Source organism: Vulpes vulpes, chromosome 8 (assembly GCF_048418805.1).
Source record: "Vulpes vulpes isolate BD-2025 chromosome 8, VulVul3, whole genome shotgun sequence".
Lineage (NCBI taxonomy): Eukaryota > Metazoa > Chordata > Mammalia > Carnivora > Canidae > Vulpes > Vulpes vulpes.
Window position 1 is genome coordinate 3,147,874 of NC_132787.1, and position 68,548 is coordinate 3,216,421.

The 68,548-nt window shown below is 56.7% G+C and overlaps 3 protein-coding genes and 1 long non-coding RNA gene across 8 annotated transcripts in view; 2 read left to right on the plus strand and 2 right to left on the minus strand.

The window, feature by feature from the left end:
- Positions 1–1,979: 1,979 nt before the first annotated feature.
- FIGNL2 (fidgetin like 2) lies at positions 1,980–31,102 on the plus strand. Its single transcript, XM_072765254.1, has 2 exons — positions 1,980–2,188; positions 26,651–31,102. Exon 2 carries the CDS (start codon positions 26,662–26,664, stop codon positions 28,630–28,632), a length of 1,971 nt encoding a protein of 656 aa, XP_072621355.1. The 5' UTR covers positions 1,980–2,188; positions 26,651–26,661; the 3' UTR covers positions 28,633–31,102.
- On the minus strand, positions 23,704–26,661 carry LOC140599869 (uncharacterized). The gene is made up of 4 exons (XR_012002859.1): positions 25,035–26,661; positions 24,659–24,722; positions 24,137–24,484; positions 23,704–24,007 (listed from the first exon to the last, which is right to left on the minus strand). It is a non-coding gene; the product is annotated as an uncharacterized lncRNA (long non-coding RNA).
- A 1,798-nt stretch (positions 31,103–32,900) lies between the features above and the next one.
- TMDD1 (transmembrane and death domain 1) lies at positions 32,901–34,411 on the plus strand. The gene is made up of 2 exons (XM_072765258.1): positions 32,901–33,730; positions 33,872–34,411. Exons 1-2 carry the CDS (start codon positions 32,974–32,976, stop codon positions 34,300–34,302), a joined length of 1,188 nt encoding a protein of 395 aa, XP_072621359.1. The 5' UTR covers positions 32,901–32,973; the 3' UTR covers positions 34,303–34,411.
- Positions 34,412–36,864: 2,453 nt separating this feature from the next.
- Positions 36,865–68,548, minus strand: part of SCN8A (sodium voltage-gated channel alpha subunit 8) — a 176,569-nt gene continuing 144,885 nt past the window's right edge. For 4 of the 5 annotated variants that reach the window (XM_026000367.2, XM_072765255.1, XM_026000368.2 and 1 more), the window contains exons 14-24: positions 68,323–68,548; positions 67,685–67,802; positions 67,004–67,158; positions 63,533–63,706; positions 57,886–58,008; positions 51,550–51,834; positions 49,617–49,670; positions 49,004–49,141; positions 47,900–48,004; positions 45,207–45,477; positions 36,865–41,756 (exon numbers count right to left, since the gene is read on the minus strand). The exon at positions 68,323–68,548 is cut by the window's right edge and continues 245 nt beyond it. In XM_026000367.2, coding sequence (XP_025856152.2) covers positions 40,609–41,756; positions 45,207–45,477; positions 47,900–48,004; positions 49,004–49,141; positions 49,617–49,670; positions 51,550–51,834; positions 57,886–58,008; positions 63,533–63,706; positions 67,004–67,158; positions 67,685–67,802; positions 68,323–68,548 — 2,797 coding nt within the window. In that variant the 3' untranslated portion in view covers positions 36,865–40,608. The remainder of the gene's footprint in view (positions 41,757–45,206; positions 45,478–47,899; positions 48,005–49,003; positions 49,142–49,616; positions 49,671–51,549; positions 51,835–57,885; positions 58,009–63,532; positions 63,707–67,003; positions 67,159–67,684; positions 67,803–68,322) is intronic. The other variant, XM_072765257.1, reaches the window with a different exon arrangement.

Consider the following 68,548-nt stretch of genomic DNA (forward strand, 5'->3'; position numbering starts at 1 on the left):
CTCAGCACCTCCAAGATGCAGAGCCTTCCCTCCTGGAGGCGGGCGAAGGCCTTCTCACCATGCTGGGCCCGTCCTACTCTTACTGGCACGGCCTTCCTGAGAGGTCTAACCTTGTCCTTCCTGCCAGCACTGGAGGGTCCTGGGGGATGAGCGAGAACCGGGCCCTTGCTCCAGGGGAGCACATTATCAGCTCTGTCCTCCAGCCTCACTCCTGTCATCCACCCCCACCCTGGTGCCTGGTGGAGAATGGGCCCCAGTGACACCCAGCCACGACGCCCTGCCAATGCCAGGCTTGCCTCCTGGGCACTAGTCCTGCTGGTTGAGATCACTTAGTTCCTGTGGACACTGGCTTCTCTTTTAGCTCTTGCCTCTGAGCCTTGGGGAGCAGAATAGGTGGAGTGGAAAGAGGACAGCGGCTTCTAGATCCAGTTTTGTTGTGTGACCCCAAGGGATATCACTTCTCCAGGCCTCAGATCCCCCATCAGTAAGGAAACACCCAACCAGTTCCTTCCACCTCCGCTATCCGGGCATGGTCCCTTCAGCAAAGGAGTTTCAGCAGTCCTGGGGGAGCGGCTGTGGCTCCCTTTATCCTGCCTTTCTGGTTCTGAAGCCAGGGCCGCCCTAGCATAGCGAGCCGTGACACATGTGTCCTTTGTGCCGGGCTGTGGTCCTGGGGGTTGTGAAGCGGAGAGGAAGGGAGGATTCTGGGGTACTCTTGGTGAGTTTCAGAACCTGCTTGGGTGCCAGTCTGGCCTCCACAGGTGGGGCACTCTGGGTACTCAGCATGTCCTCCGAGACACGCACCTGGACCCTCCAACCCAAGCTCGGCCCCACCTCCTACAACCTCCTGGGGCAGGGGGGTTCTGCTGGGGGCAGCTTGCCCTGCAGGCTTCCTTTCCCAGTTGGATCATTGCCGAAGCCACCAGCCTGGGTGTCTGGTAGGATTCTGTGTACCCTTGGGCTGGGACCTCCATGGGGACGGGATGTGCCTTTGAGAGCTCTCAGGTGGCTCCGGTGTCTGTCCCAACGCTTGGCACAGCCTGGGCGCTCAATGTCTGTGGAGCGAATGCACCGATCAACGAAGGCCCGCGGCTACCTGCGCGCCCGGCAGGTCTGCAATTCACCCTCGGCCGCCTGCCACCGCTGGTCCTGCTTGGCCCCACGTGAGTGTGGCCTTCTCCGGGAAGCCCTCCGGGAAGCCCCTTTCAGAACTCACACCCCACCCTCCGCCGGCCCGAGTCCAGGGCTTAACCACGGCCACTCGCCATTCTGAGTGGCATCAGTCCAGGCAGGTAGCCTTGCCCCGCTGTGTGTCCCACCCTCTGAGTCTCCGCAGCGGTAGGGGAGAGGGGGCTCAGTTCACCTGGGGCGCGGGGGGGGGGCGGAGGGCGGAAGGGTGAGGGCAAGAGTCACAAGGCTTTGGCCAAGGGGCCCAGGCTCTGCAGGGCGAGGGTCCAGGGCGGCAGGGGACGGGCCGACCGCCCTCCCCTTTGGCCTTCGACCCAGGAAGCCTCCCCCACCAGCGGCCCCTCCAGCCCGGCCTCCCCCTCGGCGAGCGCTCCCCCCTCCCCCCCAACGTCCCGCCCGACGGCCGCGGAGAGGCCCGGGCGCGCCGGAGAGTGGCGCAAGGACACGGTCCGCACCAAGGGTCATTTGCTCTTTTCTCCCCCTCTGAGGCTAATTTATTTTAGAGCTACGGGAGGGAGGGGGCGGGGCCGAGGCGGGAGGTGGAGGGGAGGGGCGGGCGAGCCCAGGGGAGGTGGGGGCGGGGCGGGGGCGAGGTGGGGGAGGCGGGGACGGAGCCCCGGGTGGAGAGGGCCGGGGAAGGGGCGGGAGGCGGGGGAGGGGAGGGGCCGCGGGGAGGGAGGAGCAGGGGAAGGGGAGGGGAGCAAGGGCCTGCGAGGGAGGGCGCTGGGGCGGGCGAGGGGAGGCGGGGGCGGGGGCGGGGGCGGGGGTGGGGGTCCTGCCTGCGGGGGGAGCCGGGGCGGCCCCTCGTCCGGCCACCCCCACTGCCCAGTCCCGCTCCCGGCCGCGGCGGCCGCAGCAGCCGCAGCAGCAGCGGCTCCAGGATGGTGAGCGCCGCTGCCCCCCGGCCCCGGCCCGTCGCCCCCGGCCCGCGCCCCGGCCCCGGGGCGGGACGCCCCCGCAGGCCGCGCACACTCACCTAGGACCCGGCCGGGATGCCGAGGTACGGGGCGGGCGCGGGGGCGCGGGCGGGCCGGGGTCAGGGGTGGTGACCGCCCGGCCGGGGGTCCGGAGCTTTGTCCGCGGGCGCGGGGCAGTGCGCGGCCCGGGGAGGGCGGGGGCCGCGGGGCGCGGGGCGGAGGGCAAGGCCGGCCGGAGCCCGGGCGGGTGCGTGGGAGCCGAGGCCACCTCCGGGGGGGGGGGGGGCGCAGACAAGGGGAGCTCGCCCGGGTGCACCCCGGGGTGCGCAGGCTGCGGCTGGAGCGCGCCGGCTCTGGGGGAGCCCGGGGCGGGGGCAGGGGCGCGGGGCCCGATCTGCGGGTTCGGGTCCCCGGAGGCTCCCGTGTCCGGGCCCGAGGGCCGGCCCGCAGGCCCCTCCCACTCCGTCAGGTCTTTGTCCGGCGGCCCCTGTGTGTGGGCGGGGGTGGGGGTGGGGGCTGGGTTCCCGGCCCGGAGATTCCCCAGCATCGTGCCGGGGCAGTGACAGGGGCTGAGGCCACCTCGGGCGCGCGCCCCGCAGGCCCGTCCCCTTCCTTTCTCCCCCCCGGCGGGGGCCGCGGAGCCGCATCCCGGGGAGCACTTACCTTCGCCCGTGGGCTCCGCGCGGCACGGGGGACCCCGAGCTCCCGCCCTCCGCGGGGCGGCCCTGGAACTTGCCCGCTCCCAGAGCCCTCGAGGTCCGCGCAGGGCTTCCCTGGCCGGGAACCCGCCTGCGGGGGGCGCTCCGCGGAGGGGAGGGGTGCGCGCAGAGGGCGCTGGGCGAGCGGGGCCCCGGCCCTGCCCTGCCCTGCCCGGCCCTGCCCTGCCCTGCCCCCGCGCCCGCCCCCGCGCCCCCGCGCCCCGAGCCCGCGCGCCCGGGGCGGGGAGGCCGGGACGGGTCCGCGGGGACGGAGCGAGCGGCCTGCAGCCTGCGCCCAGCGGCGGCCGGAGCGCGGGGGCGGGTGGGCGGGCGGGTGGGCCGTTAAAGGGACGGTCACTAAATCAGGATTAGGCCGTGGGGCTGTCAGGCTGCCTGGCCCTGTCTCCATGGAGACCTAATTTGGAGGAGAATAGAGGACGGAAGAATGTTTGCGTCGCGGTCCGCCCGGGCTGCGGCGGGGCGCCGGGCTCGGGGTCCAAGCCCACCCCGGCTCCTGCGGGGGGCGGGCGGGGGGCGCCTCTCGCTTCCCGGGGGCCCAGGGCCTTGCGAGCGGGTGTCCGGAGCGCGCCGGCTGGGGCCACGGTCCGGAGCCCCCGAGGTGCCCCGGGAGCCCCCGACCCTCCGGAGTCCGGCCTGAGCCCTCCGCACCCCCCTGGGGACGGCCGCGCTGAGGTTCCCCGGAGCCCCGGGCCGGGAGCAGGCGCCGTTCTCCGCTGAGCCCCGGCCCCGGAGGACCCCCTCGCGGGGCAGCCCGGTGCACCCAGCCGCGGAGCGCGGACCCCGCGGGGGCGGGGCTGCGGGCGGGGGCGTGGCCGCGGCAGGAGGGGCGTGGCCTCGGGCGGGGGCGTGGCTCCGCTTCCCGGGGGCGTGGCTCCGCTTCCCGGGGGCGGGGCTCCGCTTCCCGGGGGCGGGGCTTCGCTTCCCGGGGTGGGCGAGGAGGGGGCGGGGCTCCGCTTCCCGGGGTGGGCGAGGAGGGGGCGGGGCCTGCCGGCGGGCTGCCGGGACGCGGTGACAGGCCTCGTAAATCCCCCTTCCCCATATTTAACGCCATTTCATTTATTTCCACTTGAATCCATCGGTGTCCGCAGCAGCAGGCCCGGGGGGGCGGCCGTCGCCCAGGCCGTACTACCTCGTGGGGGAAGGTCCCTTGCGCCGGGGGCGGGGGGAGCGCCGCCGTGTGGGGCGGGGATGCTGCTGCTGCTGAGCCCCGTAACCTGAATTCCTTAGGGGGCCTCCACCTCCCCGGGAGGAGAAGCGGAGGCCGGGGCGGGGGGGGGGGGGCGGGGAGGAGCGCGGCCTCGGGCCCTGCGGGAGTCAGAGTGGGCTGGGCTGAGCATCCCCTGGGTGGGCGGCGGGGGAGCAGGGCTGTTCCCAGAGCCCTTTGCTGCCCGCCTGCATCCCAGGCCACAGCTTTACACGGAGCGGGGCTCCCTTCCCCTCCCCTGCCCGGGCTGCAGCTTTATTGCCGAGATCTCAGACTCTCCACGCAATTTCACGCCTCTCTGCCTTTGCTCCTGCTGTTCCCTCAGCTAAAGGCCTTCCCATTGTCCCTCTTTCCACAACCTCCTCATTCTTCAAGGCCCAACTCAGATGCCATGCTTCCTCCCCAGACCCCCCCCCCCCCCCAGCCCCCAGCTCCTGCACTTGCTCCTCCTGCCCTGGTCTCCTAGCCTGGCACCTGTGCCTCTCTTCAGCCTTTGTGGCTGGGTCCACACCAGGTGTTGCCTCCTGGAGGGCAGGGATGGAGCGTGTGCTTCCCTGCACCCTGCCCGCACTGGGCCTGGCACAGAGCTTGGCACCTCGCGGGTGCCCCACGAATATTTGATGGGGAATACAAGGGGTTTTGTAAGGGCGGCCTGCAAAGCACAACCTGGCCGCTTGCAGGCAAACAGAGCTGCACTCCTGCGGAGGTGGAGAACCCTGGGTGGGTCTCCTCCTCCTCCTCCTCATTGCTGACCCTCCCCCAGCCCCAAGTTGGGAAGGACTTTGCCCACAGACCAGCATTCTTTCCCTGCCATTATCATCCTGTTAAACAGAGAGGCCAGTCAGGATCCATATGGATCACATTAACAATTGCTTATTATCTGGGCCACGCCGGCCCCCACTCTCCAGCCCCGGCTCCTGGGGCGGTGGTTGTTGGACCCTTAGGAGCTCAGCCTCCCTGTGTCCCCTCCCCTCCCAACTGGTCAGCCGGGAAGGGCAGGGGACAGGCTGGTCTCCCTCACCCTCCCTGTGTCTTCTCGCAGAACTCGGCTTCTTCTTGACTTGGCCGGCACTTAAGGACTCCTTTCCCCACTTTAATGAAAACCAGGCTCCTCCGCAGAAGTGTGGCTCAGGAAGGTTCCAGGGCTGCTGCAGGGAGAGGTGGACCTAAGGTCCGGGTGCACCTGTGGCCATGACTGACGGCCCCACCTTCCAGTGGACAGAAGCTCTGGGCAGGGGCGAGCCACCCTCGGCTGACCACGGGGTGTCTTGGTGTCCTCGGCCAACCCAGCCTTGGCGGGTCCTGCTCCCAGGAGAGACTTTGCCAGGCACTGGGTCTCGAGCCTTCTGCCACAGTCAAAGGAGCAAGGAGCCTGAGAGTTTCCTGGGGCTGCCGCTGAGAAGGCCTTGAAGGCCCCGGAGAGGTTTCTGTTTAAATGCATCTAGCCGCCAGGGCGGGAGGGGTCTTGAGTGCCCACAACTTCTGATTTACAGGCCCCTCGGCGGGACTGATGAAAAAGCCTTTCCCTGAACAGTGCACTTCCAGCGATTGACCGTGGTCTTTGCATTCTGCCTTTGAGGGTTTTGGGGCCCCGTGAAGCCCATGGGGACCCCACATCGAGAAGTCCTCTCCCTAGTCCCGGTCCCCTCTGATGTGCAAAGAGCTGAGGCGGGCTGGTAGTCCAGGACTCCTGACCTCTTCGCTCCGTGCTGTCTCCGTGGCCTTATTCCTGGCAGGGGGACAGCATGAGCCAAGGGACCAGGGGTGGCCGTTGAGGTGCTGGGCCAGCCTTCAACTGGGAGGGCTTCTCACTGCCTGTGTTGGGCTAAGGGCTGGTCTTCGTCTCGGAGTGCGTGGCCTGGAGAGACGATGTTCAGAAATTTTTTGTTTGTTTTAGAGTCTACTTGTCCCCAGGAACAAAGTTGAGCGGCAAGAAAGTCGAGCTCTTTTCTGTGCATTTTCATTAGTATCTTGAATCATCGTTAATACTTAAGTGGCGCACATTAAACACTCTCGATCTCACCTGTGAAGTGGGACTAAGAACGGTGCCCTCACAAGTGTGATCGTGAGGATTAACTGAGGCAGTGGCCGGGAGCTGGGAGCCCCGCGAGTTCCGGTCTTGAACGACTGTGTGCTGTGAGGGGGTCAGACGTGCAGGTGACAGGGCTCAGGGCCGTAATTGCTTTTGAGGCTGGCAGTTCCCCACTTGGCCCAGCCAAGGAGAAGGACTACATGGGAGCTACCCAGGTGCCTTGCTCCCTTTTCCTTTTCTACTGAGTCGTGGGCAGTGTCAGACCTTGCAGTTCATCCTGGGGACTGGAGGTGGGGTAGCTTCTCAGGGAATGGGGGAACTGAGCTGTGGTCACAGGCCAGCCTCCCTGGCTCCATAGGGCTGTGACCCCAACCCCATTTTATTTTATTAATTTTTAATTTAAAATAATTTTTAAAAAGATTTTATTTATTTTAAGATTTTATTTGTTTATTCATGATAGACATAGAAAGAGAGAGAGGGAGAGAGGCAGAGACACAGGCAGAGGGAGAAGCAGGCTCCATGCCGGGAGCCTGACATGGGACTCGATCCCGGGGCTCCAGGATCATGACCTGGGCCAAAGGCAGGCACTAAACCACTGAGCCACCCAGGGATCCCCTAAAGATTTTATTTATTTGAGAGAGAGAGCAGGAGTAGGGGTGGAGACAGAGGGAAAGGGACAAGCAGACTGCCCGCAGAGCAGGATCCCGGGACCCTGAGATCATGACCTGAACCTAAGGCAGATAATAAACCAACTGAGCCACCCAGGTGCCCCAATTTTTAATTTAAAAAATTTTGGGCGGGATCCCTGGGTGGCTCAGCAGTTTAGCACCTACCTTTGGCCCAGGGCCTGATCCTGGAGTCCTGGGATCAAGTCCTGCATCGGGCTCTCTGCATGGAGCCTGCTTCTCCCTCTGCCTGTGTCTCTGCCTCTCTCTCTCTCTCTCTCTCTCTCTCTCATGAATAAGTAAATAAAATATTTAAAAAAAAATTTTTTTAAAGTAAGCTCTATGCCCAACGCGGGGCTGGAACTCACGACCCCAAGATCAAGACTGAGCCAGCCAGGGGCCCCATTTTATGATGACCAATCGTGGCCGTCATTCTGGGGCCAAGCCCTGGGTTGCAATGACCCCCTCCTGCCATTAATTAGGTATAATTACTCTGGACAGATCACCCTGTTTGGGTCTCAATTCCTCATGTGTAAAATGGGGATAAGAACACTAGTGAGTTTATAGGTGACAGGCCCTGGTTTTAAATAGTGTGTCCCTTTGTCTTTGAGGTACTGCCTACTCCTGGTGACCCGCTCGGTAACTCAGAACCAGGGACTAGAGAACCACCTCCCGTGTAGAGGGGAGCAGGAGAAAAGAGGGCGTGTGTGTGAACATCCTGGGCTTGGGAGGTAGGCAAGAGGAGAGCCAGCCAGGAATCTGGGAGGTGGAAGGTACCTTCCTTCGCCTCCGCTCGCTGCCCAGGCAGACCCAGGCCGCCTGGTCCCCAGCCCCGAGCTGGGATTAATCGGGGATGGAGAGGGAGATGCGAGGACAAGGCCGCATTTTACCCTTGCTGACTCTGTGCTGAGCACCTGCCATGTCTCGGGGTTCTGGGGGTGCGTCAGCAAGGCTCTGGAAGGGGCCCTGAGACTCCCTGCACACTCACAGGCACCTCTGTGCCCGGCCCGGAGCGGGGGCACGTCTCCCTCAACAACCGTCAGCTTCCCTCGTGGCCAAGGAGGACCAGAGCACGTCCCCAGCCCTGGCATTGTTTCTGTGCCACGAGCACCTGGCGTGGGGCACGGCCCTGTTCCTGGCACCTTTGGCACGGCCCTGCGCCGGGCCCGGAAATGTCCAGGTAGCTCTTCATCCAACATCCCTGATTTTCTGGTGTGGTCCTGCCTTCAGTGAGCCTACAGGACAGTTGGGCACCCGAGAGGAGGCCGAGGGACAGGGCGTGCTTTCCGGACCGCTTTCCTCGTATTTCCTGTGTGGACCAGAGCCAGTGACAGTGGCGTGGCCTCCTCGGGGCTGTGGAGAGGACGGACGCGGGGAGGGGACCAGTTCCCCGACGGCAGGGCCCTGCATCAGCCGCGGAGTCCCAAGGGGGCTGAGCTTCCCTGGGGGCGGCTGTTCGCAGGTGACAGACACCCCAGCTCCGCAGAGCCCCCCGCGGCTGACTGGCCTGTGTGGCTCTTGGATGCTCCAGACTCGGGGGCCATTTGTTCTTCCTTCTAGGCCGGTGGGGGGAGAAAGCTGGTGGGATTCAGGTTCTGCTGAAGAAAGATGAGCGACACTGGCCACCCGCTGCCCGGCCCCGGCCCCCCAGCAAGCATCGTGGGGCCCCCGCCCAGTCTCCCCGCCCCTCCTGGGCCGAGGGGCCTCTGGAAGCGCTGGTCACGCGCCACCTCCTCCCCAGCGCTGCCCGCGGCTCGCCTTAATGGCCTGGCCGTACTCCTCCTCCCCCCGTCGCCGTGTCCTGTGTGGGGTGGCCATTCTGGGTCACATCTGCCATGTGGGGCCCTCTTCAGGCCGGAGACCGATCGATTGATCGATCGATCGATGGATTTTATTTATTTGAGAGGGAGCAGCAGGTGCTTCAGACGCCCCCCTGAGCAGGGAGCCCGGGGCGGGGCCCGATCCTGGGACCGAGATCACGATCCCAGGACCCGAGATCACGATCCACCGGAGCTGAAGGCAGATGCTTCGCCTGCTGAGCCCCGGGCGCCCTCCCCCCCCACTGGAGTTTTAGGGCGTGAGCCCCTTGTTGGAGGAGATGGAGGCGCCTCCAGGGAATGGGGGGCAGCCGGGGGATGGGGCCGGGACGGCCAGCGACCCCCCTGGGGACTTGGGCTTGCAGTGGCTGTCACACCTGCGAGGGGGTCTGCCCGGGGACCCCGGGGAGGAGGGAAGGGCCCTGCAGCCCACCTGGCTTGTCCCCTTGGCGCCTGTTCAGAGGTGGCCACTGGTGGCGGGTTCATCTTCTGAGGGTGGGGAGTGGGGTGGCTCAGCCGGGCTGCTCCATGGGCCGCCGGCCTTCAGACCTTCCAGATCTGGGTCCTCTAGAGCCTCTTTCCCGAGTGGATGCTCCCCTCACTGCCCTGACTGCCTGGCCCCTCTGTCCCCCCTCGGGCACCCTGGGGACAAGGGTGGGGGTGCCCAGGCCTGCAAGGGTGCCCTTGGTCCTGGGAGCACCACTTTGGAGCATGCTAACTCTGGAGCCTGTGGCTGAGCATTGGCATGGGGGAAGGGCTGGGGCAGGGGAGGGTGATGAGGGGGCATGGGGGAAGGGCTGGGGCAGGGGAGGGTGATGAGGGGGCATTGGGGAAGGGCTGGGGCAGGGGAGGGTGATGAGGGGGCGGGAATCCCCGTTGCCTCCGTTCTCTTAGCTGTTAAATGGGAACGGTGACATTTGCTCCTGTGAGAGGCAGAGAAGCCTCCGGAGCCCGGAAGCCCCGGCGGGTGTCGCCATGCCTTAGCTTGGTGACCTGGACAGTTGGCTGCGCCTCCGTGCCGCGGGAGGGATGGCCGTACCCGCCCTCAGGGTTGTGGCGTGTACCCGAGGGCTGACAGGTGGAAGCCTCCCGAAGGGTGCTTGTGGGCCTGCTGGGGTCCCGTCCGGAGCGGATGGACAGATGGACGGACGGACGGACGGAATTGCCACAGCGGCTTGGCCCCAGCTCCCTCTCCCCAGCTTCTCCTTGGCCTCTGTTGCTGCGGCCCCGCCAGCGTGGGGGCCCCCTGGACGGCCCTGCCCCCCCGGACGGCCCTGCCCGCTCACGCCCAGGTAGACCGGCCGGGCCACATAGCTGGAGTGGCTGCGGCACCCCTGCACCCCCGGGGCTGCGAGGGAGGAGGAGGGGCAGGGGCAGCCCCGGGGGGCCGGGTGGGCTGCCTGGGCCTGCTTGCCCCCTGCTCAGGCCCCGCTGTCTCCTGCCTCCCCGCCATGCATGGGCCGGGTTGGGGGGGGCATATTTGGGGCGAAGGAACATAGCTGTTTGGAGGCCACAGGCCACCCAGACTGACCCCAGTCAACCTTGGATCTTAAACTGGGCTGGGGGGGCGCTGGAGAGAAGGTTCCATCTAGTCTTCTGGGCTGGGACCCCTGGTCCATGACCCCTGAGGAGTCCATGGTAAAACTGGATTCCAGTGTTGTTGGTTCCTTTTGTAGCCCTGTGTGTGTGTTTTTTAAAGATTTTTTTTATTTATTTATTTGTGATAGACACAGAGAGAGAGAGAGGCAGAGACACAGGCAGAGGGAGAAGCAGGCTCCATGCAGGGAGCCTGATGCGGGACTCGATCCCGGGACTCCAGGATCGCGCCCCGGGCCAAAGGCAGGCGCCAAACTGCTGAGCCACCCAGGGATCCCTCCCCCTGTTTTTTAAAATTTCATTTTCCTCTCCAGCTTTGTCAAGGTGCAGTTGACAAATAAGTAGTTCCATGTATTTTTATCTGAGGTTGAAAAAGTAGTTTTGGACCGACCACAGGTTCACTAGGCTACAAAACGGGCCTACGACGGGGTGCCCGGCTGGCTCGGTCGGTAGAGCATGCAACTCTTGATCCTGGGGTCTCGTGAGTTCCAGCCCCATGATGGGCGTAGACCTTACTTAAAAAAGTTTCGTTCTTAAAAAGGGGCCTATTAAAAAAAAAAAAAAAAGGGGCCTATGACTGGACACTGGTCAAGAGCCCTGACCTCAGCCTCCATCCCATCCCCACACAGGGCCCAGTCCCCAGGGAGGAGGAGCCCCAGATACAGACCCATGGGGAGATGGACCCTGGGAGGGTCTTGCTCAGCCCCGACAGCCGCTGTGCCACAGCCTCCTCCAGGGAGCCCACGCCTGATGTGCCCGAGTGTCCCCCACTGTCCCCATACTGTGGTGAGAAGCTGAGTGCCTCAGAGAGGGCTTGACTCTGCCTAGGGGAAAGCACAGGGTTCAACTGCAAATACTTGTGCTTAGGTAAATAGTCTTTAAAAAGAATTATTTGGGGGCGCCTGGGTGGCTCCATCGGTTAAGTGTCTACTTTTGGCTCAAGTCATGATCTCTGAGTCCTGGGATCGAGCCCCCATATCTGTTCCCTGCTCAGCAGAGAGTTTGCTTCTCCTTCTGCCTCTGCCCCCTGCTCCTGCTCTTTCTCTCTCCCCCTGGCAAATAGATAAAATCTTTATTTTTTTTTTAATTTTTATTTATTTATGATAGTCACACACAGAGAGAGAGAGAGGCAGAGACACAGGCAGAGAGAGAAGCAGGCTCCATGCACCGGGAGCCCGACGTGGGATTTGATCCCGGGTCTCCAGGATCCTGGATCCCTGGCTCCAGGATCCAGCCAAACCGCTGCGCCACCCAGGGATCCCTAGATAAAATCTTTAAAAAAATAGAAAGAGTTATGTAGAACAAGAACTTACTACAGAAACTTCAAAGGCCCTGCTCTTCTCACTGCCGCTGCATCAGGGAAGGTTTTCTGGGTAGTGGACTCTGGGAGGGAGAGGGCAGGGTAGGCAGGAGCGGCTGGGCTGCTGGGCTAGAGGACTGCAGTGCAAAGGCCCAGGGGCAGGGGTTTCTGAGCAGGCAGGGAATGAGGAGCCCAGTTTGATGGATGATATCAACTCTAAATAAGGCCTTCGAGGGGCAGGACACAAGTGCAGATCCCTTCTCGGGGAACCCAAGAAGGAGCCGGCGACAACAGCGTGGGAGTAGCCGTGCGGCAGAACCAGACCCGGGGAGAAGGTGTCCTGGAACCAACCAGATGGGTCAAAGGCCGGGAGGCGTGAAGGTGTATTTGCCCAGAGAATGGACCTATATGGCTGGAGGGCGAGAGGGGCTGGAATGGCAGGGCCCGAGGCTGGGAGGCAGGACACACGGGTCCACCTCTGGTGCCAGGCTAAGGGGTCTGGTGTCCCCTGTGAGGTCAGGAGAGGGTTGAGTCTGCGTTGTAGACGGAAGGACCCCTGGCAGCCATCTAGAAGAAGGGCTAAGAAGGGGACAGGGAGTCCGCACGTGGGCCCGGCCACGGTGGCCCATGTGAGCGCGTGTGTCACTTCCAGCAGCGTGGGGCCAGCTCGGGAGCAGCTAGGTGGGAGGGGGCTGGGGAGGTGGAGAGACCGGGCCTCCGGGGCTTCGAGGCTGGGCCAGTGGATTCCAGAGGGAAGGCAGAGAGGGTTTGTCCGGGCACGTGAAGTGTGGGGCCTGGTGGGCGTCCACGGGGCCCTGACTCTCCCCCTAAGAGTCTCAGGGGCTCAGGGTGAACTTGGGTCTGGCGTGGGAGGCTCTCAAGAGGGACCTGAAGAGGCATGCGACCTCCCCGGGCAGTTTGGAAGTGGCCGCTGTGGGTGCGGGTGGGGGTGCGGGTGGGGGTGCGGGTAAGAGCTGCCCAGGATACAGGTCAGGGGCCGGGCGCGGGGTGGGCTGTCTGGAGGCTGCGGCTTCAGGGATGGGGGCCCGGTTCCCCCACAGCCTCCGCACACCCGCCCGCAGGTCAGTGAGAGGCCGAACCTGGTGCTCGCTGGGCACGTCGTGCTTCTCTCCTCGGGGTCCCTCAGGCCCACTGGGGGATTGTTGGCCCCCGAGACCATCTCTCCCCTTCCCCTACTCTTCCTGAAACATCTAGCCAGTCCTCTTAAGAGGCAGAGGGGCGCGGGTGGCTCAGGCGGCGAAGCATCTGCCTTCGGCTCCGGTCATGACCCCGGGGTCCTGGGATCGAGCCCCGGTCGGGCTCCCTGCTCAGCGGGGCGCCTGCTTCTCCCTCTCCTCTGCCCCTCCCTCTGCTGGTGCTCTCTCGCTCTCTGTAAATAAATAAATAAAATCCATCCCCACCCCAAAAAATAGCCTGCCCTAGGGTCCTGCCCCAGCCCCTGGCCCCCTTCCGGCAAGTCTTAAAATTACCACCCTCCCGCCAGCCCAGTACGGGAGGTGCTGGGTGGCCCCCACCCATTGCCCCTTCCCCTCACCCTTTTCACACCAGAGGAAGCAGAGGTTGACGCTTGTCCCACATCTCAGAGAGGGACTCGCTCCTGCACCATCTGAGCCACAGGGGGCAGGCGGAACGGTGACCTCCAGATGGGTGCCCTGGACTCGCTATGGGGGGTGCAGAGACCCTGCCCGGGCCCGTCCCCCAGGTCGGCTTGCAGACCCGGCCTAACTGCAGCTGCTCGCGGCCCAGGGCCCCTGGGAGCAGCCCCGACGTGAGGAAGGGCCCGGAAGGCGTGCGTCGGGCTTGGAGAGGCCTGGCCAGCCGGCGGCTGCGGCTCATAGGCGCAGTGGGCACCTGGCCCCGGCCCAGCGGGCAGCGGCCTCTGGAGTCCGCCCGGCCCCCTGAGCCCCTGGGAAGCGCCTGCTGGGGTGACCGCCCTGCCTTTCGGTCCTGTCCCAGGGGCCCTGACTCCCCCAGGGAGGCCGGAGCGGGGGGAGGGTGCGAGGGGGTGGGCCTTGCTGTCCAGGGAGCTGAAGACCTGTGCTTGCTCAGGGAGGCTCGAGGGTCCTGCCCACGGGCCTTGGGCACCTGCGGAGGGCGGGCGGCTGATGGCCCCAGGCGGTTCCAGGGACCCGAAGGCTGACATTCCAGGTGGCCTTAACTAAGTGAAGCAAACAAAATTCAGGCAGGTGAAGACAAATCGTGTTTATTTTTGGAGAAGGGGCAAGGGTGGCAACGAGGTTCGTTCTCCCCACTGGGTGGGTGTCTCTGGGGAGATGGGTGAGGCCTGGAGGTCTGGTACCCCCGCCCAGCGCCCTCCCAGCCTGGGGGAGGGGGGACACGAGGTGGTGGAGGGAAGGGCCCAGGGCCCCAGGACCTGCCCTGATGCTGCCCCAGCAGAAGTGGGGTGGGGGGGGCTGCTGGAAAGAAGGGGGTGGGGGGAGAGCTTCAGAGCTGGAAAAGTGATTAGCAGCTCTGAGGAAACCGCAGCCTCCCCGCAGCACCAGAGGAGGTGGGTACTCAGGGGGGCCGCGGGCCCAGAGGCAGGGACCTGTGGGTAGGGCAGGCCCGGCCAGACGCGCCCCTCCAGGAGCCTGGGGTGGGACTGAGTCTGCAGATAACACGTTGGGAACCTGGGTCCTGGGTCCAGCTCCGGCTCCCCAGGACCTTCTGCAGGGGCGGGGGAAGCCCAGCAGCCGCCCCAACCTCCTGGGGGAGTAGATGGGCCGTTTGATCAGTGAGTGTGCAAATTGGGATTTTATGGATCGCTTATTCACTGCTGGAGCTGGGGCCCCCAAATTCCTCTGTGCCCCAGAATGCCTAATCTACTCCTGAGCTTTCCCCTGGGAGGGAGGGAGGCGGGCTCCCCACCGGCCCCCACCCCTCCTGCTGTGTCTCCTCCCGAGGCCCCAGGCTTTGTCATTGCGGGTTGAGCGGTTCAAATGTGCTAATACACTCCCTGGGGGCCGCTGGGCAGTGGGACTTACCCTTCAGGGCTGTGATTGGTCAGTGGGACCACGGAAGGGGGGTCGTGGCAGCAGCTGGGACTGTGTGTGTGTGTGTGTGTGTGTGTGTGTGTGTGTGCATGTGCGTGTGTGCAGGCCTGTTTGAGGGGAGGGGGTTGGGGGGTGTCCATCCTGCTCAGACCACTGGGCAGAGACAAAGGATCTTCATCCAGCCTGGGTGGAGGATTAAGCCCAGAACTAGCTACCTGGTCAGGCTGGTTGGGGAGCCCACCTGTCCCTCTTTACATCCTCTTGTTACATCTTGACGTGCTGGGGACTTACTCAGCGTGTGCTGAATGGCGGGATGGATGAGTGACCACATGAGTGACTGCATTTTTAACTGGGGCTGTGTCTGCTGGAATAATCCAGCACCTACAGACTCTTAAACCTCCCCCTAAGATTCCTGAGTGTCCTCCCCCTCGCCTGAAATTTGCCGTAGCCCAGGCCCGGCTGACATAGGCCGGGCAGGAGGGACTGGCCAGGCCTCGGGGGACCCAGCTGTGACCCCCAGATTCTGTTGCCAGTTGAGAGTGCTTTCACTGTGGTCACGTTTCCTGCAGCCGGCCCCCATCTGTCCTTGGGATTTGATGAGGATGAGGATGGTAGGCGAGGGGGGGAGGGGTGTTGAGCAGCTGAGGGGGGGAGGAAGCGCAGCCCGTGGGCCAGATGACAAACTGTCCTGTCCTACCGTCCTCTCCTTTTCAGCCTGCCCCTCCTCTCCTGCCCTGAGGTTGAGGGCAGCGGGCGGGCCAGGCTGGGCTGGTGGGGGGGGGCTGGCCCAGCTAGCGCCCCTTCCTCCCGGGCCCCTGGGGACGCTGGGGACTGCGCCCTGCCTAGCTAGACAGCGTCCTAGGGATCCCAAGCAAAGGAGTCTGAGTCACAGCGAGGTTTACCTGGAGACCCTAGGAAGGGAGGCTCCACTCAAGTTCAAGAGAAAGCTTCGGAGGCCCCAGCCGTAGCGGATGCGCCCTGGCCGCAGGGGGAGCCCTGGCCGAGGTCAGAGCAGTGCTCGCCGCTGGAACTTTCTGTGATGATGGGAAAGGCCTGTGTCGGCTGCGCTGTCCCCATCCAGAGCCACTGCCGCGCGGGACCGTGGAGCGTTCCTAGTGGGGCAAGTGCTACGCAGAAACTGCAATTTTAATTTAACTTTCGTAGTACATTTTTATTTTTAATAACTGATAAATAATAATAAATGGTTTACATTTTTTAACTTATTTAATTTAATTTTATTTTTTGGTTTACATTTTTAATACCATTCATACATTTTAATGAATTTGAACTTGAAGAGCCACCTGTGGCTAGCAGTGGCGGCTTGGGCCGTGCGCTGGACTCCAAAGCCGAGTTCTGGGGCCCAGGTCCCCTGCTCTCCTCCAGTCTGTCAGGCCACCACGGCCCCGGGCGGGATCCCACGCGGTTAGGGAATCCTGCACCGCCCTTAAGAGGTCCTGGGACACGAGGGGGCCGAACCAACAGACCGCCCAGGGTGGGAAAGGAGTGAGGCTGTACAGGGCTCGGGACTTTCAGGTGTCCTCAGAGCTTCTTTGAGGGTGTCGGTCCCAGAAGGCTTCCTGGAAGAGGGGGCCGTGGGGCCATCTGAGCTGACGGGGCATAAGCCAGGGGTGGATGGAAGAGCCCCGGGTTTGGTGTCCGGGCACCATGGCCAAGACTGGGGTGGGGAGGGGGTGGCAGGAGGGGCTGAAGCGCTCCCGCCCCCCCTACTGTGACAGAATCGCTCCCCCTCCTGAGCCTCCATTTATTCTTCGGTAAAATGGGGAGAGTCAAAATGGGGAGAGTCGGCGTCTCGGGCAGGGGAGACGTGAGGGGGAAACCGAATGGTCGCCGTGGAAGTTCTCTGCAAACACGAGAAGGCTGGGAGAAGGGGCTGGGTTATCCCCAAGGGTGCTGGGCCCCGGACTGGCCCCTCCGGGAGACAGCAGATGGTCACAGCTTGTCTGTGGCCCTGACCGCGGACACAGGCAGGGATTTCTGCACTCTCCCCTCCCCCCGGCATGTGCACACACACACACAGCCCAGATGGGGGCTGCTGGTCCAGCCCTGCTCACGCTGACCTCCTGCTGTTTGGCATTTGACATATGAGGAGTCCAGGGCCAGAGCACCCCCCCCACACACACACCTCCCATCCCAGAGAGGAGCCAGACTGGCGGGGAGGCCTCACTACCTCGAGGAAGCGGGATCCCAAGGGTCCTAATCTCTTTACCATGTGTCCGGTGGCCTTTGATGGGAATTCCAGCGCCCCTTTTGTCCTCTCCCAGAGGCCTAATAAGGGGAAGAGAGAAGGAGGAAGATTTGGGGGAAAAAAAAAGGCCAGGTGGGGGTCCCTGGGGGCTGGGCTGGGTGCTCAAGTCCAGCCAACTCGGGGCTGGACAGACACTGGTGTCCACAGACACAAGCTGCCCTTCCAGACACCCTTCCCCTCTCCACTCCTGAGGGGCCTCCCTGGCTCTGCCTCTTGCCACCCATCTCGCGTGGGCTCAAATGTAGTCACCCTTTTAAAACATTTGACACAGAGGCAATTTCCAGCCTCCGCTCATCTGTCAGCCCAAACATCCATCCATCCATCCATCCATCCATCCATCCATCCATCCATCCATCCGACAGTCTGTTAACGGCTTACTGTGTGCCAGGCACGCTCCTAGGTGCTTGTGATACACAATGAACAAAACCAGAGGGTAGAAGAGGAGGAAACAGTAACATGCAACTGATTTATTTTTTTATTAAGATTTTATTTAGTCATTCATGGGAGACACAGAGAGAAAGAGAGAGAGAGAGGCAGAGACACAGGCAGAGGGAGAAGCAGGCTCCTTGCAGGGAGCCCGACGTGGGACTCGATCCAGAGACTCCAGGATCAGGCCCTGGGCTGAAGGCGGCGCTAAACCACTGAGCCACCTGGGCTGCCCAACATGCGACTTTTAAACCTTTGTGTCCTGGACCTCCTGGAACTTTCTAGTAGGTACTGGACACTAGAACAACCAGTATGGCAGATGATGATGAGTGCTACGAAGGACTACAGGTGGAGGGGGACAGCGTGTGATGGAGTGACACCTGAACAGAGCCCTGAGGGTGTGTGTACGGGGGGGGGGGGGGGGGGGGGCAAGGGTGTGGACCTGGTGGCCACTGTGAGGACGCTGCCTTACGTAAGTCATCTCTATACCCAATGTGGAGCTTCAACTCACCACCCTGGGACCGAGAGTCCCATGTCCTACTGACTGAGCCGGCCAGGTGCCCGGGATGTTGGCTTTTTTGTTTTTTAAGATTTCATTTGTTTATTTTGGGAGAGAGGGCACGTGTGTGTGTGCGCGCGCGCACGAGGGCAGGGGGATCCTCAAGCAGACTCTCCCCTGCTCCGTGGAGCCTCCTCTGATGCAGGCTCCATCCTAGGACCCTGAGGTCGCGACCTGAGCCGAAACCAAGAGTCTGTCGCCTACCCAACTGAGCCACCCAGGCGCCCGGGACGTTGGCTTTTATTCTGAGAACAGAGGGGGAGGCAGGGGGAGGCATCCAGGTGAGGGATGGTTACATTCAGGATAGATTTGGAGGCTGGGGTGGGGAGGGGGTCGGCGGGGACCGGAAGGCCGTGGAAGAGGCCTGGAGGGGAGGGGGTGCGCAGCCCGGTGCAGGAGTCGCAGGAAGGAGGGGTGACCGGCTGAGCTGAGGGCTGCCCACCGGTCAAGCAGGTGGCCGAGCGCGGGCGGCTGCAGGGGCGGCAGGGAAGCCTGGCTGGAGGGGGTTCGAGAGAGAACCAGGCGGAGGAACCAGGAATAAATAGGACAGCGTGGACGTGGAGGAGGCGGGCCCGCGGGGGTCCCAAGGATGGGCGGCGGTAGGTGGGCAGGCGGGGCGGGGGGGGGGGCACTCGTGGTGGGAGGGGCTGTGCGCGGTCCCGAGGCCTGGATGAGCAGGGCTGAGTCTTGCCTAGATTTCCGGCGGCCCTGTGTGTGCCAGGAGAGGCAGTCGGTGGCACTACGTGGCCGGAGGGACCAGAGAAGCCTGGGATGTTCACGGACAGGAAGCAGGGAGGGCAAGCCACCCGCCCCGAGACACGGGGAATCACCCCAACGGTAACATCCCCGCGACCATTGCCGTTCCTGATGTGTTCTAGTCCTCTCTTTCTTCCTCCCCTCCCCTCCCTTCTCTCCTTCCTTCAATATTTGGTTTTATTTGAGAGCGAGAGCAAGAGAGAGAGAGAGAGAGAGAGCGCGAGCGCGTGCACCTGCACAAGTGAGGGGGGTGGGGGGGCACGGGGGAGGCAGGCCCCCACTGAGCAGGGAGCCGGATGTGGGGCTTGATCCAGGACCCCGAGATCATGGCCTGAGCTGAAGGCAGACACTTAACCAACTCAGCCACCTAGGAGCCCCCCCCGCCCCCGTCCTCATTGCCCCATCGCCCTCCCCTCCCCCTTGCCACCTATGCCACCTATTGCCAGCTCCGTACCCATCTCCAGCCCAGGACTGAGTTTGGGGACAGGGAGGGAGAGCTCCGACCTGAGGAGCTGATCCCGGCTCCCCGTTCACATCCTTGCCTGACCACAGCCTGTGGAGGCGGGAAAAGTGCCGGCCAGAGAGAGGTGGCCCCTTCGGACACGGCGTCTCCCCCCTGGGACTCAGCGTTGGGTCAGTGAACACCGTGGGCTTAGGCGGGGCTTGTGGGCGCGCGGACGGCTCCCGAGGTGCCAGCCCCTCCTGGCCAGCTCAGGTCTTCCTCAAGGGCCCCAGGGCCCGGGGCCTTCCAGCCTCAGACACACATTCTAGGTGCCTTTCACCTGATCTCTCCTGTTAGAGGATAGAGGCCCCGAGGGTGGGTCACAGTCTGGTCCAAGTGTCGCGTCTCTCCGGACGTGGGGCACACGGCTGTCCTGAGAGCGTCTGCCGGCTGCTTGGCAACAAGCCGGGGTGCAGGGGGTCGGGGGGCTGCAGAGAACCAGCTGGAGCCCTTGCAGCCGAGTCCTGCGGCTGCCCCTCTGGCCTCCTTTGGCTCAGAACCCTTTACTGAGCCCTGGCCACGCAGGGCCCTGTGCCAGGCCTGGGGGCGTCCCCAGGCAGGGTCTGGGGGTCCAGCTGTGTTGGGGGCTGCTCTCTAGCCTAGACCCGGGCAGAGGCTCCTGTGCGGCAGGTGCAAGGCTGCGGCAGGTGACCAGGCCTCGGGTCCTCTCACCACCCCCCACTGCAGTCACTGGGGGTTGGCACGAGGAGGCAGGGCCCAGGGGATTGGGGGGGACTGCCAGGCGGCCAGAGATCCCCAGGGCACCAGTGGCGAGCAGTAGACAAAAAGCCTGGGACAAAAGGCCTGTGGGAGCCGCGGTGAATAGATTAATGGGATTTCCAGAGGCCGCGACAATGGGAGTCTCCCTCCGGCCCCTTTGTCCCGGCTGAGATAATGGAGCCGAGGAGCTTGCCCAGGAGGGCGGCCTTGCCCATCCCTCGGGTCTGCAGCCGCCGCAGCTGCCGGGCCCGACCGTGGGTAACGGCATCCGGAATCCGAGAATTTCTCTACGATCCGGAGGGGGTGTCGGGGCTCCTCAGGGAGCTGCAGGGGCGCCGGCACCGCGGGCGAGGGGCCCTCCCCACCGCACCTCGCACAGACTTGACCTGAAGCGCTTCCCGGGAGAGAGGAGGGCGCCGTCCGCCCCCCACCCAACCGTCCTTTGCCCCTGAAGCCAGGGAGGCCTAGAGGGGTCCGGCCTCGCCCCCGGTCACAGTGAGTCGCGGGGAGTCGCGGTGACGGCCGCGGGAGGGGAGGCCGGGGGCGCCCAGGCCTGTGCCAGGGGAAGACCCTCTCCGCGCCCGCCCGGCCCTCCTCGCTCTCTCGCCGCGGCGCCAGGTGCTCGCTGCGGACACCACGTCGGGGGGTCCACAGGTCAGCCTCCTAGGTCACCCCAGCTGGGGCTCCGAGAGGCTGAACCGTCTCCCTGGAGGTGGCATCAGATCCCACAGGGTGAGGGCTCCGAGCTGTCCGCCGGATGCCGCCACCGGGCTGCAGCCAGGGCCCGCGTCCCGGGACCCCCTCCCTTGGCTTTGACCCAGTCCTGGAGGGGCTCACAGACTCAGGAAACCAGTTCTCCTACCAGGTCGCCAGGTGATTGTAGAAGGACATAGCTCGGGAGCGGCCACACGGCAGAGGCACCTGCCGCAGGCCCGCGTGCCACCTCCCCCCCCCCCCCCCCCCCGGGGCTCTCCAGACCCTGTCCCTCTGGGGTGTGGCGGAGGCGCCTTGGCGGAGCCCCGGGGGGTTAAGTCACTGGCTGTTGGTGACTGTCCTCAACCTCCAGCGCCTCTGCCTCGGAGGGGACTCGGAGGGGACTCGGAGGTGCGGGCTGTGGGTGTGACTGTGGTGTGACCCCATCGAGGCCGGTTCCTTGGGCAACCAGCCGCCACTTGGAGATCACCCAGGGCCTTTCCCGAAGATCGCCTCCCCGACGTGAGCTCAGGTGCCCCGGACAGGGGCTTCTGAGTAGCGCCCCCACTTCACCGTCATGGCTCCAAGGCAATGCCGGGCCGAACCCAGGAGCCACAGGGGAAGTGCCCCCACTGCTCTTACACCTGGGGCGTGGGGCGCTGCGAGTCCGGAACAGCAAACAAAGACTAGAGGCGCCTGTGTCATCACCTGTGTCAGGCCGGGCTCGGGGTGCTGACCCCGGGGCACTGTTTTGGTCACTTGGAAGACAAACCACTTCTCCCACTCGTCCTGGAAGGCTTCCTAGACACAGGGGTGGGGGTGTTTAAGGGAGACTTAAAGACTTCTCCCCTCCCCTCCCCTCCCCTCCCTTCCCCTCCAAGAGCTCCTGCCATTACCTGGGTGCTGGGAGTTTGAAGGCTGTGGCGGAGTTGGGGGGGGGGGCGGGTGCCAGTCTCCTCCGCGTGGAGTCGGCCTTCAGGCCTTCAGGGCGCTGCAGAGAAAGAGCTGCATGGGGAGCCTGACCTTGAGAGCCCCCCGAAGGTCGCACCCTTGCATGGGGACCTGTCAGCCCAGCCTAGGGCAGGGGAGCTTATGAGCGGCAGCTTCTCCCGGGCTGCTTTGCAGTGAGGACGCCAGTTCTGCTTGGGGAGCACCGCCAGGATCCCCCGGAGGCAGAGGCTCCCGACCCAGACCTGAAGGGCAAATGCCCGGCGGGGGGGCGCAGCCACGTCCCCAGGCAGATACCGAAGCGTGTGTCCGTAGGAGCAAGGAAACAGCGTTGGAACAGGCTGCCTGGGCTTCGGGCTTTCCTCTGGCTGAGAACCGAGGCCGGTGGGGGCTGGGCTCCGCGGTCGTGCTGCTGCCGTCTGAGTCGGGCTGCACCAGCTGCACCAGCTGCACCACTTTGGGAGTCCCAGTCGCCCTGCACTCAGTCTCCCCGTCTGTAAAATGGGGATGGCAACTGCAGGAGTTACCTCGGAGGCCTCGCGCAGGCTACGTAAGAGGACACGTGGAAGGCGCAGAAAGGGGGGGCTGGCCCTGCCTCCAGGGCCGGGATGCTGAGAAGGGCCGGGTCGCCCTTCAGTCCTGTCAGAGCTGACAGGAACCTCCCTCACAGAACATCTCCCAAGTTCCCCCAACCCCAAGGGAGTCACTTGGAGTCACTCGGCCAGGCGAGGCCACTGCTTGGGCTCCGACCCGTACCACTTGTCATACTATTTTGTACCCCACCCAGGACCCCACATTTTATATCCAATCGTCGTGGCCGCTCTTCAAGGCGTGAGCTACGCGCTTCCACAGATGCAGAAATAAGCTCAGCGAGGCCAGTGATCTGCTCGGTCACGCAGCAAGGCTCCGAGCCTGGAGTCGACCCCCGGGCGCGCGGACTCGGAGCCGCGACCTAACACGGGTCCCTGGACCCTTCCTCCCTTCCCCGGCTGCTGTGGGGCATCGGAGTGTGGCCCGCGATCCGAGGACGCCCTCCGGGTGGGGAGGCTCCGGGGTGGGGGTCAGGGGGCGCAAGGGCCCTGGGGCGGGGGGTGGCACGTGCCGCCCGTGGGCTCGGGGCCTGCGCCGTGGGCATCCGTGTGCTCCTAGGGCGGGTGCCTGCGGCGCTCGGGCAAGGCCCCTCCTTCCCTCCCCTGCCCGCTGCCGTCCTCTCCTCTCGCTGTCCTTGGTTGGCTGCCGGCCCCCTGTTCTGCCCGGGGAAGGGGGAGACGGAGCCTCAGGTGTAGCGTGGGTGCCTGAGTGCAGCGGAACTTGCTGGCCTGCTCCCGCCCCCCGGTGAGCGGCCTTACGGACCCCTAGCAGGGCCGGGCGGGGCGGGCAGAGGGATGGACTGGCGGCTAGTGGGGGATTTCGGGTCCAGGAGGCCTTCCTGGAGGCGGCACGGAACTCAGCTTGCCGTGGTGCGGAACGGATGCGGTGTGGGGGGACGCATGGCTCACGGATGGGGCGAGGTCCTGGCCCGCGCTGGACTGGGGTCAAGGCTGGGTGGATGCCCCTCAGGCCTACTGGACTACGAGGTGGATGTGGGTGGAGGCCAGGTGAAAACGGAGGGCTGCACGGGGGCAGCTGTGCCCCTGGCCCAAACGGGCAGGGAACCCCTGGGATGGCAGGGCCAGTCTCCCAGGGGACCGAGGGGAGGCCAAAGGCGCAGCCTGAGCTGCCGGCACAGGTCCCCTCTAGGGAGGGGCCGGGAGCCCCCTAAACGGGGCTAATCCCAGGGGAGGCGAGTGGGGCTGCGGCTGCGAGGAAAGGTTTGCAGGGCTGGGGGTGACGAACGCTTCGGTCTGCGGGGTTACAGGAGGTAACCTCGAAGCTCTGCACATCCAGAGCGCTGGGTGGCTCAGTCGGTCAGGCGTCTGCCTCTCGATTTCGGCTCAGGTTGTGATCTGGGGGTCGCGAGATCGAGTCCCACTCTGAGTGCACAATTGCTGAGCTGGAGCTGTTCAGTGACAGCCGGGCCTGGACGTTTGGTCGTGAGGGTGGGGACTTGAATGGGGGCTGCTGCGGCCCCGCAGGAGCCGAGCCAGAGGGGCAGGGAGGATACCGCGGCCCGCAGACGGAGGGGAGCGGCGGGTCTGGCAGGGGGCGAGGGCAGTGTGTGTGCCTGAGTCTAGATCCAGAGCCTTCCTCCCTGTGTCTGTGCCCTTCTGGGAGGGGTTGTGCTTTCCCCCAGCGGGCTAGGGCTAAGTGTGATCAAGGGCAAATCTCTTTTTTCCGTATTAAGGAGCCAAAGCACAGATAACAGTAAATAAGAAAAAAAAAAAAAAGGCTTAGGGTCCCTTGGGATCACAGTATTTGCATTTGTAGAACTTTAAAAAAAATACTTAAAAAAAGATTTTATTTATTTATTCATGAGAGACAGAGAGAGAGAGAGAGAGAGACAGGCCAAGGGAGAAGCAGGCTCCCCTCAGGGAGTCCAATGCAGGACTTGATCCAGGGTCTCCAGGATCACCCTCTGGGCTGAAGGCAGCACCAAACCGCTGAGCCACCCGGGCTGCCCCCCCACCCCCCCAAAGACTTACTAGACAGAAGACCTGGGTGGGGGAAAGAGGGAGAGAGAAATCTCCAGCAGACGCCCCGCTGAGCGCAGAGTGGGGCTCGATCTCGTGACCCCGAGGCTGCGACCTGAGCCGAAATCGAGGCAGACGCCTGACCGACTGAGCCACCCAGCGCTCTGGATGTGCAGAGCTTCTAGGTTATAACCCCGCAGACCCGAAGCGCTCGCCACGTCCGGCGTCCCAGGAGGTTGCCCACCTCGGCCACCAGGTAAGGCCTGTGTCCCGCGGAGGCCCCTCTCGGCAGGGGCTGGCGAGCCGCGGATCTGCCTCCACGGCCCTCACACTCCGCTCTCGGCTCTGCTCCGAGCCTCCCGCCGTCATCAGCGTCGCCAGCATCACCCCCCAGCCGGAGGGGAGACACCTCGAAGAACTCTCCTTCCCTTTTTAGCTTCGGGATCCACGGCCCACGCCCTCCTTAGGGCAGTGGGGACCAGAATATGGTTTTATCTTCAGAGTGTCCCCTCCCATTGACAGCGGGTCACAGCCACCGGAGGTAGCGAGACCAAGAGGTGGTGCCTCAACAGGCTGCTGCCTCTAAGGACGGCTGTGGAGAGCCCCAGAAGCCACTTGGCCGCAGCCTCATCAACACCCCCCCCGTGGGCCCCCCCTTCCAAGGCTCCGGTGACCCATGATTTCTTAGTATCCCCGCCAGGCTTGCAGTGTACAGTTACCCGGGTTGCATACTGAACACAAACCCTCCCGGAGGGGCACGACTCACCCCGCGGGCGCTGCAGTTTGTAGATTGATTGTGAGAGCCTTCCAGAAGGTGGCAGTAAAGTGTCCTGAGGAAGGAACAGGGCGTGAGCGAGCCCAGCCCCAGCTTTCTGAAGGCCTGACCGGCCAACCTGGCCCCTCACCTTCCACAGTCCAGGAGCCCCCCCCCCCCCCCAGGCCTTCCCAGCCAGGCAAGGCACATATCCCTGAGCCCCACGGCCCCGGACACACGGCCCATTCCCCACCCCACGAAGGATGTCATCCACCTGCCTGTCTCCCACCTGCCTCCCACCATCTCCTTCGCCCTTGGGTCTGCCCCTTGCCCACCCAGCACAGTGGCTACTGCTCGCCCCGTAACGACTGGGAGGGAGAACGTGAACCTGTAAGTCTAACGCGTCTCATTGGAAGCTTGGGCCTGAGAGGTCGTCACTGGCGAAGTGGCCCTGGAATGCCCCGGCCCAGGCAGTCCTGGAGATTCAGGCCGAGCCCTGGAGCCACGTGCCCGGAGGGCGGTCCCCAGGCCTGAACCCCGTCTGCCAGGCTTTGGCTCGCGCCTCCGCTGGTGCTCCGGGCTCCGTGAGAGCTTCCTGCGGAGCCTTCCTGCCACGCGTGTGGCCAAGACGACACTTGGTTACATGGCACAGGTGTGCTTCCTGAGGTCTATGGGGGAAAGTTCCAAGATTTCCCCGCCGGCAACATTTGTGCTTCTTTTGAGTAGGGTGGTGTTTTATTGTTTTGCAAAGTTATTTGGTTCCTGGGAATCTCAGACACAAGTCTGTGACCTGCTTCCTAGACGTGTATTAACTTCGCCCCATCTTCCCTGGAGTAGGACTTGTCTCCCTGAAGGGTCCGTGCCGCGTCGTGGGGAAACCCACCTGGCAACGTAGCCAGCAGGTGCAGAAGCGGGTCTGGAGCCCGGGTGCTCCTACTTCAGGCGGCGGAGATGAGGGGGTGGAGAGGGAGTAAACGCTCGGGTTGGCCCCTGGGGGCTTTCCAGGAACCCCGAGGCTCTGCCCATGATCCGGCAGCTCTGGGAGGCTGAGGTGGCGCGTCCGCAACGCCTGGCGGGTGGTGGGCGAGCGGCAAGCAGGACTCACTGAGTGAGCCCCACCTGGGTTTGACTACTCCCTGCGGCGGGGCGGCCGGGGGGTGGGGGTCTCACCCATGGGCTGCCCCTTAACTGCATTAGGTCTGAAAGTCGGGACCGGGCGTTCTAGAGGGCAGGGCTTGCGCGGCTGGGACAAAGCCACCATCATATTGCCTCCAAGGTGAAGTCAGGGTCACACATACTGTGTCCAGGTGTCTCGCAGGAAAGTCTTTTCAGATGGCTTTAATCCTGGGATGCGCCAGGCAAGGCAGGTGGTGCAGATGGGGTGCCTTGGAGGGCGGCCCTGGAGGGTGACCTGGGAGGGCGGCCTGGAGGGTGGCCCAGGGGGGCAGCCCTGGAGGGTGGCCCTGGAGGGTGGCCCTGGGGGGCAGCCTGGAGAGTGGCCCTGGGGCGGCCCTGGGGGTGTCCCTGGAGCGTGGCCCTGGGGGGTGCCCTGGAGGGTGGCCCTAGGGGTGCCCCCAGCAGGTGGCCCTGGAGGGCGGCCTGGGGGGTGGCCCTGGCGGGTGACCCTGGAGGGTGCCCGGGGGTGGCCCTGGGGGTGCCCTGGAGGGTGCCCAGGGGGTGGCCCTGGCGGGTGACCCTGGGGGTGCCCTAGAGGGCGGCCTAGAGGGCGGCCTGGAGGGTGGCCCAGGGGGGTAGCCCTGGAGGGTGACCTGGGAGGGCGGCCTGGAGGGTGGCCCTGGAGGGCAGCCCTGGAGGGCGGCCTGGAGAGTGGCCTGGGGGTGTCCCCGGAGTGCGGCCCTGGGGGGTGCCCTGGAGGGTGGCCCTGGAGGGCGGTCTGGAGGGTGACCCTGGAGGGTGCCCGGGGGTGGCCCTGGCGGGTGACCCTCGGGGGTGCCCTGGCGGCCCGCAGGCCCTCGGCAGCCGCTCCGCTTCCTCTGCCCGCAGCTCTGTCGAGGATGCACTGGACACCGGAACACGCGCAGCCGCTGAGCCAGTGGCCGGAGCAGCACCTGGACGTCTCCTCCACGACCCCGTCGCCGGCCCACAAGTTGGAGCTGCCCGCCGCGGGCCGCCAGCGCTGCCACTACGCCTGGGCGCACGACGACATCTCCGCCCTGACGGCGTCCAACCTGCTGAAGCGCTACGCCGAGAAGTACTCGGGGGTCCTGGACGCCCCGTACGAGCGCCCCGCGCTGGGCGGCTACGGCGACGCCGCCTTCCTCAACGGCGCCAAGGGCGACCCCGAGGCCTGGCCGGCGCCCGAGCCGCCCTACCCGCTGGCCTCGCTGCACGACGGCCTCGCGGGCGCCAAGCCGGGCGGCGGGGGCGGCTCGGGGGGCCTCGGGGGCGCGCCGGCCCTGGCGGGGGCCCTGCCTGAGCCGCTCTACGCCGGCAACGCGTGCGGGGGCCCCGCGGCGGCGCCCGAGTACGGCCCGGCCTACGGCGCGGGGTACCTGGCGCCCGGCTACTGCGCGCAGCCCCCGCCGCCCCCGGCCGCGCTGCTGCAGCCCCCGCCGCCGCCGCCGCCGCCGCCCCCGCCCGGCTACGCGCCCCCGGGGCCGCTGTACAACTACGGGGCGGGGGGCTACGGCGCGCAGCCCGGCTACGGGGCCCTCCCGCCGCCCCCGGGCCCGCCCCCGCCCCCGCCCCCGCCCGCGGGCCCCTACCTGGCCTCGGGCCTGGCTGCGCCCGCGCCCCTGCCCGCGCCCCCGCCCCCGCCCGCGCCCCCGCCCGCGCCCGCCTCCTACGGCTTCCCCGGGGCCCCCGAGGCCGGGGCGCTGAAGCGCAAGGCGGCCGCCGAGGGCGCCGAGGGCCGCTACCGCAAGTGCGCCTACGAGCCCGCCAAGGCCCCCGCGGCCGACGGCGCCCCCTACCCCGCCGCGGACGCCGGCGACTGTCGCGGCAACGGGCTCCGGCCCAAGCCGCCGGGCGCGGCGGGGGAGGCGGCGGCCAAGTACGGCGGCGGCGGCGGCGGGGGCGGCGGGGGCGGCGGGGGGGGCCCGCCCAAGGGCCTGGGCGCCCCCGCCTACGGCCCGCAGCTCGAGCCCTTTGAGAAGTTCCCGGGGCCCGCGGAGCTGGCGGCCAGCGAGATGCTGGACCGCGGGCCGCCGGTGCACTGGGCCGACGTGGCGGGCCAGGCCGCGCTCAAGGCGGCGCTGGAGGAGGAGCTGGTGTGGCCGCGGCTCCGGCCGCCCGCCTACCCCGGCGGCCCGCGCCCCCCGCGCACGCTGCTGCTCTTCGGGCCGCGCGGCGCGGGCAAGGCGCTGCTGGGCCGCTGCCTGGCCACGCAGCTGGGCGCCACGCTGCTGCGCCTGCGCGGAGGCTCGCTGGCCGGCCCGGGCGCCGCCGAGGGCGCGCACCTGCTGCGGGCCGCCTTCGCCGCCGCGCGCCGCCGCCCGCCCTCCGTGCTCCTCATCAGCGAGCTGGACGCGCTGCTCCCGGGCCGCGACGACGGCGCGCTGCAGGCGCCGCTCCTGGCGTGCCTGGACGGCGGCGGCGCGGGCGCGGGCGCGGGCGCGGGGGCGGGCGCGGGGCCGGGGGCGGACGGCGTCCTGGTGGTGGGCACCACGGCGCGGCCCGCGGCGCTGGACGAGGCCACCCGGCGGCGCTTCGCCCTGCGCTTCTACGTGGCGCTGCCCGACGCCGCGGCGCGCGGCCAGATCCTGCAGCGGGCGCTGGCCCAGCAGGGCTGCGCGCTGAGCGAGCGGGAGCTGGCGGCCCTGGCGCAGGGCACGCAGGGCTTCTCCGGGGCCGAGCTGGCGCAGCTGTGCCGGCAGGCGGCGGCCGGGGCGGGCCTCCCGGGGCTGCAGCGGCCCCTCGCCTACAAGGACCTGGAGGCGGCGCTCGCCAAGGTGGGCCCCAGGGCCTCCCCCAAGGACCTGGACTCGTACGTGGAGTGGGACAAGATGTACGGCTCGGGACACTGACGGCGCGCGCGGGGGCCGCGGGAGGGCGGGGGCTGCCGTCGCGGGCGCGGGCGGGAAGGTGCGTCTGCTGGGCGGGTCGAAGCCACGCGCGCCGTGTACTCAGGTTTCTCCTATTTATTGCGGACGGGAAGCTGCGCCCACCCGGGACGGGCCGGCCCCCGGGGCCTAGGAACTCCTGCGCCCCCGCCGCGGCCCCGCCAGGGCCCTCTGGTCTGGGCTCGCCGAATGCCTCCCTCCTCCCCCTCCCTCCTCCCCCTTCCCCCCTTCCTCCTCCCCCTCCCTCCCTCCCCTCCCCCCTGCATTCGCGTGGTTCTCTCTCTCCCTGGCGTTGTCACTGACCTCCTCGCTCGCTGGCCCTGGCCCTGTCCCTCTTCCGCCCCCCCCTTCCCGGGCTCTCCATCCATCACCCCCCGCGCTTCTGTCTCCATCCCTTGCTTTCCAGCCTGTTTCTCTTGGTCCTTCTCATTCAAAAGAATGCAGTGTCTGCCCCTTGGCAGATCTAGAAGTCCAGGGGCTGAGGAGGAGGGGCTGGGGAGTCCCCCCCCCCCCCCCCGTTATCCCTCACCCAGCTGTATCCTTGGGTCCTGGGGGGGAGGGCTAGCAAAAAAAGAAAAAAGAAAAGGAAAAAAAAAAAAAACCACCCAAAGAAGGGTTTTTGTTTGTTTGTTTGTTTTGAGGGGGGAAATCCCAGAAATGTAGCTTGTTTAATATTTTAGGCCTCTTATTTTTGTAAGATGTGTAGAATTTGCTGTTTTTCGTTTTATTTTGACAACTCAGGAAGAAACTGACCTCAGAAAGAATGTTAGACTTTGGCTGCTCTCCTGCGTGTTCCCTGCCCCCGCCCCCCCCCCCACCCCCTTGCCCAGGGAGCAAATGCTCCCAGAAGTCCCGGAAAGTGAAGGTTGTGGGGAAGGGGACAGGAAGACCCAGAGCCCCGCTGAACCCCTGCTCTTCCTGGGACAGAAGCGGAATGTATTTCTAGGGCTTCCTCCCCGGTCCAAGGCTGGAGGCTGGAGGCAGGGGCATAGGGAGTGGCTTGTGGGATTTGCGAAGATGTAGGTAGGTCCTGCTGCGCTCCTCCTGAGCCCCGTCCCCCAGCTACTGTTCTCTGTTTAGGGCCATCCGGAGGGATGCTCCCTGCCCCCTCTTCCGCCCCAGATCCAGAAAGAGAGTGTCCGAGCGGGAAGGTGCCCTGGCCAGAAAGGCCCCCAGAGGCCGACTCACCCGGCCCTCCCTTCCCTCGGCAGCGGCCCTGTGTGACGCATGTGAGGAGTGTTCCCTCCAGAGAGAAGCCGGTGTGGCCACGGGTCTGGGTGGGCACACACCCGACCACAGCCTCAGGTTCCCTGGGGGGGGCCCGAGGAGGAGCGGGCACCCGTTACAGAGGAACCTTCTGTGGGGAAGCGTGCCTGTCTCGCTACCCTAGGGTCCTAGCTTGGGGGACTCAGGGGCTGCCAGAGGGTGAAGGAGCCGGGCACACTGTTTTTCCCTGACCTTGGGGGTTTCCCACCCAAACTTTGCACCAGAAGCCGGGCTTGGGGGCCCTTCCTTGTGAGAACAGTGTTCCTCTCCTTCCCAGCAGCCTTCCTTGGAGGGGCTTCAGCCTGTCTCTCTCCCCCTCAGGGAGCCCATCTCACAACTCTGACCTTTGCTCCGAAGTAGGGTGCACGTCCTCACCCCCCTCCTGCCTCCCCCCTCCCCTGCTCGCCCACCCGTTTAGCTCCTACAGTCTCTGTACCATTTCCCACTCCCAGCTGGAAAGGTGTCCACGGGGGACATTTCAGGTGCCAAGGTGCTGCGGGCCTGTGCGGGCCTAGGGGTGCTAGCGGGAAGGCTGCTGTTTCTCCCTCCTCCTCCTCGGTCTTTTGGGCCTCCTCCCCTCGGGGCTGGCCGGCTGCAGGCTTTGGTGCCTCGCAGGCAGTGGGCGCTGCCGTGAAGGGCCCTTGGGGAGCAGGGCGCGAGGAGGTTCTCTCAGGTGTGTGTATGTGGGGGGGATGGAGGGCATGGGGAGGTGGGGTTGGGATCCCAGCCTTCCCTTCAGGAGGCAGGCAGCTGGGCGTCGGGGGAGGAGCTCACGGAGACCCAGGGCCGCCACCGCCTCCTCTACCGGCCTTGGGGAACTTTGCACAAGGAGACAGCCCCAGGCTACTAGCACCTACCTCGTGGGCACTGGGGCGGGTGGGGGGAAGGGCAGGTCCAGCTCCGCAGTGCTGGGGGGGCATACCAAAGAATCCAGGGGCAGGGGTTGGGGGAGGGCAGACTTGGCAAGCTGGCCCTCCTCTTCCTCTACCCAGCCTGGGGTTGGGGTCCTCTCCTCCAGCTGTAACCATTTCTACCTCATTTTGCTGCGTGTTGTACATGGACGTATTTATCTCCTGTCTGACGATGCTCTGCAGTTGTGGTCTGTCTACCTCAGAAGAGACTGTATTTTAAAAGAAACTATTACACAGTATTAAAGCGATGACATGTGGTTTCCAGAGGATTTCTTGGGGGCAGCAGGATGTGGGGAGCCCCCTGGGGAATGCCTGGGCATGCATCCAGGTCTGCCATGGGGGTGGCCCTGTGGGCGCTTCTAGTCCTTTACTCGGGGACTCCTGTTACTCATTCTGGGACAGCAAGTGGCTCCCAGGCAAGGGCAGGTGAAAAGCCCCCGGGTAGGGGAGGCCCCCCTGCAGTTCTAAGCTCCCGGAGGCTCAGAATTGGGGCTGATTCGAGTCTCTGGAGGCTCAGAGTATGAGGGGAATGAAGGGCTCACGTGTCTGGTGAATGAGTGAATGGAGGAAGAAATGAATGCATGGAGAAGGGGGGGCGGAGGGGAAGGGGCACTCAGGATGTGGCCAGCAGCCCTTGTTGGCTAGAGCCAAGACCAGATTCAGGGAGGGAGGGAGGGAGGGAAGGGGGAGGGCAGGGTCGGGGGACAGTCTCTAGGGGTCACGGGGGACCCTTTGCCCACCAGCGCCCGCCAAGTCCCACACTCTGCCAGCTCCTCACTCGCTGGGAGCCGGAGGAAACTGGGAAGGAAGATCCTGCTGAAACGGCGTTCGGAGATGCCTGTCGGAGATGCCTGTCGGAGGCGGGGGGCCACAGCTTCCCGAGGTCCTCGATGCTCTAAGCCAAATTGCCGCCCAGGCCGCAGAGGCCGTGGGGAGCCGTGCGCGCCCACCCGTGTGGGCTCAGGCCTTAGGCGCACCCTGGGCGTCCAGGGGGCCGGGCCAGCCCTCGGGGAGAGCCTGCCCAGCAAGCAGTTTCTCCTCGGGGAGAAGCAGCCGCGAGCCTGGACGCATTGCCCGGGACTCCACGACGCCAACCCTCGTGGCCCTTGGAGGCCCGGAGCTCCCCGACGCCCTAGTGGGTTTATCACGCACCTCGCCTGTGCGGACCCTGGGGTGTAGCGCTGAGGACACAGGGATGGGAAGCAGCCACCGTGCTGGAGAGCCCGCGACAGGCCGTGAGGAGAGCTCACGAATGGATCATCTGATAATAAATGGATCAAGCTGCCCCGGTGGGGGGGGGGGGGGCGGGAGGGCCCCACATAAAAATTTCATGTGCTCCCATCTGGGAGAGTACTTGGTATGTGGCAGACACAAATGCTGGGTAAGTCCTTCAATTTATCAATTTCCAGACCAACATCCCAATGGAGGATGCACAGGCTCCCTTGAAACCGGAAACAAAACCCAAACAGGTTAGCTCAAGAGTGCCCGCAAGAGCCCCGGACCCTGGTGGGCCGTGGGGAGGAGGTGGTGGGGTGTGCGGGCAGGGGTGCGGCAGGGGCTGGGGGAATCACTGGGAGTGCACCCCTGCCTCCTGGGGACCTTTCCGGCCCACAGGCCTGGCGAAGAGCTGAGGGCGAGATGAAAGTCACGAATGGACAGGGCCTGAGTCCCACGTTAAGAATTCACACACTGAGCCAACGGATCTTCACTCAACACCTGCTTTGCACTAGTTGCTACAGGTGGACCTTAGGGCCCAAAGGAGGGGACAGTAGGAAGGCAGAGCTGCAGCGCCCCCCCTAGGAGCAAAGGAGGGGGCCGCCTACTGCAGGGGTGAGGTTGCGGGGCGGGGGGGGGGGAGGGGGGGCAGGGGGCTTCCCCAGGAGGCTGCAGGCCAAGATCCAAAGGAGGGGGGGGGCAGGCTTGGGGAGTGGGGCCCTGGTGGGCGGAGGGGGCGCCTAGGGCGAACCTTATCCAGGGGTGAGGGTGCGCAGGCACCTGCGGGAGGACGGGCCTCACTGGGTCTCTAAGCGTTTGGTATTCAGCCAGAGGTGGGGATCGGGTGCTGGGTGCTGGGTGACGGGGAGCAAGGGGCCGAGGGAGGGCCTGTGCCGGAGGTGAGGGCTGGTAAATGCATCTCACCGATGTGGACGATTGGGCAACGGGCGCCCGGCCTCAGGCAGGTGTTTCCATACAAGGGCCGGGGATGCCAGCCTCCCGGGGGACTGGGTGTCCCCCCACCCCCACCCGCAATTGCCTTCAGCTCTGGCTTCCGGGTGCGTGGCCGCCCCTCCCCCACCGCGTGGCCGCCCCGCCCCTCCCCCACCGCGCGGCCGCCCCTCCCCCCGCCGGCGTTCGGAGCTCCTCGGCCACAGTGGGCGCGGCGGTGACCACAGGCGGGGCGATGGCGGCGCGGGCGCTGGCGCTGGCGCTCTGGGGCTGGGCGCTGGGTCCGGCGGGGACCCTGGACGCCATGGGCCCCCACGCGGCCGTCCGTCTGGCCGAGCTGCTGACCCCGGAGGAGTGCGACCATTTCCAGTCGCTCCTAAAGACGCCGGAGCCGGACGTCGAGGCCGAGCTGGCCCGGCTCTCCGAGGACCGGCTGGCCCGCGCCCGCACACCGGGCCCCACGTCCGCGCCGCCGGGCGGGCGGTGGCGGTGGCGGTGGCTGCGGCGGGCGCGGGCGCGGCGGGCGGCGGCCGAGCCGGCGGGGGAGTCGGAGGGCTGCCGGCAGGCGCTGGCGGCCTGGCTGGTGGACGAGGCCTCGACCCTGCCTTGGGACCGCGTGGCCCGGGCCCTGCGGCGCAGCGGCCGCCCCGACGTGGCCCGGGAGCTCGGCAAGAACCTGCACCAGCAGGCGACGCTGCAGCTGCGCAAGTCCAGCCTGCGCGACCCGGGGCCGCCCGCCGGCCCAGGCCCCGCCCCCGGCCCCCGCCCCGCCCCTCGCCCCGCCCCCGGCCCCGCCCCTCGCCCGACCTCAGGCCCGGCTCCTCGCCCCGGCCCGGCCTCAGGCCCCGCCCCCGCCCCAGGCCCCGCCCCCCGCCCGGCCTCAGGCCCCGCCCCCGGCCCCGGCCCCGCCCCGCGCCCCCGCCGCGCCGCGCCCCGGGAGCCGGCCTGGGACGAGCTGCAGCTGATCGTGGAGCGCCTGCCGCAGGCGCCGTTCGCGCGCAGTCCCGCGGGCTGGGTCTGGCCGCTGGCGCTCGGCCTGGCCACCGGCTTCGTGGGGGCGCTGGGCGCGGGGGCGCTGCTCATCCCGCTCACGCTGTGGCTCACGGGCGGCGACGGCCCCGGCCCCGACCCCGACCCCGGCCCCGGCCCCGGGCCTCCCCGGCGCAGGCCGGCCCGGGCGCGCGGCGGGCGGGAGGCGAGGCCGCTGCTGCCTGCGGGGCCGCTCGAGCCGCCCCGGGTCTGGGCCGCACGGGGGCGCCGCGCCCCCTCGCCGCCGTGTCCCCGGCTGTGACCGGGAGCGCAGCCCGGCCGCGTGCGGTCTTCGCAGGGTCATAAACGTTGCGAGATACACAAAGCGGGGAGCCGGCGTCGGTTTGTTGGAAGCGGCCGCATCGCCCGCGGGGCCGCCCGTGGGAGGGGGGCTGGGTGCCCGCGTACCCGGGGTGCAGGCCGGGCCTCCCGCCCCCAGCTCGGCGCCTCCGTCCCTCGCAGAAACTCGTGCACCGGCAGCTCGCGCTTAGCGCGGACTCCGCCGGGCCCGCGCGAACGGGCACCTGCGGTCTTTGGGGCCGAGGAAGGCCGGCGTGCACCCCCCCCTGCCCCGCTGCACGGGAAGAAACCGGCCTCGTAGTTAGTGGCATAGGCAGGGCTTTGGACCGGAGCTGCCTGGGCCGAAAGCTGAACTCCGGGGAGTGACCTGTGACCAGTGAGGGCCTGGCGATCGCGGAGAGGCCAGACCAAGACCAAGACCAAGACGGGGAGCTGCAGTTCACCCCGAGGCCCAGGCCCGGCTGCAGGGTGCAGGGTGGCACAGCCAGCGTGTCCCCGCCTGCAGCGGCTGCTGCCTGCAAGCTGCTCTCCCCTTTCAGGCCAGACCTCCCGCAGGGAGCAGTGACCCCCACCCTACCCCGAGCCCCAACCTGTCCCACCCACCTGGGAGGTTGGGGCCCCCCTGCCCATCCGGGGAGCCGGGCCTGGGTGAGCCCTCCGACTCCGTCCCCTGCCACAGGGAAGGCAAAGAGGACAGCTGTGGGGGTCTGGCCGGGTGGGAGAGCTCGGCTCCCCATGCACCCCGGGGGGGCGGGGTGGAGGGGCTTCGGTGTGAGAACAATGACAGAAAGACAGGCCAGTCCAAGAGGAGAGTTGAAAACAAGATTGACGTAACCCTTTATTGCAAATTCTAAAGTAAAAAGATGTACAGTACAAAGTAAAATTGAAATTTCAGACTATAAACTTCCAATCCACTTATGCATTCTCATTTCTCAAGCATTTCTGCCATTTCCGCGTAAACGGAACAGGGAACAAGTCGAGGGGGTGAGGGAAGGAGGAGATACAGCAAGGGGAAGAAATTAAGTGTCTAGAATAATCACAAACCCCAGAAGCAAGTGAAAGGAAAGACATTTTCTCGACCTGCTGTCCTGGTGATGAGAAGCGGGGGTGGTTGGAGCAGTGCAGTTTAAAATGGCTCTCAGAATAGCAGCATTTATGTACCATTTCATCTTCCTTAAGTCCAAATAATACTTGGCCCTTCCCTAGTGCCTTTGCCTCTGTATCTCAAAACACGTTACAAAACATTTAGTTAAAGCCTCACAACACCCCTGTGAGGTAGGTCAGTATTATTATCCCCATTTTACAGATGAGGAAACTGAGGCACAGAGAGGTTAAGTGACTTGCCCAAGGCCACACAGCGAGCCAGTGGTTGAGCTGGGGATGGAACACAGTTCTGTCCCTTTTCTGGAACCACTGGACCACGCTCCCCTTTACCTATATACATTCTTCACACACACACACCACACGTGCACACCCGCCCACCCCACCCCCACTTAGCCTCTATGTACAGCAAACAGCAGTGGGGGGCAGGGGCAGGGGTGCCTCAGGAGCGGTTCAGTGGAGGAAGTCTCGGTCGCCTGGGAAGGGAATCCAAGGAAGCACGGAGCTGGGCCACAGCGCGGCCTCGGTGCACACCTTGGGCCCCTCCCGACCCAGACTTCCTCCTCCCTCCTGACGTCCCCCTGGCTGGCCAGTTGCAGCCGACTCTTTAGGGGGTGGGGGTACCTGAAAATGAACGAAGCTTTTTGCAAAACTTTGGGCAACATCTGAGAAAAGAAAGAGGCATCGTTACAGAAGATGCCCGGGACTCAAGTCACAAAGTCGCAAGCCATGGCAAGCTCCCCTCCGGCAGGCCTGGGGGCTGGGGCCAGGGGAGGGGGGGACTGACCTACCAGCCATCTCTCTCCGAGCGGACTAGAGTGGGCACTTCGAAATCCTCCTGAGAGTGTTCCTGGACGGGAGACGCGGCCCAGAGCGGGGTGTCCCCAAAGCAGGGCGGGGTTGGGGGAGCGGTGCCCCTCTCCCCTGCACGAACTGGCCGTGGGGGGGACGGCGGGCAGGGCCCAGCATGAGCTAGCAGAGTGGAGACTGGAGGCAGCGCTCGCCGAGCTCTGGGGCATCAGGATAGTTGTTTTTAGTTTTGTTTTTGTTTGTTTTTTAACATACTGGTGAAAAAGGCAGAAGTGAGGCCGCCGGGCTGGGTGGGCTGACGTCATCTCTGGGGGCGCTGCCAGGAGGACTGGTGAAGAGGGGGTTTCGTGGGCCCTGAAGCACTAGCCCGGGAGGGGGAAGGGCGCCACGTGCAGTGGGTGGGTGGGTGGGGGGGGCCTGGGGGGCGGGGGACGTGGGGGGCAGGACCTTGCTTTTCTCTCCAATCTCTCCGCCTCGGCCACAACCTTGCGAGAGACCCTGATCTCTCTCCCTCCTGTTCCCCTCCTTCTCCCAAACGGGCTAAGGTCCCGATTCCCAGACCCCTCCCAGGACTCAAGAATCGGGAGAGTCAAGCAACAAACGGACACCAAGACAGGCTTCCCTTGTACGGTAAAAAGGGTCATTTTTATTTTGTTTCCTTTTGGCTTATAGTAGTGATGTACTTTTTTTTTTTTTTTTAAATCATGTCTCATTTAGAGCAGTGTTGGCCTCCATGCATTCACTAATACACTAATCTTCACTAGTGGTCTTTTACAAGTTTACATTGGTTGCGGCGGAAAAGAAAAGAACTTTGGGCACTGTCGTTCCAGGGGCTCTGACTGGGAGCTTCTGTTTACGTCTCCCCAGTCAACTTCTGATGCCAAAAGTGGCTCATCTAGAGAAGTGGGAGTAGGTCATGTTGACTCGGGATGGTTTTGCTGCTCTCGCCCTCTGCTTTAAATCATGGAGTCTCCTCAGCCTCAGCAACAAGGAGGTTAAGGAAAGAAGAGGGGAAAGTGTTTTTCACACACAAACCAGCAACCGGGTCAGCTGCTGCTCAGTGGCTTTGGCTCTGCATTTTAAATTAACAGCATCACACGCGTCTTTTTGCTTTTTGTCCTTTGTTTAAAGGTGGATTGTGGAGTATAAATACTGCACCAAGGACCTGGCTACAAAAAATAAATATTTATATTATATTTATATATCTATATATATATATGTGCAGTGATACTGTGGCTGCTGCTGCTTTTTGATTGGCTTCGTTAATATTTGGCAAAGCGTTGCCACTTACCCACTCAGTGAAGGCGGACAAAAAACGTCATCACTGATTCTTTCAGTTCAATGCCTGTTAACTGCGGGTGTAAACTGCTGGTGATGGTGTCATTTACTACCAAAGAAGTGTGGAGCAGGGCAGGTGAGTGAGAGTGAGCGAGCCAGTGGGTGGAGGGAGGTGAGTGAGGGAAAAAAAGGTAGGAAAAGTTAAAAAAAAAAAAAAAAAGTTGAAACATCAGATAGAGTAGGGGTGGCTTCTTCCCTATGAAGCTGGCTGATGGGTGTCAGATACCAAGGCCCATGTGTGTGCGACTGAGGAGATAGCTGCTGGGGGGGCGGGGAAGGTCAGATCTTAGAAAAACCTCATTAAGATGCTCTAGTAGCTTAATGACATCACTAGCATGAGCACTTGGGGGTACCGAGCGGGATCTTATAGCTCTGTTGCCCATCTCAAGACCTAAGAACAATTATGAAGTTTAGCCAAATCTTGCATAGAAGTGGTTAGAATTTATTGCACATTGGAACAAAAATATATATTTTTTTGTTGTTTTGGAAAAGACCATTAGCAATAAAAAATTTTTTGTCTGTCTGTCTGGTTTGGGGATGTACATTGGCTGACAGCATCTAAGTTCTAAGAAGAAAGAAAAGTATAAAAAATAAAAATAAACATGACAATGGCATAAGCCAGAAGCCATTTCCTATTTAATAAGTTAATAATTTGTATTTACAAAAAGGCATGCCAATAAAATAAAATGATATATTACAGTATTTATAATTCTCTTAAAAAGAATAGCCACACATGTCAGCTTCTGTTTTGTGCTGTTTACGATGTAGCCTGTACATGTTACTATACATTCGTCCTAGCAGTTAGCAGGGTCACTGAGAGAAATGCTTTCCCAACCTGGTATCGGGTGTAGTACAAAAGTTCTACGGAGGAGGCCGCAGAAGCAGGCTTACAAGAGCTGGGCAGAGTTTCTGACGGTCCAACAAGATAGAAAGCTCTGCTTACTGCCTTGCTGTGGTTTGTTCTACGCAAAACTAGTCAGGTGGATGGTACGCTCACACCAAAGTGCTTCTACTGCAAGGCAGATTGGTGTGTCTGATTACGGGGTGCTCTTAGTCCCCCTCTAATTTATGGTTCAGGAAGAATTTATTTTGATTTGGTTTGCATGCTCAAGTCTCTCCTCGTTCCTAGTACAGACTTCCTGACACATCCAACTGCAGCATCTTGGCTTTGAGCTCTAGTCATCAGATGAGAAACCCCTGGACTACTGTCTTCCCTAAAGCGGGAGATGGATCGGAAGACACGGTGCTCCCCCCAAAGCCACCCTCCAATGACAATGGGCAGGTCGCTAAGCAGGCAGCACAACTGGGCTGAAAGGGAAATGTGCTGGGGGAAGCTGGGACGTCTTAAGAATTAATATTAAATCGCTTTCTCATGAGCGTCAGTGCAATAAAGAAACCAGGTGGGCTTGGTTCAGAGGCGGCTCCATCTCTACCTCAGGTCCCACCAGTGACTATTTGTTCTATAACACACAAAAGAAACCACAGCCACAGCCCCAGTGCTGCTGCCCTCACCCACCGCTGTAGGTAAGGGAAGCCCTGCTTGGTGGAAAAATGAGATGGAGGCAAGAGGAATCATGCAGTGTGTGAGCTTGTGACAACCCCTCTGTAGAAGGGAGAGGCCTGTTCAGAAGATCTGCACCCCTCTCCAGCTGGGGCCAAGCCCGGAGAAAGCCACAGTGCAGAAGGACATGACACTGAATGAAGTGAGCACCCCAACCCCCAAGGAAAGTTTGTTTTAAGTTCCCCAAATTGCCCCCTAGAGATAACATGCCACTTTGAATAGCACTTTTATCTCTGCCCCGAATAAGTGTCAGTTCTCCAGTATGAAGGCTAAACGATCATCATAAATATTGCAATACAAATGAACTTTTTTTTTTGATTTTTTTTGTTTTTAGCCCTAGGATTTGGTTTTACAGTGACATTATTAATACAAGCCATTCGAGATCAAAGTTTCCCCACGGAAGGGACACAGAGCAGCATTAAATATAGTTCATCTTTCAAAATGTGCAACAATGGCTGTATGTTAGAGATGTCTGTTAAACATATACACACAACGGATCCATCTGCTTGTTGGATTGGGTTTGTTTTTTGTTGGTGGTGGTGGTGGTCAATTGGTTGGTTATGTTTCCCTACCCAGAAGGTGTATGAAAGACTTCTAAGAATTCATAAGGAATTGCAGCGGGTATGGAACTCTTACCATTTTTTTTTCTCCAAATACAGTGAACGGTGCAGGGCTGGGTCCTGTCCAAAGGCTGACCCAGTGCAGGGGACAGGATTAGTAGTGTCCTGTGGTGTATGGTTCTCATGCATGACTTCTGATCACGGCATGCCATCATGCAAATCATTTCTACGCATTGAACGAGCACAATGTTTGGAATCGGCCTGAGCAAGTCCTCCTCAGCCTGAAGAAACCTGATTGTTTCCCCCACCCATCTCCAAACCACGTGAAGCCCATGTGGAGAAGATGCGGTTTATGTCAAAGAAACTGACAATTGAATGACACGGGCTAGATGTGAGTGTGAGTGTGTGTGTGTGTGTGTGCGTGTGCGCGCGTGTGTGTTTTCTTTTTGCTGCTTAGCTTAACTAATGTAAGAATGCAAATATAGTTTGCATGAACAAACAAACTTTTAAAGTGATGCTTTCTGCTTCTGAGAATCACCAAAATGAAAAAATAAAATCCATTTGGCTGCAACGGAAATATGCTGGTCCCGGCAGCCTCTCCTCTGGTTTTTGTATCCTGTTGGTTTTGTCCTAAGTTGCATTGACTGATGTGGAACATGCAGTAACCACCTGCCCAAGCATTAGAAAATCTGTGAGTCCAGGGAGCAGGGTCCTTGGCCCTTGGCAGGTCACTGCTCAAGATGCAACCGTGTTACATGGTAAGCAGACTACGTTTGGTATAGATCTTCAGGTTAAAGTGTCTCCACAGCTGTTCTGCATTGATAATATTCAGGAAGTTTGTAAACAATCTTTCACTTGCGAGTTTTACATCTGTACAATATTTAATTTTTGCTTTCCTCTAACACTTGGATTCTCTGACCTCTTTTTGTCTTTTGGCCCTTTCCCTTCTTCCTTCCTCTGCCCGTTGCTGTTTCTCCTTCTCGGGTTTAGTTACACTGTCATAGGACGGGAGGGAGGCTGTGGACGGGGTGCTCTCTTTTTTCTCCCGGTGTGTGCCTCCGTTCTCCAGCTTATTGGACGTGGTCTTTTTGCAAATGAAGCCCCGCCTCGCTAAGTGTCCCCGGTAGGCGCGCTGTAGGACCACAGCCGACACCTCCTCCTGCTTGCGCCGCAGCGTGGTCGTGATTGGCTCGTAAGACACTTTGGAAGGATTGGATGCCACGAACCGCTCCTCCATCTGCTGCCGGAGGATGTCCAACTCCCCGCTATCTCCCAGGACCCGCTTGGTAAAGGCAAAAAGGATGTCCAAGCAGTGGATGCGATCCCCGCTGACCATTGGCAGATCCATGGCAATGAGCTCGATGGTGTTGGGCTTGGGCACTCGGAGAGGGTGCTCCAAGGCATCTGCAAAGTCTGCCAGCTTACAGTACTCGATGAACTGGGTGGCATCGGGGTCAAACTTCTCCCAGATCTCATAGAAGGTCTCAAAGTCGTCCTCACTCAGAGGGTCTGCACTTTCCTCTGTGGCTACACTGAAGTTCTCCAAGATGATGGCGATGTACATGTTCACGACGATTAGGAAGGAGATGATGATGTAGCTTACAAAGAAGAAGATGCCCACTGAGGGGTTCCCACAGTCTCCCTTGAAGCCACTCCCTGGGTGTTCCTTATCCAGACTGCAGTCAGGGGGGCGGTTTAGGATGGGCAGCAGCAGGCCATCCCAACCAGCCGAGGTTGTGATCTGAAACAGGCAGATCATGCTGTTGCCAAATGTCTCAAAGTTGAACATGTCATCTATGCCAGCCTCGTGCTTCACGTATGCGAAATTGGACATCCCAAAGATGGAGAAGATGAACATGACCAGGAAGAGCAGAAGGCCAATGTTGAACAGAGCAGGCAAGGACATCATTAAGGCAAAGAGCAGGGTACGAATCCCTTTGGCGCCTTTGATCAGACGCAAGATGCGCCCAATACGGGCCAATCGGATGACTCGGAATAGGGTTGGGGAAACAAAGTATTTCTCAATTATATCAGCCAGGAACATTCCTAAGAAGAGGACAGAAGAAGAAATGTTACTGAGACTGGAGACCCCTTTCTCTTAGGCCACCTGACACTGGAGCCCTTAAGTTCAAAGGACTTCATAGAATGAGTGCCTTGCCATTGAGTCTGAATTCTCATGAGGAAAAAAGAAAATCTCACGTTTCAAACATATGGAAAAGCAGAGAAAACAATAAAATAGACATCTATGCACCTAACATCCAGATTTAACAGATGCAAGTGTTTTGCCAAATTTGCTTCCTCTCTTCAACCACAATCCGGGAGATGGTGCAGTATTATTCCAGTTTCTTCATAATTTTGCTACGTATGAATCCATAACTATCACGGATAGATAGTATGATAGCATCGTAGCATCCTATTATGTTGAGAGAATTATGCTGTATCTATCTTGTTAGAACAAGTTTTTTAGATCTCTAACTTAATTTTGAGACTTTGCATCATGTTTGTGAGATTGACCTCTGGTGTTAAAATAATTCTGGGTTATTCATTTTTACGGCTGAACAGTATTCCATTTCACGAATAGGTCCTCGTTTATGTTTTCCCACTCAAGAACAAGCAGTTTTTCTCAGTTTTGTGCCTGTGTGACTTTCTGAGGTGTTACTGATTTTTCTCCAAAATGCTAGCGAATTTCCGTATCCACAAACAGTGAACGCGTGGTCCCAGCGCCACCCAGGACTTCGCGACCCTCTGGCTGTGGTGTCTTAGTTATTCCCCTATGCCACTAATTTTCAAAGTATCTTCTTGCTGGCTCTGAAAAGACATTTTTGGTTTCTTATTGTCCCATGTCCCTACCCTGCCAAAATAGCCTAGAAAACCAGAGGGATCTCTCAGGAGTGGCTTTACCTCAGAGCTTCTAGATTTTGTGTTTAAAGCCATAAATCAGAAACAGCAGCAGCAGATGAAAATGTTAAGGCATAAGTAGGATATAACAGTAGAGGGTGACCATGTAAAATCAGAGGGCCTTTTTCTGTTTCTGTTTATCTGGGGGTCCACCTTAGCCAGACCATTTGCCTTTAACACTGCAGAACAACTGTGGGAGCCCAGTGAAGGGGCCACGAAAGAGGACACGTAGAGGCTGGGACATGGTAGCTGAAGGGAAGACAACGGCATGCTCTCTTCCTTCAGTGCCTTCTCTTGCTGGTGAGGCCCTGACAAGACATGAGCTTCCACTGACAGGAAGGATTTACGTTGAATAAGGAAATATCTTTCAACCCTAGTGATTCATAACAACTGGGGGTAGTGAACTGCAGAAAGTTATGCAATCCCTTTATTTGAGCTTTTTTCCCCTTTCATTTTCTTTCTTTCTTTTTTTTTTTTTAAGATTTATTTATTTTAGAGAGGGAGAGACCCTCAAGCAGACTCCTCACTGAGCACAGAGCCCAACGCAGGGCTGGATGCAAGGCTTGATGTGGGGCTCGATCCTATGATCCTGAGATCATGACCTGAGTTGAGACCAAGAGTTGGAAGCTTAACTGAATGAGCCACCAGGTGCCCCAGTGAGCTTTTCAAGCTAGGACAAGACCTTAACTTTCAGAAAGGGATGAGATGCAGTTAAGTTCAGAGAGTAGGCTGGGCAGCCTCTTAGGGCCTCTTCTGGAGTTAGAATTCCATGGAGTATTTGAACTTTCCAGAAAATCTCTACCTCAGCCACGACCCAAGATGAATTCTCAGCTCTCTTCTTTTTACATCTCAGTTAAGTCATAACCGGTGACTGTGAGAAGTCAGTCTACATTCCATGTCTGGTGGGCAAGTAAGGCTTCAGAGAGAAGATGCCAGAGTCAGGTTTTGTCTGATGAATGTGTACTTGTCCCCAGAGAAAAGGGGAGAAAGATGGGAAGACAGCATTCCAGGTAGCAGGAACACTACATAAGGGATCTTCTAGGAGGCTCCAGGGCTAGTTTTACCCTAACTCCTCTTAATTTAAAAAGATAATTTCTATACTTTTGTTTCTGAACAAATGAATGATATTTAATAAAAACCCTAATCACCAAAAGCAAAATTGTCCTTCTGCTTTATTTTTGAGTACCATCTGAGAGTAGGGGGCATGGTCTGGCCTGCGGACTTTCCATTTCACTCAATGATGGGCGGGCAGGAAATGTTCAAGAACGGTGGACAGGGCAACACTGTCCAAACTGTGTTTTGTGGGAGGTTAGGAGTGTGGATTTGAGACCAGGGGCTGGACTTGAACCCCTGCTCACTTGCTTACTAGCCTCATGTCTTGGTCACTGCTCCGTGCCTCAGTTCCTCGTGAGGACTACAGGAATTGAAACTAGTAAAACACTCAGAATGGTGACTGGCACATAGTATATTTCATTAAAACATGAGATACCATTATTATTACTTGTCAAAAGGGTGCTGTGGTCAAAAAAAGATACGATGGTGTGTCCAACTATTCTTTACTGTAGGAATTCTAAGAACCTTCCACAGGCTAATGTGCTCTGTGACTCTCCAAAGGGAAATTCCATGTACGGTGTTGCCCAAAGTAATTTCATCATGGTGCTCTTTTCTTGGAGGGAGATATAGATTAGTGTTCCATGTATCAACACACTTTCAGATGTGCTGCTCCAGAGGACAGAACCAGGGGAGGGGAGGGCCAGCTGCCTTCGGTAGCCCCGGCTCACCACCTTGCTCAGCCAGCCGGGCCACTGGCTCGGGGGCTGGTTCCCGCCAGGCTCAGGGATGCTCCCCCTGCCAGCTCATGTCAGCTAAATCTACCTGGAACTAAGCCAGTGTTTCACCATTTGAGACGCCTTTTAGGAAGGCAAGGAAATGTTTTGGGAGGCCAATCGATACGCCAGCATTTCCTCTGCCTGCCAGGGCATCGCCCCTCCCATGCCTTTAGGTTGAAGCAAAATGTCACACAGTTGCCGTTAAGATCCAGCCTGAGCTCTGCCCCTGCCACCTTCTAGTTGGGTGACCTTGGACATACAGAAGATGAAAAAATAGCCTGCTTCCTGGGCTGTCGTAAGGATCAAATGAGACCATGCCAGTGAAGAAACTCTCAAACTATGCCTGACACACAGCGAAACCTCAGTCAAATGAGCACTGCTATCCCCACCAGAATGTTCTTTGAGCATTTTCACTAGCGTCCAACCTACCAATCTCTTACAATTCCTTTCCCCGTGTTCTACTGCTATTGCAGCCATAGTTACCTTCCCTGTTGACTTTAAACTTCTTGAAAGCAAGAGCCAAATCTGTATCATTTCCCTCCCTTCAACCAGGGTATTTATAATCCAAGCCGACTATGAACACTCAGTAGAAACTCACTGGCCACGTAACCTACTCGGTGGGCCCACAGGATGACTTAGAGGCACACGGGCATCAGCCGTGAGAGTCACGGGCCTGCACTTCACACCCACCGAACCGGCTGCTCTCCCAGGAATCTCGTGCTCAAGGCCAGTCAGGTGCCCTGCGTCTTCCCCCGCCCGTCCCACTTACCCACAATGGAGAGGATGACTACCACGAAGTCAAAGATGTTCCAGCCAATGGTGAAGTAGTAGTGCCTCAAGGCAAACATTTTGAGCACACACTCACAGGTGAAAAAGATGACGAAGACCAGGTTAATCCAGTAGAGAATGTTTTCCATCTGTTTGCTCTGCGTGTCTGTCTCCACCATCATTGTCACCATGTTAAGGCAGATGAGCATCATGATAACAATATCAAAGGCTTGTTGAGTGACAAAATCAAAGATGATTCCTTGGATTTTGTTCTGGAGGCAGGGGAAGGGGGAGGAAAGAAAGATACAAGCGCATTCCTGAGAGCCTCTCCGAGCAGAGCACACCGTGGAAGTTGCCATCCTGTGACCCGGTTCTCGCCTTTCTTTCCCGTGACCCTGGCCAGCTCAGCTCTATCCCGCTGCTCCGGCAGGATATCAGGAGCACGGACAGACCCCGGCATCGACCCTACCTCCCCGCAGTTTTCTAACACTGCCACTCTCCTCTTTGTGTCTATGCCATCACACACTTCCAGATGTCTTCCGGCCTCGCCAACCGCTCCTGTGCAGCCTTGCCGGCCGGCCACGTCTTGCCTGCCTTCGCCTCTTCTTTCTCTTCGCTATCTCCCCAGGACAGCCCATCTGTTCCTACCACGTGCAGAGTATCTCTGCACTTAGGTCTCTCAAGCTCTTTCCTCGGAATTCCTGTGTTGCTTTCTCAACATCTCCCCTGTTGACTCATAAGCATCTCAAACCTAACAAGTCCTTCCCCTGCCCTCCCCCAAACCCGATCCTCTCCCATCTCAATTGTCCACCCAGGCTCCAATCCAGAAACCTGAGGGTCACCCTTGTTGTTTTCCTCTCCCTCGTCCCCCACCTCATGCACACTGCAGGTCCTACTGATTCTTCTGAATTCACCCACTTCATCCTGCTTCTTTGGCCCCACTCTAGTCCCAGCACCACCATCTTCTCTCTGGACTTCTGGAAGGATCTCCTAACTAGAGTCCCTGCTTCCCCTCTTGCCTGCATCAGTGTAGTCTCCACACAGTAGCAAGCGTGGTTACTTAAAAACATAAATGGATCACATCCCTTTTTTACTTAAAATCTTTCAACAGTTTCTCATTGTGTTTGCAACAGACTTCTATTGTTAGCCTGGCCTAGTGATGCCTCACGCAGTCTAATCCCGCTCACCTCATGCCCCTTCCTGTAGCCCGTCACCACCTGACAACACTGATGCTTTCTGCTTTTACAACCTCATCTGCTTTGCCAGGACCTCCTCCCCCAGCATTCTGGCTCCTTCTCATCTACCCAGGTAGAGCCTCCCTACTGAGGCTTTCTCTAACTACTGAAGTAGATCCCCTGCCTCAAGCCTCCATATTCTCCGTCATGGCCCTCTAGCTGTGTTTTCTCACAACATTCCACATTGCATAGTAGCTGTTTGTTTACTTATTTATTATCTCTATCCCCCTTGTATTTTAAGCTCCCTTGACAACAGTGTCTGAATTGTATCCATCACTTTGGCCTTGAACATAGTAGGAGATCTACAACTGTTTGCTGAATGAATGCTGATCGCTCTTGATTGATGTCTCCTGCCACAGTAAGTTTTTATATTTTAGAGTAGAAGAAAATACACTCAGGTCCCTGCGTGCAAAGGATTGAACAGAACTTCAGTATTGTAAGCCCTCTCCATTCTTCTTAGTCTTGATCACAAAGTGGAAGCTCTAACATCAAGGAAATACCAAAAACATTCTCTTTCTTAAGTTCTCTCTGATTTTTTTGTTTTTTTAAGAACGTAGGCACTCAAGCTAGTGCTTACTTTGAGGATCACTTTAACTTGCTGGTTTTCCAACTGTTCTGTGGGGTCTGAGGGCTTCTTTCCCTCAGAAGTTGGAGAGACAGGTATGCCAGGCCCCGGGCATGGCGCTAAGTAGGGAAAATGCTCTGAGACTCCCACTCACGATTCAAAGTATCTCTCTACTTTTACTTTTACAAATTAGATTGCCAGGTAAGCTTTTATTTTAAGAGTTGTGCCGTTTTAAAATAAAAAGTTACTTTAAATGAAAGCTACAGAAGATGGAACTTTGAGCCTGGGGGTTATGTCCCACTCCGCTGGGTATATGGCTTCAGGAGCAGAGCATCTCCTCTGAAGCCAGAGGGCAACCACCAACCAACAGAAGGGCAAAGCAAAACCCCGGTGCCCAAATCTGTTTTGCAAAAGGCTTAGTTCAAGACAGATATCAGGACATCAGACTCCTGGTTCCACCCTCTCCTGCTCCCACAAATAGCCAGGGTCCTATCTTGCACAGACTTATTTGCTGGGTAAAGAGCCGAGAAAACAGTGGCCACATCCTATCTTGCAATGGTAGGAAAGAGATCAGCTTTCATTTTCACTTTCCTTTGATAAGTTTTAGTGGTCTCTGAAAGTATTTATCTACCAGTGCCAGAACTAACGTGGTTATAGCATGGTGATTCTCTGTGGCTGCCCAAGGAAGTCTTAGAGGAAAGGTCAAGCACAATATAAAAGCCACCCCATACCTTAATCCCTGGTCTGCTGTCTTCCCCAGATCCTGTGGCTGGGGCAGCTGGGAGAGGATCAGAGGACACAGGCAGCCCATCACTTACCCCTTTCTTTCCTTGGCAGTAACCCGACCAGTGTCTTTACCATATGGGTCTCACTCTGCCCTCAGCCTGCACTCACCAGGGGGCGGGGAATGGGTTTCTGCGGTTTCTTTGAGCCCAGCTTTTTCATGGCATTGTAGTACTTCTTCTGTTCTTCGGTCATGAAGATGTCCTGACCTCCAAAGTAAAGGAAGAAAGAAAAGAGCGAACAATTACAATAGGCTCTCGCACACTATGGTTTGAACCCAAGGTTCAACCGTAGGAACGGAGCGGGGCCTTACCCCCTTACTTTTCCAGAGGCCAGTTTAGCTAAGAGTTGTCCCTTAATGAGGTAGACCTGGGACAACTATTCTAACTCAAAGGCACACCAGCCTTTGCCTTCAGCTTGGGATTCCTGAGATCGGCCAGCGGCTGGGCACAAAGGAAATGGCCCATCCGATGGTAGGCCCTCAGGGAAGGGTACATTTGAGGGCAGTGATGCTGAAGACAGTTGCATCTCACTGGTTCACACATTTGTTTTGGACCTGTTTTCCTGATAAAATTCTAAAGAGTAACATTTTTAAACGAAAGGATTTTCAAGTCCTGGTTATTGGCCCATTTATTCCCAACAATATTAAAAATTCAGAAATCCTGGTGCAAGAAAACAGCACGGGGAGTTCCTTGAGACAGACTTAATTTATAAAATGGATGACAAGAGTTAAGTGCTTCAGTTTGTTTTGGAAAAATTGTTAACCATCTGGAACAAGTGAGGGAGGGAACTTTCCGAGGATGGTCTCTCAAATCCCAGTTTGCTAGTGGTGCCCAGGGACTGCTATCAGTAATTACAAGTCTAGACACCTTCTACTTCTTGCTACAGTTATTTATCTGCTGCTTTCCTTTTCACCCTGTCGCTAGACCCTCTCTGACTCTGCCTCCCTCTGCTGGGATGCCAAACCCAGTGAAGGCCTCAAGCATTGCTAAGTATATTTGGTACTAGTAGATTGTTCGGCCCAGTAAATGTGAAACTCCAGCCCTCAGGGTGGGGCTGATGTATAGTGGGGCCAGGGCCACAGGGAGGTGACAATATTGATTTGAGAAAGAGAGAGAGCGAGAGAGGGAGGCATCTTCTTTCTAGAGATAGGGACAGAAGTGCCTCTCATCTGAGTTGACCTCTGGCCACTGGCAGTGAGGGGAGGAGACCTATCTTTTTCTTTTGTTGATTGAAGTTATCAATGATGACACCAATGAACAGGTTCAGGGTAAAGAAGGAGCCGAAGATGATGAAGATGACAAAGTAGATGTACATGTAGATGTTGTCCTCATACTTAGGCTGCTCATCAGGCTGTCAAAGGACAGGAGAAAAAAAAGAGAATCAGCTTCCAGTGTGGGATTAGGTGGGCAATTCTGAAACGCCATCGCCACCAGCCATAACTGACCACTCAAGCTGCTGCACAAGATGGGGTGAGGGCGCTCTACATTCTCTATCTCCTTTCCACACTGGCAGGCCCTGCCCTGCTGTGACTTAGGTGGAGAATATGCAAATGGCAAAGTAAGGGGAAGTGGGGGGCTGTCCGCTAGGAGCCACTCTTCCATCAGCAGCACTGAAGAGGAAATGGCTCTACTGGGGCCAGGTCAGAATCAACGGCCTAATCATCAGGAGCCAGTGTAAGAGAGTGATGACTGAGAGGAGAAAAGTGAGCTAGAGTCAATAAAACAAGCAATACATGTCCCAACCCCCTCCTTCTTGTTAAGCCTCACCATGTTGCTTGCTTCCTAGCCAACTAAGAAGGTTGTGGATTTGCCAGGTGTATCCTTACCTTGCGGGAATCTACAGCTGCATACATGATGTCCATCCAGCCTTTGAAGGTTGCCTGGCAAACAGAGACAGTCATTAGACTGTGCCTGTTAGGGGGTGGATGGGAATCTAGGCAGGGGTCACAGAGGCCAAGCTCAGGTTAGCGCAAACACAAGACAGAGTTTGGCCACTGCCTCATATGGACACAGAATTTTCTGTTAAACAGGTCCCGAGGGAGCTTTGTCTAAGTCCCTGAAAATAACATCAAAGTTTGGCAGAGAAACATGTTGACAATGGTGGTTGGATCAATACTCTCACAAAAGGTCTTTAAAATGGGCCTGAGAAGGCTGCCCAAAGCTAGGGCAAACTCATATTTATTAACGAGTGGTAGGAATCTCCTGAGGGTCCTGAGAACTTAGCTTACCACTAGGAGTCATTTTTTACAGTGGTGTTGAATAAGCAATGGGGGTCTGAAAATTTCTAAGTTGCAGTTAAAAAGAAAACCCAACAAAATAAGGCCAGAACTCTCTCTCCCTACTACTATAGGCATTGAGCTTGTGGCAATGGCAGTCCTGGCTTCATCCCAGGCAGCCCTTCTTAACCTCACTCTGCTTCAATCTACTATACCTCGCCTGATTTTGGAAAAAAATATGGGTAAGCAATTCAGTGTTCTCTATGTTTTCTTTTTGTCTCATTTGTTTTATTTGTTCAACCAGATTCAAAAGTTTTTTCAGGGCATGGGTGGTTCTGTATTCATCGGATGGCCCTAGTGGTGCTGAACACAACACCTTAGACAAGGTTGGGGACTCTGAATATAATGTCTGACGGGCTGATTGATGGGTATTGGTCTCCTGGAACTTCTCCAATTCAGATTCAATTTGTGGGTCCAATTTCTCCAACTGGGATAAAATCACAAGAGACTCTGGAGTAGGATAGAGCTCATTCTATTCACTTTGCCTCCTAATCCTAGCTAACAGCAAGTGCTTACTGTATCTGTAAGACCAGGTTGAAAGCTTCACCTGCATTACTGCACTCAATATTCCCAATGACTATATATAGTCGATGCAGGCATAGTTGTAACTGCAACACAAGTACCTAATACCAAATACCATTAATTAAGCACTGCTATGTGCCAGGCATTGTTCTAAGAAATTTTAATAAATTATCATGAATCCTCTTAACAACAGTGCCAGGTATTATTACCGACATTTAACAGATGAAGAAAGAGTTGGAGGAGTAATTTGTCCAAGGTTACATGTGCAATAAACATCAGAGTGTGGCTCAAAGCTACATTTGTCTAATTCCAAAGCCTAGGAGCTTTCATTGCATCATACTGTCTTGTCAAACAGTCCAAAAAATTGGCGAGAGTGGAAAAGAAAACTAGACGTGATGGTATGTTACATAATTAAAATAAATCCTTTCTTACTGTGATACACTGAGACCTTTCTTTGGGGTTGGGCTGACGCGAGTGGCGGCATCCCGCATCGCAGCATCCTAGCATGGCCATATTCTTTTCTTTAGTTAACTTAGTGTACCTGTTACATATGATTATTCTGCTAAATCAAAATTCCCATTTTTTTTTGGAGGAGTGGTGTCTATACACTTACTTTCTTTTTAATGTTTTCCCCTTTGCCTTAAATACATACTTTGTCCTAGAGAGAGAAGGTGATCTCTCTCTGCAACTTTATTATGCTGTAGGAATCTATCTGTTGTTGAGCAAAACTCCTGTGCACAGTAAGAGATCTCCTTTGAGTGAGGTCTTAGAGAATTCAGAAATTCTCAGGAAAGATGTCTCCCTGGAACTGGTTTGGGAAATGACATTGTTCTCTGTGACCTATTAAGGGCAATCTTGATTCTGGATATAGGAATGAGAGGGGACCAAATGCAATTTCTGCTGTTGGAATTTCACAGAATCGAAACAAAAACAAACCCAAAAACAAACCAGCAATGCTTACCACTTGAAGAAGTGCCAGATATCCTGCCCCAACGTTGTCAAAGTTGATCTTCACGTTCTTCCACCTGATTTCTGTGTTGTTCCCCTCCATGAGCTTTTCACACTCAGTTTTATTGTTGACATCTTCAATATCAAATCGGATTTCAGAAGTCTCATTAAAGCAGTAGTGATACTTTCCCGCAAACAGGTTAACTCCCATGATGCTGAAAATCAGCCAGAAGATGAGACACACCAGCAGCACATTCATGATGGAGGGGATGGCGCCCACCAAGGCATTCACCACCACCTGCATTGGAAGGGGGAGGTTGCTGAGTGTTGGGAGGAAGTACGGGCAAGCGTACTTTTTTTTGATTTCCAGGAGGGGAATGATACTGTGTGGCTTGTTCTGACTACAAAAACATAATGCCCCCTTTGGAATTAGGGTAACTGGACAGATCCACCAGTGGGACCAAAGTTTTCTAAATCTGTAAAATATATTTTGAGGAATAATAGTCAGTTCCAGATGGAATAATTATTTCATCTAACACGAATTTCCTTGCCCAAGTTGTCCCAGGTCTTCTCTCCCAGGCTCCAACCTGGGACTGAAAAAATCATTTCTTAGTCTCCCTCCTTGCCAACTCATAAAATATGCCCCTATGGGGCAATCGGATTTCAAGCTCACCAGTTACCTTTCAACAGACATTCCCCCTCTGCAAAACAAGGTAGGATTGTTCGAAATCACAGAGAACTACCCTTTGGGGTTAGCAGGGAATCAGTCAATGGTACACAAAGTCTCTTTTATGCAAGGCCAGTTATCTTATTTCAGGCAATAGCTGAGCATGCATATTTTGCAGGCTCAAGAGAAAAATAAAGCTATATTCCCTCTACCAAACGGAATAAAATAAAATCTGAACAGATGTATTTTTCACTCAAGGTTCATTATTCTTCAGCCTTTTTTTTTTCTTCCTGATTTTATAGGCTTCTGAATCTAAGAGTTGCCCCTGTTTGGCTAACGCTGATTAATGTCTCTCTGCTCAATCCAGGGCTGGACTTGAGTCTTCACAATGTATTAGAAATAGGAATGACTTATGTTTTCTGGAGAGTTCTGGGTTAGATCACTGCTCTTAAAACCCCCAAACTGCCATATTGTTAAAAATCACTGACTGCAGCAAGCTCAAGAATGAAAACAAAAAAAAGCAAAGGGAAAAAAAAAACCCTTCAGGAATCAAAGTTTCTGGGTTGTTTTTAACTTTGATTTTAATTCACACTAGAGGTGAGAGTAGCTAGACAACACTTCTACTGTGGTGGCAATTTTCACTAGAGGAGTTCAAAGGGCTTACAAAAATAGCATTTTGGGGTGGGCAATGGGGGGGGGCAGAAACTAAGACTGGTTCATTCTGCCCTGATTCTCATTTGCCATGGTCTTAAGCAGGACTGCTAAGGCCCAGAAAGGGGACCCTAAAAGGGGAAAAAAGTGTCTTCCTTTTTCTAATATCCTAGGAAAATTAAAATGGAGTTAAAAATAAAAACAATGGATATAAACGCAGCTTTCTAAAGGTCTTGTTAGAAGGAGGTGAGAAGTATCCCCGGGTTCGGGCATCAGTTTTTCAGCACAGGGAAGAGGCAGGACACACAGACTGCCAATAAGCACAGCATCAAAAGGGCCAAAGGGGCTGTGCTGCAGAAGGAACGGCAGGGGGCAGCTCTGGGCTCTGTCTGAGCCCGACTTGGGTTCAGGTTTTCCTTAACTTCTGCTCTTGCCTTAGATTGCAATGTCACTCCTCTGAACGTGGGGCTGAGAAGAGCTGTTCAGTCCTATGTAAAAAAGGCAATGACATTCTGCTAGGGAGTCACTTTTCTTTAGGTTGAAATATTAGTTTTGTGTTTCTCCAATTCATACATGAAGGCCTTTAGATTGAGAGGTAGTTATTTCTTAATTCTTAAGACCAAGAAATCTCTTCTAGATTTAATAGCTCTGTCTTCATTAGTATAACACAATTATCCTTCACCTGTTCATTACTTTGAGGGAGGAAAACCAGAATATCTGCAATCTGGAAAATCCTCCATGTTATTTTGGAGAATGATATTCTTACTTACTTACTTATTTATGTTACCAGATTTGTCAGGTGATCAGATTGACTTTTACCTCCTCATTCTAGAGTCGCTCACCCTTTGGTGGAGCACCAGAAAGCAATGAAATGTGCAAAAGAATAGGCAAAAGGAGGATGATCCACAAATGGAATAATCATTTCTTGGACGATAAGAGAGTAGATTATCAAGATTCAAAAGCTCAAGTCTATGTGACAGCATTTTGCGGCAGAGCTTAGGTGAGACATCATGACCTTCTATTAGACTATCACAAGGGTGCAATAGGGAAGTCAGCCCCAAAAGATTTGAAACCTAGAAATGCTGCTTTTTTGTCTCAGTTCTGAATCTAACTCCTCTTGGAACTCTTCTGACTATCTTAACCCAGACTAACCTGTCCTACATAGTGTTGCATGTTACAGTTAAATTATGGGATAATATTTATAGCAGGGAAGAATAATTAGCTAATTAACTAAGTGACCTCTTCCCACTTTTATACTCATAGATCTGGTCAAAAGAATCAATAGATGAAAGAATTTACTGAGCCTTGTTCTCTGACGTGTAAGATATAAACATTCTATAAAATCCAATGTATTTATATGATGTAAAGGTAATTTTGATTATTAATGATAACCAAAGAAAAACTTCTTAGCTTAGTTTTATGAATAGAACAGTGAACAGCTAATGAAATTTATTAATAATTCTTCCTGGCTGTAGATATTAGCTAATAATGGAAATTGTTTAACTGTGCTCCACATGTAATTGTCATTGTGCTGATATTCTCAGCAACCAAAAGACAAGAAACTACGCTTTCTTGAACTCTCACACTGTATAGGTAAGTGTAAATGGCAGCTCAAGTTTCCATAGGCAGTCACTTCATAAATTCGTCCCTGATAAATCTCAAGTTCTTCTACACTGCCTTTAATTATGATGAAATTCGTTGTTCAAAACGAGGTATAGAAATATTACTCAAAGCTTGGGTCTAGCAACCCATAAAGTTACTTTCCTCAATGGACATTTATACTTAACGATTGGTTCAAATATCACTTAACTGACGAAAAAATTTCCATGGATACTAACTCTTCTTACAGCATTGTTGTCTTCTCCTAATGCCTAGAACGTTACTATTCATTAAGTGCTATAAAATCTGTCAAATAGTTTTCAATATCTGGCAGAGGGAACATGGCTTTCATGGACAACTATATACGGACAGTCAACAAAAAGGCATGCATGTTTCATAGCATTATATACCCTCAAAAATTTAATAGCACAGCAAAATCTTTAAATGAAGATTACTATGGAGGAGAGAAAAGCAAAGAACTACATTAAGTGTTCCTTTGCCAATAGCAGGAGTGTTTCAATTTTCTGGTGTATGGTTTGAGGAAGGAGAGAGGAAGAACTGAAGTCAGTGTCCAGGACAGGCTAGGGCTGTATGTTCCCTCCCAAACGAAGGTCTGAGCCTACCATTGGTGCAGCACAGTGACAGTTGAGCCCACCTGCATTGATGGTGTTGTTTGTGAAGATCTCTTATTTAAAATTTTCTAAGGGAAATCACTCAGTGTCAGTGTACATAGGAACCCAAACCAAAAAAAATGAAAAAACACATGGTCCTGTAGAAAAGTAACCAAATAAAATGAATATGTCTAATTCTGTTTATCGCTGGGAAACTGCAGGACAGGAATGGGTCCTGAGCCCTCTCCCCTACCCAACCAGAAGTGGTCAGTGTTGTTGGCTGACCGGAGCCAACCAAACCAAGTGACATTCCTATACCAGAGCTTCCCTTACTGAACACTCATTGTTTGAAATCCTGGCTTGGGCTTCGAAATGGTTTTTGCTCATACTATCTTATTTGGAAAAACCTTGATGTAAAGGTTTCACTTTCTAATGCTTTCTCAAAGAAAACTTTCTGCCGTCTGACCACCGCTTCTGGACCTCTCGGTTCCTAGACTACTTGGAAGTTGGCAACTAAAAGTTTTGGGGGGATGGAAACCGTGAGTCCAAGAAAAGGTGAGGAAAGGGCGAAGGGCTGAAGGGAAGAAGTGTGGCCACCGAAAGGTCCCTCATGTCCAGACTACTCAAATGACTTCCTCAGGAGCAAACTGGCCCCAGCTGGTCAATGGGGACTACTGCCAAGGGCGAGGACTGGCAGTAATGAGCATCCAGATGGAGAAAGTTAATGGCAAGTGTCGGTTGGGCTGTTATCTTGGGGTTTCTTCAGGTATTACCAGTTCAGTTTTAGGAGATCCAGGATCACTGCTGGTGGCTGTGGAGGAGCACAGGCTACTGAGGTGGCTACAAGGCGCCCAGTACTGTCTTCAACAGCCTTCTTTTACTCCTCAGTTTTTCAGTCACCATAGACTATCAACACTCTAACAGAACTGACGTGACTTATGAAAAAAAGTTGACTAGCCCTTTCTAAGGAAAACGTGGGAAGGCGGGGGAGGAGGGGAGAGCACCGTAACCCTAGGTCTAAGGGCCTGGAACACGGAGGCCTCTGCAGCACACTCTCTCTCTAAGTCTAGCCTGTGCAGGACAACGCGCTCACTGCACACATTCTGAAATCTCTCTTATCCGTGGAGGAAAGACTTAGACTCCCAAATTTTGCTTTGTGTTTTAAATTAAAAGAAGTCTATGTGAAAAAAAAAAAAAAAAAAAAGAAGTCTATGTTGGGCAGCCGGGGTGGCTCAGCGGGTTAGCGCCGCCTTCAGCCCAGGGTGTGATCCTGGAGACCTGGGATCGAGTCCCACGTCAGGCTCCCTGCATGGAGCCTGCTTCTCCCTCTGCCTGTGTCTCTGCCTCTCTGCCTCTCTCTTTGTGTCTCTCATGAATGAATAAATAAAATCTTAAAAAAAAAAAAAAAAGAAGTCTATGTTACTGTGGACCTCACCTTCCTGCAGATGGTTTTGGTTGGGTTGAAGAAAGCTTATATGCAGTAAACCAAACCGTGACTGTGCTACAGAAGAAACATAATTTGTGGCGAAAAGCATTTGTCTGAAGAAACTAACAAAATACAATTCCCGAGGAGGCGTGGTGAGGTTTTCATCTTCCTGTACAACGGTGGGGAGTTTCATGGAACAGTGGCCATGGATCACAGATGAGGAATGGATGAAGCAGCACTGTCCTGGTACCTAGTTTCTCCAATTAGTCTTGCTTCCTGGGGACCACTGGAACCATTTAATTTTTATTCCTATATTCTGATATTCGTACATTTAAAAACATATCCTCTGTTTTGCTCTCCTGCATGTATTCAACATCTGAGTTGAAATGAGTTTTCTTGGTCTCGTTAAGTATAACAGACCTCTCTGATTACCACAGGACAACTATTACCACTAAAAGCCAGTTGCCCACTTGATTTTTAGGAAATTGACTTTCTAGCGTGTGGGTGCGCGTGCACGTGCACACACATGCACAGTTTTTTTAAACCAAGAGAGACAGCAAGAGGGCACCGAGAGAGGGAGCCTTGCTTCTAGGTTGGCAGGGTGACAGCACCTTGCCCGGTTTGGATCTGGGTGGAGTATCACCAAAGCAGGAATAGCAGGTGTTAAGAAATTTCAGGAGAACTAGCTGATAGGTCATCTGGCGTCATACCTGATTGTTACTTTGATGGTGTCAGGATAGGGGGCCATACAGCGTGGGCAGAGGGGTGGGGGGTGAGGAGGAAAGCTTTGCTGTCAGACAGAGGCTGCCAGTCCTTATGGGACTGGGCTGAGAACAACAAGGTGCAATAAGAGGAATCAGAATAGAAAGAAAAGCATCTCTTTTCCCAGGGCCATGCCAAATTCTGCTCCATTCCCAATTCCAGGCCTGCCATCATGTCTTCCAGCCCCTTCTCAGCTGCTTTCTCGGTGGCTGCAAGGCCACAGTCCCCACCTGGCTGATGCCCCTACGCGGCACTCACCCTGCCTGCGGCCTCTGCTTTTCAGTGGGTCTCTGGGTTACAATTCCCCTTCTTTGCACCTGGTGATTCTCCCTATTAAATCAACAGCCCAGAAAGCCGCCCCGAGTGCTACAGGTAAGCCAGGCCAAATGAGAATAGCCAGCATTAACATGTTCTGCGATGGCACGCTGTTGGGGTGGGGCCCATATTAATGTGATGAGGCAGCTTGATGCGACCCCCTCGCACGGGGCAGGTGCGGGGGAGAGAGTGGAGGATCAAATCAGCAGCTGCATCACAGATCGTGTCTGAATGATCTTCCCACCGTGTGATCAGTTCTAGCATGCGTAAACAGTTTCCATCGGCATGCAGAAGGATCAGCTGCTCTTAGTATCTTACCCTCATCCCTTCAAATCGTGATAAGGCTCTTAAGGGTCTCAAAGCTCTTAGGGTCCTAAGGGACTTTATGGCACCTAGTTCCGAGTAGCCCAGGGCATTAGCTATAAGGCTGACTAAAGAGACCTACACGGAAACAGAAGAGAAAAACAAAAACAAAAAAGGAAACAAAACAAAACAAAACAAAGAAAAACAAGAAAAGAGGTTCCAGAGTGTTAGAATAAAGCCCCTAGCACTGATTACACAGATTGGGCCCCCCAGGGAGAAAGAGTGGGTAACACCAGCTGCCTACTTCAACTTGGACTCAAACGACCTGAAAGGAAAGGAGGTTGAGAGGCAGAAGAAAAAACACAAGGGGAGGAGAAAATCGAGAGGAGGCAGTAGAACATACATACAGGTTGGCACAGGGAAGAGGCTGAAGGGAGAGGGGGGAATGAGGACGTTCCAGTGGAAGGAGAGGAGCCTGAACAGATGACAAAAACCTTACCCTCGCCCTTTACAGCCTCTGCAGCTCCCAGAAGTTGCCATTAAATTAAGCCAGACAAATTTAATGGTACCTATGGAAAAGAATACAGATAAATACACACACTCCACACAAGCTGCCCCCTCCTCAGCTCATTCACCATGGATTTCCAACAGGGACAAGCTCTCTTGCTCCTGCTTGACAAGAAACCATTTGTTGGAGAATGTGATGAGTTACTACGTCAACAGAGGAAACACATCCAGTAAGCGCCACCTGGCTTTGCGGTTCCCGAGAGGGCAAGGACCAAAGGAAGCAATTTCTAGACAGAGTTTTGGCTCCACGAGAACTCACTTTAGGCCATTCCTCCTCTCACTTTCATCTCTAATAATCCTTCCATCTTTGAACCACAATCGTGACTCCTGCACCGCCATGAGAACGTGGGTGGGTCGGAAAACTGAACCCACACTTCTCCTTTTAATCCCCATTCTCTCTCTCCAAAACAGCTCAAAATGAACTGGCCTCTCAGGCCTGTCCTTTCCAGGACACCTTCTCCACTCTCAGCATTGGAAAACCAGCTGGAAGGATTCTTGGAAAAAAATTTTAAATTTTATTTACGGATGAGGAAATTGAGTCTCATACAAAAGAATCTGGCCAGTGTTACACGGGCAGCTCTGGAGCCAGAGAGAGAGAGAGAGAGAGAGAGAGAGAGAGAGAGAGAGACCCCCCTCCTGACTTCCAGGCCAGAGCTCCTTCTTCCACAGACAGGTCACCTCCCCGACTGGCAGGTAAAATGATGATATCTCAAGAAAGGATTATTGGTCTCTGAACAATCTGGAGTTGCCTGATTTGCCACGCTGGGGAGAAGTCTGCAGGCCCTTAGGCCTGGAGTCATGATGGTCAAATGCCTTCCCGCTTTTACAGAGACAAACTCACCTTGGCCTACCAGAGCCCTCAGAGCAGTTACCGTGTGGTCCCGAAACACCGGATGCCAACTATACGTAGGGCTGTCTGGGCCTGAACGAGAGGCCTGACCTGAGTTGCCACCAAAGGAAACTACCTTTAGCTGATCAAATCCTAGCAGGTGTCTTGGAGGGGTCTCTCCCTTGTACTGCACCACAAATTCCGGGATGGGTTAAGATGTTCCCATCAATCATTCCCTCTACTGGAAAGTGGTGGTTACAGATCTGCCTGGCCTAAACTGACATTTCAAAGCAAATTTAGAGGAGAAAAAAGGAAACAATCTACAACTCAGTTTCATTTCTTGCTTTTTATGTTTAGCTGAGGGCTTTAATTCTTTGATTCTGTATCTCTGAATTGTACAAAATCTTTTAACAAATAATTTATTTTCTTTTTATAATGAAGCAGCAGGACTGGCCGGCAGTAGAAGTAGAATGTCAGTGACCTAGTGAGGGAAAGGGATGAGCAGGCTCAAGGATTTCAATTTTTAAAAGTGGTGTGAACTTTTCATCTATGCCTGGACTCATAATCTAACGGTGTAGGTATCTACCCTGGAATCCTATGCAGTATCCAAAGCAAATCTGGAATTAAAGCCTGCCCTATTTACTCATGTTCTTTGAAGGGTAGATGGTTCCAAGTTCAATTTTTGTCTAAAACAAAACAAGGGCCTCAATAGCTTTATCTTGAGTTGAACACAGGAGCACCCCCCAATCATTTCCCCTCCATTTATCATTATCAGTAAGACTCCACATGGAGGTATTTTTTACCTATTATTGCCAAGTGCAACCAACTCTTAACCTTCCTTGAATAGTCTACAATTACCAGATTCTTAGGGAGACCTTAACAGGTACACCTGAAGGTAAGCTATCCCATCCTAACCAAGTGCCTGAGTTCAAAATACCCCCGAGTTAATCTCATCCGGAGAAATTATGCCAGGCGAAGACTGCAAAACACTAAGCTTTGAGGGGCAATGGGCCTCACCCATGATGGGCCCCATACACAGCAGGGAGGCACCCCCCCCTTCAGGGGGGTAGTTTATCTGATAACAAAGAGGCCTGATGTGGGAAGAAGGATGGAGGTACAGATGCCAATCCGGAGGTTGGCTCTGAATGGTGCCAAGATAATGTGCGGGTCGGCTGATCAATCTAGCCGAGATCTCCCAAGACAGGGTCAGCACGGGTCCTATGTGGGCTCTTCCTTAGCAGCTAAGGGCGCTCTGATAATCCTCCGAGTCCCCATGTTAAACTCTCACTGGAGGTAACCACCAGATCATTGCTGAAAGTAAAATTTTCAGGAAAGAATCAAACCTGGAAAAAAGCAAGGAGTTGAGGGGAAGTAAAACTTGAGGCAGGAATGGAAAAAAAGGCAGACACTGGGTGACTTCTTCCAAATGATGTGAACATTTTCAGATGGAGAATGTTTGTAATAGTCTGAATTCAGGACGTGTGGTCTCTGGAAGTTCCCATCCCTGGAACCGATATGCTGGCTAACCTCTGGTTATAATGGGATAAATTTCTCTGGGGGAAAGATGACAAAATTCTTCTACAGGACAAGATCTCCAGTGCAGCCAAGGACCTGAGCAAAATGAAACTCTGTCTCTGTTTGGGAATTCACATGGCTTGTGACCAAAGAGAATTAACCTTGGAAGTTGTCCAGATTATCCATGTGATTGTAAAAAGTACTCTGAGCAGCTTTAGGGGGCAACACGGTGGAATGAGAGTCTAGTAGGGAAACAAACATGGTGATGATTAACAGATTCGGACATCTAGGCACCGGGGGATGGGATGGGAAGAAGAGAGTCAGAGATGGTGCTAAAGTAGGACCTAAAATTTGCACCTGCTGGATGTTCTAGAATGCCAAAGGCACTAGACAAGCAAAAACTCTGATGGTTCTGGCTGTGCAGGTGTCACCTGAGCCTTGTTCTCCATTCACAACTCAGAGGTGGCCGACAGTGCAGCCACAGTCCAGCCCGGGGCTATCCCCACGTAGCGCACACTGCTTCAGATTGTGGTTATTTGTATATATGTCTCATCCTTTCAGGCCTTTGGAGAGAACTGTCTATGTCTTCTGCTCTCCTGCCAGGTGGCTTTGCTGTTGTGGGTGCTCAGGGACATCTGATAATAAACGCACTGTTGTGTCCAAGAGAAATCAGTAGATGGCAGGGTCCTGGGAGAGCCCTGTTCACAGAATGGTAGCTCACTACAAACAAGCCTGGAATCAGGCTGGGGTGGTCGGGCAAGCTGGTGTGAGTGCCTGAGAAGCTGGGCCATGCCTGCCTGCCCCTCGACACTCCCTACAGCTTCTGGGACAACTCTACACAGTCAATAGCGCTTGATTTATTTTGTTGACTAATAACCGGTACTGAGGTTCTTAGGAACCACTGTCAGGTCTCGAGGCAATGTTAAGGCTGGGGCATTTGTGGATTACTGCTGCTTCCGTGTCTGCCTTATACCTTTTATGTCTCTGCCACCTGGTATAAAAAGTGATAAAAATGTTTGCTAAATAAATGGTGATGTGCAGGACTGTCAGTGCTCTTCTCAGCTTATTTGGGTACCAGGGGAAAGTGAGACACCTGATCAACATCCTTGAATTGTGGGCTGTCTCCCCCAGAGAGAAGAGAAATAGTGTTCAGGTAAGAGAGCAGGAGGCAAAGGTCATGGGGGGGGGGGGGAGATTTGTTCTAAATCACAGCTTCCTGAGTGTGGGAGGGGATGTATCTGCCTGAGTTCTGGGAAGGTCCAGAAGATGGGGGGCTTCTAGGACTCCCCCAGGTGTTCAACCGGACTCCAGGTGGTCTTGTTCTACGGAAAGAGAGCTGGCCCCGCCACTTTAGTTCTCTGGGCCATATCTCAAGCCCATTCCTTAATTCTTAGAGCTCGAGCTTTCCATCAGCTCTTCTGTGGGAGGTAGAGCCTTTCTGCCAGAAGGTACTAGCAGTAGTTGCTTAAGGGAGTGCTGAAACCTCCTGCTGGGGCAGCATCTGTTTGGTTCACTTTACGGGTAAAGGTGACTTCCTCACCTCAGCTTCCTAAAGGCCTGATTTCTGAAAAGGGATGCAGATGGGAGCAGAGTGACAGCTCCTGGAAGGAGTCATTAACCATGGAAGTTCCAGGCACTGTGTTGGAACAGGAACGCATTTATAGAGCAGAGATCACTGGTGCGCGGTGCTGGACTCTCTGTTAGAGAAGGAGGCCTCCGTGCCGCTCTGTTCTGGATCCCAGAGGCACTCTCTAGGTAGTTTATTATACAGCTGAGGACACCTAGATTCTAAATGTACCCTCCCAGCCTCCAAACAATCCATTTGCCTGGCACTTAGCCCTCAGCAGGAAGTGAATTCTCCCGGCCCCAATCCTCAAATTTCCATTCACCCTTTCTTTCACATGCTGATTTGGCTGGGAAGAAAAGAACTTTAGCGATTACACAGAATAAGAAGCATTCATCACAGTGAGGAAAGCCAAGGGGGAAGAGGGCTGGTGAGGTGAGAAACAGTCACAGATGAGGCAGCTTCCACCCTGAAAAATAACACAGGAGGTCATGGCCACCAAGCCTTGCAGATGATCAGAGGCTACCACGCCTTGGAGATGGTCTTGGAACCTGGAGGGAAAAAGGATTCTCTTCAGTTTAATCACCATTGTGGAAATGGCAATGGGTGGGAAGGAGGGGGGGAGGGAGGGAGTTATTTGGTGTGAACTCCATCTCTTCTGGATAGACTAACTTGTTCAGAGGAGTCTGGTACGAAGCCTTGAGTTGACGGAAATGTCTATAGGAACCGTCAGCAGAGACAGCCTACCCAGATCCCGCCCCCCCCCCCGCCCCCCCGCCACCTAAACCCCCAGCAGCCCCCACCTCATCCTCACCCCTCTCCTGGCACCTGCAAGTGGACATCCTGCTGGTGTGGGGCAAGAACCTTCTCGTTCCCAGCCTAATCATTACAAGGGGGGTTGGCACTTGAAAGTGATGCCACTTCCCATTCCTAATCTCTGACTCTTGTAAGCCAAAGCACCAGAGCAAAGAGCTGGTTGGTCAGTCCCTGGATCACACATAGGGACTTCAGAGCTCCCTCTCCCAAGGTTAAGATCTGAGCGCTCTGACAGGGACTTTACCCGAACCCACGTCTACATCTTGTCCGACACCCTGAGCTCCCAGGCAACTCTGGCCGTCAGAGAAAGGAACATCCCTGCTTTTGTTTTCCTACTAGAAGGTGTGGAAAGTAGAAAGCAGGACACGTACAGCCACAATGAGGAAGTCCAGCCAGCACCAGGCATTGGTGAAGAACTTGACGAAGCCATAGGCTGTCCACTTGAGCAACATCTCCAGGATGAAGATGTAGGTGAAGACTTTGTCAGCGTATTCCAGGATGGTGCGAATGGTCTTTCTCTGCTCAATGTAGATGTCCTCGAAGGCCTGAAAGAGAAGCAGCAGCTGCCCAATGTGCCCGAAGGAAGGCAAACAGCACTGGACACCCCCCACCCCTTGGCAGCAACTCCCCTTGTGGCTGGCCTCTCCTCGGCTCCCTGTCTCTTTCACCCCACTCCCCTGTCACATGTGGCTTCTTAAAAACCGTTTTATCGGGCTATAATCCACACACCATACGATTCAGCTATTTAAAGTGTACAGTTCGAAAGCTTTCAGTACCTTCAGAATTGTGCACCCATCACACAATCAAGTTTAGAATATCTTCATCCACCCCAAAAAGACACCCCACACCTACCTGCCACCCTCTAACCTCCCAGTCTCCCTCGAGTCCCAGGCAACCGTGATGCTCCTTTCTCTCTTCAGATCTGCCCATTCCACACATTTCATGTGAATGGAACCTACAACGTGGAATCCTACAACCATGTCTTGGTGACCGGCTTCCCTCACTGTGCAGTGTTTCCAAGTCCACCCGTGGTGCAGCACGTGTGAGTGCTGCATTTCTCTTGACCGATGACCACTACTCCGACGTATGGCTGTACCAGTCTGTTTACCTTCACCACTGACGGGCATTTGTGTGTCTACTTTCTGGTGGTTGTGACCAGCGCTGCTATGAACCTTCATGCACACACAATCTTCTATGTGGACGTGTCTTCACGTCTCTAGGGAATAATACCTAGGAGTGGAACTGCCAGCTCACACGGTAACTGTAGGTTCAGTTTCTGAGGTACCACCAAAGAGTTCTCCCCAGACGCAGCACCACTGTACGCTTCCCCGGGCCGTGTATAAGGGCCCCAGCTCCCGTGTGTCCTTGCCAACACTCGATATGCTTATACGACAGAATCTTTTCTCCCTTCAGCCTGATGCCACAGATACAGGGGGAGGATCATAGGGCTGGGAGAAGCTCAGGTGAAGAAAATCTTAGCACGGCTTTCTCTCTCTGGAATTCCTGAATGGGGTGATGGGGTGATTCCCTAACATGAAGGTGAACGTGGGGTGGTGGGCTGTGGAGGGAGAGGGGGCAGTCCTGCACCGTGTGAGAAAAGTGCAGGTGGAACAGAAGTCGTGTGTCTGGCAATGGGAGGTCCTGCTCTGGACAGTGCCGGAAGGAAGGACAGAATTGGGCTGCCTGCTGATACGTTTCCAACATGGAGCCACATGGACATCAGGTACTCCAGTTCCATCACTGAGCAGTGGGGGCAGAGGTCATGGGTCCCCAGTGCTTCTCAGGGTCTTCGTATAAATAAACCCCTGCTGCTCAGTGAAAAACTCAACAGCTTCCAGGTCAAGTTTCCCATTACCACTACCCAATACGTGCAAGATGCCCAAGGCTGAGCTTTCTGTCACTGGTGGCTCTATGCCCTCCCTCTGCAGTCCCATCATAATCCTATTCTTGCATTCTCTCAGACATTTGAGATGTGGCTTCGCTTTGCTATTCTTTTTTTTTTTTTTAAGATTTTATTTATTTATTCATGAGAGACAGAGAGAGAGAGAGGCAGAGACACAGCAGAGGGAGAAGCAGGCTCCATGCAAGGAGCCCGCACGGGACTTGATCCTGCGCATCTGGAATCATGCCCTGAACCAAAGGCAGATGCTCAACTGCTGAGCCCCCCAGGTAGCCCCTCCCTTTTTTTTTTTTTTTTTTTGAGAGAAAGAGTGAGAGAGCAAGGGGTGGGGGTGGGACAGAGGGAGAGAGAATCTCAAGCAGACTCCCCACTGAGCCCAGTACAGGGCTTGATCCCACAACCCTGAGATCATGGCCTGAGCCGAAATCAAGAGCCGGGCGCTAAACCAACTGAGCCACCCAGACACCCCTTCACTTTGTTATTAAGTCTCATGCCTACTAACTGCACAGTCTTCATCTTCTCTTTAATTGAGGTATCTGTTTACTAGATTGGAGGAACAGAGATGACAACAGTCCCAAGACACCTTTCTCCCATCACTGGCCTGCATCCAGCCGTCCCTTCTCTCACAGGCCAGGGGCTCTGCTGTCATCTCGCACCCCCTCTCCCCCGCACCTCAGCGAGCACTGAGTGAATGCCTGTGGAGGCAAACAATGCCCAGGGCGGGCAGGGCAGTGCGTCTCCCCTTCACCCAGATGCAGGCCACCAAGGGATTTTAGCCTCCAGCACCTGTCCTGCCGCATTCCTGCACAATCCTCCCTGGTCCCTCACTTCCCAAGGGCTCTGCTTTGCCACCGACTGCCTCCATTTCGGCTTCTCTTATTCTCCTACCTCATCAGTCAGCGAAACTTTTCAAGTCACTGTCGGGATCTTTAACATTAAATTTGGGGCTCCTCTCTGCTATTTTCTACATCCAGATTAGGCTTTCGTTCCATCCCTACATGAACGTGCCTGCCTTCTTCTTTAAAATCATTTCAAAATTCTGCATTCTGGGGCACCTGGGTGGCTCAGCGGTTGAGTGTCTGCCTTTGGCTCAGGAAGCCCGGGATCGAGTCCCACGTCGGGCTCCCTGCATGGAGCCTGCTTCTCCCTCTGCCTGTGTCTCTCTCTCTGTGTCTCTCATGAATAAAAATCTTAAAAAAAAATTCTGCATTCTTCATTCTTCTTTCTCTTAACTCAAAGGAAATGTGCAGCATCTCTAAGTCCCTCCTATCCTCAATCTATCCAACTGGGGCTCTCTCACACCTGACCCTGTCCAGGTCTCCTCAGTTATAAGCCAGCTAAAATGAAAGCAAATGCCCCACTAGTTAGTTCCAGCAGGGGAGGAGCTCGTGTGTTCAGTGCCCCATGTGCCTCACTGGTTAACAAGAAGCACTTACTCCCATGTGAACACCAGAGACCTGGCTCCTTAAGTATTTGCTAATGCCATGGGCTCTCCAGACTAGTTAGGGTGTGAGGGGAGGTGGGGTCAAGGAACCCAACCTCCCTCCTATTTGGAGTAACTGAAAAGTAAAGAACAAGGTATCTGGGGTATTAGGTGAGAAAGGAAAGTTCATCTTAGGAAGTTGCTTAGAATGGGGCAAACTAAGCAGTGAAGATACTTGGTAATTAATTTGTGCTCTCACCCTGATAGAAGGGGGGGGGGTCTTAGATGTGAAAGATCTTACTCAGCCTGAGTAAAGAAGATCAAGATGTGGAAAAGTGGATTCTAATCCTAAAGGCTCAAAACAGCAGCCCAAAGCACTTTGGCTGACCGTGTGGCCTTCGGGCCACAGCCATCTGGGCTCTCAGAGAAACTGGGCTTGGGTCTCATCTGGTCTTTCCCACTGGTTCAAAGCCTTCCCCAGCCCAGCCCAGCCCTCCCTGTCCTCTCCCCTGGACTCACCAGGGCACCACTGCTGAGCAGAATCATGAAAATGATGAAGGTCTCAAACCAATTGTGCTCCACGATGAGGAAGCAGGTCTTCCTCAGGATCCACCAAGACTTGCCTAGCCCTTCTTCGATGTTGACCTGGCAGCACTTGAATCGCTGGACACAACCTGGCACCAGCGGGAGAGGCAGGTCAGACCGTGGGAGCGTGCCCCGCCCAGACCTGCCCTCTCCTCGGTCTCCCAGGCCCCACCAGGTGCTGCCCCACCACACAGCCGGGAGTACAGTGGCTGAATCAGAATGTCTGATTCACACATGGAGGGTGGCAGGGCTGGGGCTAGGCTGCAAGGCTACCAGGGCAAGGCCCTCTGGAGTTGGGAAGATGTCCTATAAAGAAGCAGTGAGAGGGAGGAGAAAAGGGTGGTCAGGAGGCAGACACAGCCACGAGAGAACAGGCCTTTCTAATGGAAGTTTCTGGGCTGATGCCAAGAGAAAATGGACAAAGAAATATTTGAGAATAGAAACTTGGTATGAACCAAATAAGGGAAACATATGAACTTCCCTAAATGATGAGGTGGGAATAAAGTTCTTGAAGATGGCCACAGAGCCCCCACCCTCACCCAACCACTGACCCTGGCGGAAATCTGTGAGGACTGCAAGTGTCACATGCCCACCCCTGTCCTTTCCCCCTTTCACCTTCTGTGAAGCAGGCATCTGGATCCAAGTATTCCTCGGGCTGTTCCACCGGGACTTCTTCTACTTCAGGTTTGATGTCGATGGTGCTTCCTTCAGAGGAGCTAGTATCATCCAGTTTCTAGATTCACAAAGAAAAGGGAGCTCAACCAACTCTGCAGCAAACTTCCACTCTACACTGACTGCTCTACCTCGGGCACAGGTAACTATAACTCTTTGCAATTCTTTTACAGACTCATCGTCATCCCGTTCTGGAGGGCCAATTACCAGAGAGCCCTCAAAACTTCTTCCAGTACTGGGAGAACACATTAAAGTCTGTTCACAGTGAGTGATCCACCCTAAACAAAACGTGGCTCAGTGCTCCAGCTCAGCCAGATTAATGTCAGGGAAGTCCTTGAGCGTTCTGCTCCAGCCTCTCAGATGATCCAGCAGCAATGGACATAGGTCTAGAAATATCTCAGGATACTAGGTCACCTAAGGAAGGTCTAGAATGACAGAGGGTATTAGGGTTGGTTCTCAAACCTAGTTGGCTATTCCATAATCTCCCTACCAACCCCATAGCTGAACCAGTCCCTGAAGGTGACAGGGCCCCTGTTTTATCCCCACACAGAATCACAGTTGAGTTTTAGACTGGGCCTTACATCTTTGCTGCCTTCAGGATCCGACTCGCTGCTAACATCCTCTGTGTTAAGATTCTCAAAATCAGACTCGCCTACAGCAATGGGCACCCGCACGGTCAAGTTGGGATTGTTGATGAAGGACATGTGGTCCTCATCAATGATATACTTCTCCACGCTGCTGCCAATGCCACTGGTTGTGCCATTGCCATTCTTCTGGAAGTCACCATTCCGGTGGATGTCTGCACCA

What these genes read in the sequence shown, in the direction of transcription:
- FIGNL2 (XM_072765254.1), top strand. Translation starts at nt 26,662, where the DNA reads ATGCACTGGACACCGGAACACGCGCAGCCGCTGAGCCAGTGGCCGGAG.
- TMDD1 (XM_072765258.1), top strand. Translation starts at nt 32,974, where the DNA reads ATGCATCTCACCGATGTGGACGATTGGGCAACGGGCGCCCGGCCTCAG. An exon ending in GCTGCGCAAGTCCAGCCTGC is followed by an intron (nt 33,731 to 33,871) that starts GCGACCCGGGGC and finishes CCCCCGCCCCAG; the next exon opens with GCCCCGCCCCCCGCCCGGCC.